This window comes from Ochotona princeps, chromosome 2 (assembly GCF_030435755.1).
Source record: "Ochotona princeps isolate mOchPri1 chromosome 2, mOchPri1.hap1, whole genome shotgun sequence".
In the NCBI taxonomy this organism is placed as follows: domain Eukaryota; kingdom Metazoa; phylum Chordata; class Mammalia; order Lagomorpha; family Ochotonidae; genus Ochotona; species Ochotona princeps.
In genome coordinates, this window is record NC_080833.1 from 73,149,293 (window position 1) to 73,221,381 (window position 72,089).

Sequence of the window (72,089 nt, forward strand, 5' to 3'; positions counted from 1 at the left end):
GTCCTGATTCTGTGCCTGGAAGGCAGCAGATGACAGCACAAGTGCTTGGGTTCCAGGGATTTCACATTTTAAAATCTTCTCTTCTCACTCTCTCTCCTTCCTACACCATATCACTGGGTCTCAAATGTCAGAAAGGGGGTGCTGCTACAGCTGTTGGGACAGGTTTCCCCCACATAAACTAGCAAAGAGAAATGCCTTCGTCTAATAACCCTTCATTACTTGATTTTTTTCCTCCCTTCTGCATGGCTTATATTTTCTTGATAACTTTTTTCTTTCAGCTGCTAACCACAGGATATCTGATTCTCTGTTACTTAAGAGAGCTGAGTCTTAAAGCAGTTGGCATTATATACCTATTTTTGTTTCAATAATCACCGTAACTACTACTAGATTTGGCCAACTGCTTTGGTTAAAATAGATTAAAATGGATTATTGTTATTTTTACTTTAACAAAGTGACTGAAACCTATTGAGAATTCTTTAGATTTAAAGCCTAAATGAAATATTTTGATCTTGAGGCCTCCAGTGAACTCCTGGAAATCTCAAAAGACAAGGTTCACAATTGGGGGTGTGGGGTGGCAGGAAACCATTTGATGCAATTAAGAATCCATATGTTGTGCTTATATAAAGTTCCGATGCCTTATTACTCTCCAGGGTCAATGAAACATGGCTCTAGAGCAGACCACCCACTCACAGCTTTATATCAGATAGCTTGTTCTGCATGTTAGTTTACATAATGACGAGAGGTAATGGTGAGCTATTCTTTTTCCCAACCCTCCTCATTAGAGTAGGGCCCAGTGAGTACTGGGACAGGATGCTGGCTGTCTTCCCTCCCGCACTCCCATCCTTGCTCACAACCCTCCAACTCAAAGTGCAGGAGCCTGGGACTAGAAGCAGGCCAGACTGACCCAATCCTGCAGCTCCTTGCCAGTATGGTGCCACTGCCCCTTACCAGCACACACACACCAATCAAAACAGGATGGAAACCCCTTGTAACAGACACTTACTGACAATGATGACATCTAGATTTTGATGGAAAAGCCTCCATTAGGACTGCCCCTAGCCTTCACGAAAATTAAAGTGCAACCACTACATTTGGTCCTTTGAGATGACATATAGACCCCTAAATTTGAGCCTCCCTGACTTAGTCTGTCTTTCTACCAGTCTCTCCAATTGTAACATCCAGAGCTTCTCTTTTTCTTATTTGAATAAAAAAAATCACTTCTACTCTCACTGTTGTGCCTGGTCTTGTAAATTCTCATCAACACCACAACACAAACGCAAGTCTAATCTCACCAATTTTCCTGTCATAATAGCACATCCTGGTACTAAGGGCTAAATCGCCTAGGGGAAGTGGGATGCCAGCGACAACAATGCACCCGTGAGGAGTCTGTCTCTGGGCAGGGCTCACACAGAGACAGTGAGCTTTCCAGTAGACATGAGATAGGCCAGTGCACATGTCTTTCTGGCTGCACAGTTGTGACTGGCTGAAGAACAAAAAGAGTAAATGGTACTTTTGTTCTGCCCAAGCCGGCAGGTTTGGTGGGCAGGTCAGATTCTTTTAAAAGGACTGTCAAAGGTGCAGGAAGCTAAACATTAAATATCCAAGAATTGCTAGATTAAACATGGATCAGAAGAGGAGGTTCAGACAATCAAGAGAATGAAAAAGTTGGGCTTAGGAGGCTCAAAGAGCAATTACGCTAAGGTGTGTGGTGTGAGAGTCAGACTTAGCCTGAAAAGTCTGCCAGCTCCTCCAGAAAGCTCACTTTCAGATATAGGCATATACTGGCTAGATGTGGACTGGATTCTGGCTATGCCAGAGTCTAGAAGAAAGACAGGGAAATAGAAGGGAAGGCTAAAAACAGGTCAGATAAGGGATGTCACTACTGCCAGTTTAATCTTCCTTTATCATGAAAGCTAAGTCACATTTATACCCATAATGTACAGAACCAAGGGTTCCAGGGACACAGGCGTCAGGGTAGAGGTGCAGGTAAGAGCCACTACACCTGTTCCCCAACCTCTCCCTGCTATGGACTCCAGCTCACTGTGCTCCAACAGGTCTGGAAATTAAGAGGTACCCCAAACTGACATAGCAGAAACGTGGGGGCATCTTTGTTTGTTGTCTTCTTGTTTCTGGTGAGAAAAATCATTTTTTAGTGCATTTCTGTTTGGAATGCATCATCAGGTACTGTTTTTGTTTTGACCCTTAGACAAAACTCTTTTTCATTCTTTAAAATGCCCATTTAGAAAACAACTAAACCGGCAGCCAATATGATAGCCTAGTGGCTAAATCCTCATCTTTCATGCACCAGGACCCATATGGGTGCTGGTGTGTGTCCCAGCTGCTCTACTTCCCACCCTACTCCCTGCTTGTGGACTGGGAAAGCAGTTGAGGATGGCCCAAACCCTTAGGACCCTGCACCCACAGGGGAGACCTGGAAGAAGTTCCTGGCTTCAGAGCTGCTCAGCTCTAGTCATTGTGGCCACTTGGGGAGTGAACCAGTGGATGGAAGATCTTTTCTCTGTCTCTCCTTCTCTCTGTAAATTAGACTTTTTAATATAAATAAATGAATCTAAAAAAAAAAACCCAATTAGCTCAAAAACAGCTACTTTCCATGCACAGTATAAAGACCATGCCCTTAAATTCATCCAAGCCATCTGTGATAGGCTAATCCCTGAGAAGAATACCACAGCATTTTTGGGAAGACAGAGAGGCTTTGATAGGCATCCCTCTCTCGCGACATCACAGAGGGCCAGGCAATTTTTATTCTCACTCAGCTTCAGATGTTAGGAGAAAGCTTTCAAATCCGGGTGTGGTCAAGTGGGGCTTTTCAAGAAAGCATGTACACATTTCCATTCTCAGAGAACACTCCTGCAGCCCTGTCCTATGAGCCATGGGAATCATTGCAGGACTGGTTCCCCTGGAGATCAAGGCCTCTGAAATGGGGCACACTTCCCTGAATGACCCAATAGGAGCTTCTGTTACTCACTACAGGCACCTACTCCCCAGGCCACCAGCACACAGGAGCTCTGTGAACTGCCTAATCATCGATGAGAAGAAAGTGGAGCCGCCTTGTCTGTCCTTCTTTCCAATCCAAGTTTCCCTTCTCTCCTTAGTATGTCCATGAGTGTCATCTCAGGAAAACCTGTAGTTAGATATTTCACCAGCCCCTAAGCTATAACTGGGAAAACTTAATTTTTATTCAGGCATTCATGGTCCTGCTGGAAGATGATTCTAGGGAAATATCTCTTAGCCCAAATGAGACACACCATCTTCATGGGTCAAAGTGTCCTTATGCCATCCCCTAATTAGAACAGATATCAATCCAGAGGCTTGGTTAATCCAAAGAGATTGCCTGTGCAATAACTGCCCAACCAGCTAAGGATCCTGCATCTTTTCCCTGCCAAACCAGTCTTGTGAGTCACAACATTCCGTCAACTCGGGATTCCCAGAAATGGGAAAGTAGTTCATGCTTTACACCAACTGATAGAAGATGCCCAAATGCAGGGACCAACTTCAGCTTTGATTCCAGAGGATGGCTTTAATACTTCCAAAGAAGATGAGTGCTTCTGTCAAACCAACAAGTCACACAACTCCTTTTTAAAATAGGTAAGTATATTGTTTTGCATACTCCTCTCCTAACTTCTCCCCTCAATCCCATCATCAGACTGCAGTACTTTGAGAATAACCTTGCTACATTGGAATGCTAGTCCTTTTCATCTTATTTGTCACCTGCTTACCTCCACTAATTGTAAATAGCCATGGCTAGACTTTAGTTGACTTTAATCTTACTAACTCTATATAACATAGTTAGGGCTCACACATAGCACCTCTATTTCATGGAACAATCGCACCTTACATTCTTGTATGGATTGTTCTTCCTGTGTAAAGGCTATGAAACTCCGAACTGTCCTGCAAACAGAACCACATATGCAGAAATTCTGCTGGGGAACCCTAGAGAAATCTCTAGAGGAGGAACCATTTCTGCTGTATTTAATGGCACTCCTCTCTGCCAGAATGTCATCACTCCTCCCTTCTAGAAGCCAGAGTTACCTCTTCAGAGGGGTGGTTGATAGAAACAGACATTTGGTTAGTAGACAAGGACCAGGGGAGCCCTCTGCTATCATCGGAGGTGAGTCTCAGAGGACATGAGCAAAACTGAGCAGCAGGCTTTGGTGAAGCATGTTGATACCATGTGTTAATCCCTGTAATTAAGATTGTTCTGCACTGTTATAACTGATCTAGGTAACAAGAATTTTATGCATATAAAATTTCTTGTGTTTCCTTTTGTCTTTATTTAGCCTCAGTTGGAACTTTGATCCAAGTAACCAATCAAAACTGACCCTCTTCTGGACAAGTCATGAAAACTTCCCTTTTTTACAGCTATTAAAACCCCTAAACAGTCAGCCTTCATCACCTCCTGTTTTTGGAGACTGCTCTCAGCCTTGCCGGGGGATTTTTCCCCCCACTTTTTCTATCTTCCGATACATGACGTCTGCTTTACATATCCATCTTAGTTCATGCACCTTGTTCATTGCAGCTAAAAGACATGAACCAAGCAGGCAAAAAGACCTGTGATAACTGCTGTTAAAACATCGTTCTCCTGGAGCGCTCAACCACTGACACACACTGCATTGTAGATCAACAATAAGCTGTCAGACTCTAACTCCTCCCCTAGCTACCCATATTCCCACACCACCACTATTATTTTTCAGAAATCTGTTGATGCTTCATGGATTTTATACTAGCTATTTCTTTGTATTTTATTTGCTATATCTTATTCCTTTCTAAAGTTTATTTTTCTTTGTGATACAATTTTCATGTAATTTGCCTAAGGAGAACTTTTTATATATATTCCTTGACAGTCCTATCTCATGATTTGATCATCTTTCAGCAACTCTGAGAAATTATTAGCCATTATCTGATCAAATTTATTTCTCTTTTTTATTTTGATTTCTCGAAATCTTGTTGGATAACATATTACATTTTCTCATTATATACTTTTTCCTTAATCTATGTTTTCATTCCTTATGTCTTCATGCTGCCTTTGGTATGATTTCCTCAGAACTGCCTAGTATTTACTAGTGTCCTTTCAGCTGTATCTAATACACTATTAACATGTAAAGAGTTTTATCTTAATGACTATATTAACTTTCTAGATTTTTTTAAAATTCTGTTCCTATTTCTTAAATTTTTGTTATTGGAGAATAAATACAAAAAGATCTTCCATCTACTGGTTCACTCCCCAAGTGGCTGCAATGGCCAGAGCTGAGCAGTTCTGAAGCCAGGAGCCAGGAGCTTCTTCCAGGTCTCCCATACGTGTGTAGGGTCCTAAGGCTTTGGGCCATCCTTGACTGCTTTCCCAGGCCACAAACAGGGAGTAGGGTGGGAAGTGGAACATCTGGGACACACACCAGCACCCAAATGGGATCCTGGTGCAAGCAAGGCAAACATTTAGCCACTGAGCCATGGTGCCGGCCCCTGTTTCTGTTTTCAATCTTCCTTTCTTCCCCATTCTGTGTATCTTCTGTTCAAAATCTTATCTAAACACCTATGAAAGATAACCCAAAATTCTTTCCCATTTCCAATTGCCTGCCAGACATTATGTTTCACAATGTTTCATGTTATGATGCTTATCTGACTAGTCATCCCAAATCGTGTGTCCCTTCTGTAACTTACTATTTGTTCTACTCAGTTAATACTGGAAGTTGGGGGTGGACATCGTGGCACAGCAGATTTAACCACCAATTTGGATGCTTACCTCTTAAGAGTACTTCTTCAGGGCCCGGCGTGGTATCCTAGTGGCTTAAGTCCTCCCTGGGATCCCATGTAGGCACTGGTTTTAATCCCAGCAGCTCTGCTTCCCATCCAGGTCCCTGCTTATGGCCTGGGAAAGCAGTCGAATACAGCCCAAGGAAGATCTTGGGACCCTGCACCCGCATGCGTGGTCCAGAAGAGGCTCAGGGTTCTTGGCTTTCGGATCAGTGCAGCTCTGGCTGTTGCAACTGCTTGGGGGATAAATCAGTGGGCGAAAGATCTTCTCTGTCTCTCCTCTTTGTATATCTGACTTTCCAATAAAAATAAAACAAATCTTTAAAAACAGAGTGCTTCTTCAAACCCCAGCTCCTCTGCTTCTGATCCAGCTTCCTGCTAAAATACCAGGAAAGGAGGCAAATGACGACCAACATACTTGCTACCCATGGAGGAAACTAAGAGAAAATTGCTGGCTCTTAGCTTCAATTTAGTCCAGCCCTACCCACTGTAGGCATTTAGAAAGTAAACCAACAGAATAAAGGTCCAGCCCCACCTCCATTGTGTATACTTGCGTGTCCTCATTTTTCTTTCAAATGAAGCTTTAAAAATATTTCGTACTTGGCAATATGTTCACACAGTATAGGTTCTTTTTGTATGTGAATAAAATTATAGGATATCTGAGCAAAACGATCTTATTGTGTGTTTCTTAGCAAAGCCTCTGAGTATTCACAACAGCAACTTGAAAACCTTCCAAATTAAACTTCCTTAGATTCAAATTTGATGTGTGGTTGTCTATCACAACAGGAATCACATCTTACATTGGTTGGTGTCCTCTAGCGTCGTAAGGGATGCTCATAACAGAAGTTTCTTAGTTTACCTTACTGGTAAGCATCTTATAAGATATCCTTTTTTTTTTCAAGATTTACTTTTTATTGAAAAGGTCGATTTACAGAGAGGAGACACACAGTGAAAGATCTTCCATCTGCTGGTTCACTCCAAAAGGAGCCAAAATGGCCAGGGCCGATTTGAAGCCAGGAGCCAGGTGCTTCTTCTGTGTCTCCCACACAGGTGCAGGGTCCCAAAGCTTTGGGCCATCTTCTACTGCTTTCCCAGGCCACAGGCAGGCAGCTGGACGGAAAGTTGAGCAGCTGAGATACAAACCAGTGCCCACATAGGATCCTAACATGTGCAAGGCAAGGATTTAGCCGCTGAGCCATGGCGCCAAGCCCTAAGGCAGCCTTTTGGAATTATATTTTGGAATCAGCGTTGTGATATAGTGGGTTCAACCAGCACCTACAATGCATGGGTGCCATTTTAAGAGTCTCAGCTGCTCAACTTCTGATCTAGTTCCTTGTTAACAGCCTGGGAAAATAGTAGGGGATGGCTCAGATGCTTTGGCCCTTCCCACTCATATGGGAGACCCTGACAAGCTCCTGGCTTCTTGTTTGACTTGGCCTGGGCATTGTGGACATTTGTGGACTGAAGCAGCGAATGGAAGACCACTCTGTATTTCCTTCACGCTTCATAACTCTGCCTTTCAAATAAATAAATGCCTTTAAAAACAACACACCCAAAGCGGTTGGATTTCTTATTTCTTTTATATAAACATCATGCAAGTAAAAATAAAGAGAATACAGAAGGTAAAAAAAAAATTTATCCTTGAAAACTTAAGGATTTAAACACATATTACTTCATTTGATGATAATGTCATCTCACTCCCACATCACAAAGCACCAGTAAATGATATGTGCCTTCACACAGGAAGCTTATTGTAGTGTGACTCATATTAACCTAAATAACAGCAGTGTGGACCAACCTGTTATTTTACTGCTCCTCTCAATCTTCATCCAGAATCGTGAGGTGATAGCATTTGCTGAAGTATAAAACTTTAATCAGGCTTTGAAAGCAGAATGAACATGTAATCATCCCAGTGAAGCTACGTACATAAGGTCAATATATTTCTAGAAATTTTTTAAAGTTACGGAATCAATAGCACTTTTATTAGGATCAGAGGGTGTGATGAACCGAATTATTCTCGGATCTTAAGCAGAATAAGAAAGAAATTACATCATTGGTTTATTGGCTAATACCCATGGCAGGTCATGTGGATTATGTCAAAGGCTGCATTGTTTGGTTTCACATTTGAAATGTAATATAGAGTTAACCATTATATTAATCTTTAAATATAAAGTAGTACATAAAATTTATTACATTTCTTATACATGTTGAATTTTGAGAGGAAAACATGCTGGCAGATTTTTCTCCCCTCTATTTTATATAATGCATTCATTTATATTACAAAATGCTAAAGAAGAATTTAAATTTATAGATTAAATAGAAGGCTCTTTATCTTCTCAGTCTATTTCCTCTTAGTGCTTCTTTCTGTCTACTGCTTGTGCCAATTAAAATGTACAAAAAATACATATTTAGTCTTTTAAATAAATAAGGTGAATCACATAACAAATGTTTTATGATTTGTTTTTTCTCCTTATTATATCACTTAGATTTTTCCCTTTCTGTGCATTTTATTATTCAAAATGCTCTTAACAGTTATATGGAATTGCAAATGCATATATAATAAAGATAGTTTTCATCAATTAACACTTGTTTCCAAAATTTCATATAAAAATCAATGTTGGAAAAATATTTTCATATTTTTAAACATTGGTTGATTTGAGAGGCAGAGGCACAGAAAGAGAAATTTTCCATCTTCTGGTTTAGTCTCCAAATGGCTCCAATGGCCAGAGCTGGACCAGTAGAAACCAGGATCCAGGGGCCTTTTCCTGGTCTGATGAAGGGCCCTAATGAATTCAGCCATCTTCCATCACTCTCCCAAGCTCATTAGCAGGAAGCGAGGTAGGAAGTAGAGCATCTGGGATTCAAATTGGTGCCATTATGGTATCAGTGCTGCAGGTAGCACTGCCATACACAGCTTAGCCTGCTGTACCACAGCACTGGCCCCTGGATAATCATCCTCACATAAATATGTTTCTTGGAGAGATTCAAAAAATAGAATTACGGGGTCAAACATAGTGCAAACATTGATGAATATGCAAAATTACTCTTGCAAATGTCCTCCTCAATCTGTGCTTCATCCGGGATGGGTGTTGTAGCACAGTAGTTCAAGCCTCTTTTTGGGAAGCCTGCATCATTTAGCAGAGAGCCTGGGACTGAGTTTCACCTCTACTTCCACTTCAGCTTCCAGCTAATGCACCTGGGAGAACAGAATGAATACAGAAAACAATGCCCCAAATACTTGGGTTCCTGCCACGTGCATGGGAAACCCTGATGGAATTCCTGGTGCCTATCTTTCAAATAAATAAAACTTTCAAAATGTATATTTCATCCAATAGTTTTGAAAATGTTTGTTTTCCCATATCCTCCACTAGTACTAAATATTACTGCTGAATCTATTTAACTCTACTGAGTAAAATAATAAAAACAACGTAAGTTTGTAAGACAGACACGAACACAGTAAAAGCTTTTCAGATTATCTCGTTCTTTATACAATAAGTTATAAACTATATCTAAGATTGAAACCAATCATTTTTAAAAGGGCAAGAAAAAAAATCCCAAAAATGACACTAAGAGGGTTCTTTTAGGTTCTAATATCATTGAGAAGAAGAAGAATGTGAGGTTTAGTTATTCATTTTTCAAGGCAGCTTTTTTCTGTTTAGTAAATTTAATACTTTTTACAACTTTGTTTCCTATGCATGTCTCTCATCTTTCACCTGTGTTTATATAGAGAGATTCATCAACTGCTTACACTGATTGGATGGTGGTACCTATTTGAATGTTTATTAAATTAGCAGTTGTTACTCTAAAATCTAATTGTTATCAGAATATATGCGCGCGCGCGCACACACACACACACACACACATACACAACACACACGTGAGATCTTCCAAAAGTTCGTGAAGGGATTGGCATTGTGGTGCAGCAAGTTAAGTTGCTGTGTGTGATGGCAGCATCCAATTATCAGCGAACTCGTTCTAATCCCAGGTGTTTTGCTTTTGATGCAGCTCCCTGCTAATGTTCCTGGAAAGGCAAAGGAAGATAGCCCAAGTATTTGGATCCCTGCTACTCACGCGGAAAGCCCAGATGGAGGTCTGGATTCCTTGGGGCAGCGCCACTGCGGCTAATTGCAAAGTAGAGCGGTAGATGAGAGATCTCTTTATCTCCATCCCACCTCCACCTATTCACACTGCCAATGAAGTAAACAAATAAGCTTAAAAAAAGAAACTTTTTTCTTTTAAAAGTTTACTAAAAAGAACAGATTATGAAGTGTTATCTGGCATTTCATAAATTTTTGCACCAAAATAAACATGTATTTTGAGACAGAAGTTAAAAAAATAGATCTTCTATCCACTGGTTCATTCCTCAAATGACTGCAACTGCTCCGGCTGGGCCAGGTGAGGCCAGGCACCTGGAACTCCATCCTGGACCCCACTTGGATGGCAGAAATCCCAGCACTCAGGCCGTCTTCTACTGTCTGCCCTATTACTGCTGTTTTTTCTGTTACAGTGACAATACAAATAAATTGGAAAACATTGTATTAAGCGAAATAAGCCAGGAATGGAAAGACAAATACCATAAGATTTCACTTACATACATACAGAATCTAACTAAGCTAAACTCATAGAAGAAAAGAGTAGTATGGACTATCATGAGCTGAATGCTATTGACTAAAAGAGATAAAAAAAATTGTTAGGAGAAATAATAAGATACCTGTTAGAGTACAACACGGTGATGATTGTCAATAGGAGTAGCCTTCAGTGTTCTTAACCCAAAAATCACAAGTTTATGCATGTGTTACAATATCATCATTCTGAAATGTATATGTATACACATGTGTGCATATCAAAATATCATGTTGTATGTCATAAATTTATGTATACTTTGTCAATTCAAAATATTTTTTTAATTCCATATGGGACTAGACTTCACTGCAGTACTTAGACACTGCCTGTGACACCTGCATTGCATCCCAGTGTCTGGGTTCAACTCCTGCTGTGCTTGCTCTCCAGCTCCATGCTAGCATACATCCAGAGAGGCAGCAGTGGACACCCAGAACCTGCGTTCCCGGGAGTTCCGTGAAACTCCCAGTCTGAGTTCCAGACTCGTGACTTCAGCCCGGGCCCAGCCTAGGCTCATTTAGGCATTTAGGGATTTAGGCAGCACATGCAGGACGTCTAGATCTTTGCCGCTGTCTCCGTCTCCCCTACCCGCACTCTACCCCACCCCATTTCTCTGCCTCTACAACAATTAAAAGAGAAATTAAAAATCCATATGGTGTCCAAAGACCTGCACCATGGTGAAAGTAGAAATCAGAAATGATGAGTGTTCCCCCCAGAACGTTATGAACTCTTCTTCTCACACACACACTAGAAGCAGTAAAGTCTGAGCCCTCAAAGAAGGGTAAGTTAGATAAAGCCCATTGCACACACCAAGATGGCAAGGAAGCTTTTTCATCACCCCACAAGTTCTGAATGAGAAAAAAAAAATATCCCCTCTGAGAAACTATGATACTGATTTATACCCAGTCGTGGGGGCTCCAAGTTCATAATATCTGAATGATTTGGATAATTTCATAAAACATTATTTGCAGAACTGTGACAATTTTAGGAGTCTCTGACAAAAGGAATCTTTTTAAGAAGTCACCAAAAATAATTAAAAAAAAAAAACCACTATGAGACATAAATCAATCCACAAAGCATGAATCAGCAGACATAAATCAGCAAAGGTGTTAACATCTAAATTACTAAAGATCTGTGTATCATTTATACAACTACAAATATCCGTAGATTCACATAAATTCAGCTGGAATGAAAAGAAAATAAAAAATAATCATATCAACAAAAGAAACGTGATTAATTCTGGGAAAGGAGGAGGGACAGAATGTCAGGAAGAATCCATCTAGTTTGAAGGAGGATGGAGCAACACTCAAATGCCTGCAACATGTGATCTTGGCTTGGATGCTTTGGCTAAACAGAAATTGGAATGATCGGCAAAGCAACAGCAGGGTTTCTAGGCAAAAGGTATCCCGAGTTTTTGCAATATTCTTGCTTTCTTATTAGACTGGAATTATTTCAAGCTAAAAAAGTTTGTTTGCTTTTTTTTTTTTTTAAAGAATGGGATGATGATGAGAAACATTTCAGACAAGAAACAACAGCCAGGACAGAGCAACTGGTGGTGAGAAATCAAAGGGGGTCCATCTGCCTGGCCAAAGTAATTTGGGATGCATGATCCAATTTACCAATAAGAGGAGTCCATTAAGAGCGACATTTAGGAAACGCAAGCTATGACAGGCTGACCACTGATACACCGAATCTGACAGTGAGCGGCCTGGAAATTTGGGACTGGTGGTGGAGCTGCAAAGAGGGAGCCTTCTGAGGGCGGTACACACCTTGATTTGAGTACTTTTTTGTTTAACAAGTCTTGGGGAACCCACTGTGTTGCCAGGAATATAGACAATAAAAACATAAAAATTAGAAGGTAAAGGGTCAGTCCCCTTGGGAGACCCACACTGGGTAAGAGAAGTGCAATCCATGCGCAAACAAAGGCCAGAAATGGGTGGGAGAAGGTCTGGAGGACGGTGGGTTCATTTTCAGTCTTGACCTCAAGTTGGAATCACCGCGGGGAACTTTTAAACTTTCTTCGCCTGCCCAATCCACACTCTAGATCTTGTGCTTTTCCACACAAAGGCGAAGACAAACAGCAAATGATAACTGGAGCTTCTGGTTATGTATTTCCTTCCCACATCGCTGGAGAAAACACATTGAGATGAAAGAGACTTGGAGTGTTTCAGGCCTGGGAGAATCCATGACAAGGAAAGTACCTTAAGAGGCGCCGTTTTCAGTCACCACAACAAAGCACACACTATTTAGACGTTCTGCTCGCCCTTAGAACGCTTTTACTGCACTGTCTTTGAACCTTTATCAGCAGCTAGTGCTGTCTCAGTAACCAAGACCAAAGCCTGAAAGTGAGCTCCTTGAACTGCTTGGCTGGGCATGCAACTTCTCAGCCCTCCTGCTTCCAAAGGACATAAACACAGCAGAAGCGGTGTTTCCTTATTCCTGAAACGGCAGTGTGTCTCTTTCCACCCAGTTGAGCCTGACTGAAGTCGCTGCTAGCAAACGCTGATAGCACAGACTGTTTACAAAGTTACCAGGAATACGTTTTTGGTTTTGTTTTGTTTTGTTTTTGAGCTGACATCACCTCATATTCTTACTCCCTGCTAAAACTAATTGTTAAAATAATACCTTAAATCGCTCACCATCTTGCATTTCTTGGTGGCCTCCCCCTGACCCTCCAAGGGTGCTCTGTAATTCGGCATGCACATGTGTCAAAGTCCCTAAGACAACAGACATACAGAGCTTGTGGGGGCGGGGGATGGGGAGGGTCTGAACTTCAAGGCACAGGGTTGCGAGCTTGAGCTGAGTGCCCCCTGAGTGTGGTGTTTTCAGCACCGCCTTCAGTACCTGCCACACAGTAGGCACTGAAGGTTGGCGGATGAATGGGCAACAGGCTCGGTGGGGACAATATCTTTAACTCTGTTACGCACAGGTTAGTAGAGTGCCACCCAGATCTCGGGGTCCAGCGCGACGCCCCCGGTGCTACAAGATGACCCAAGCCTATTCTTATTTCACACATACTACACTCGTATACCAAACAGGTTCTCCTCATTGGGAGGCTGGGGAGAGAGAGGGATCAGACTTGTCTGTTCCTTCGATTCTTAAGACGTTAAAACGCGCCAGGGCGCTGAACCCCACGAGGCCGCTGAACCCCACGAGGCCGACCGGCAGGGAGCAGGGTGTGGCTCCCGGCGAGTCGCTGCGCCGCCGCCGTCCTCCAGGAGGCGCCGTAACCGCCATCAGCGCGGGCGAGGCTCCGCCCCGCGGCCGGCGCTCGGCTCGCTTCCTCCGACGGGGACGCGGCCCCGCCAGGCGGCGACGCCCGTCGCTCTCCAGCCCGGCCCCCGCCGCCCGAGCGGACGTTGGCCGCCCTTCTCCCGGCCGCCCGGGCTCCGCGGCCTGTTGGGAAGCGCCCGAGCGCGTTCCTCGCCCCACCCTCCGCCTGCCCCTCGGTGGAAACGACAGCTGCTGCGGCGGCGGCGCCGGCGCCACCTCCCTCCACCTCCCACGTCTGCCCCCCGCGCCCCGGCCCCGCCGCGGCGCCTCCCCGCTAGCTCAGCCGGCGCTCCGCCCGGCCGCCTCCCGACATGAACATCATGGACTTCAACGTGAAGAAGCTGGCGGCCGACGCGGGCACCTTCCTCAGCCGTGCCGTTCAGGTAGCGCGGCTGGGCGGGGGAGGGAGAGGAGGGTGGAGGCGCCCCCTGAGAAGGGCCTAGGAGGGTCCCCCGAGCGCCCGGCCCGAGGCGGCGCCGACGACCCCCGCTCCCCGGCGGGCCTGCCGCGGCCCGAGGCTTGGGCGATGGGCGCGGCCTGGTGCCCCTCCGCTTGGCACTGGGCGTTTTCCGTGTCTCGCTCCTCCCCAGCTGCCTCTGCGGGGCGGCGGGGCGGGGTGGGGACGCTTCCCCGCACCCGGTCCCTGGAGGACACCCGGAGTTCACCTCGGGTCGAGGCGCTGCCCTGCCCCCGCACCAGCACCTCGCGCCCCAGCCTCCCCGACCCCCCGAGTGACCCCTCCCCGGCCCCCCGAGTGACCCCTTCCCGGCCCTCCGAGTGACCCCTTCCCGGGGCGGGGGCGGGGGCGGGAGCCGCGGACCCTTCTGGCACCAGCCCACCCCTTCTTTTGGCCTCTCGCCCTCCCCGCCGAGGAAGGAGTTTCCTCTTGCAGCCCCTCCACGCTGAGAGCGCTCTGCCAAGACAGCGCCCTCCCTCCAGCCCTCTGTCTTTCTAAGAGGACTGTCCCCTGGGCTTGGCAGCCGCAGGACCAGTGCCTATCGCCAGTTGGCAGCCCAGCTCTGCCAGGGCCACGGAAACCTGAAGTTTTGATTGTCAGCTGTCCAACTGGGGATTACCGGCTGGAGTAAGGAAAGGGTGAAGAGGATGAAGAAAGGGGTGAAGGGTTAAGTTGTTGGGTCTGGGGCTTCTAACACAGTGCCACGGGGACGTGTCTGTCCCAGGGAACTTTAAAGCTTTCTACAAACGTCACCCACGTTGGGCTAACACAGTTACATCCAGGAACAGATGTAAATTTCACAGCATGGTTATAAACAAATCTGCTGTTGAAGTTCATGACACAGTCACAGTAGCAATAACATTCTTTTTTGTAAAAAGAATACAAATTTAATTGCTGATGCTCGTGCCACGTTGGTACTGAAACGTCAAATCTGGCCTGTTGCTTTGCTGCCTTCCTTGTCCCCCATACCCCAGTTTCGGCACAGTTGGCGCCTACATTGCCCTGGTCCAACCAAAAGCATGGAAGAGCCAGAGCAGAATAGCTGCCTGTGTTAGGAAAAGCTGTGTGTCAAGTGTTTGCTGTTCGTTGGACTTATTAGCTCCAATCCTGTCCATCACTTTACCAGGGGAATATTATTAATCCCCTTTTATATTTAAGGAAGCAGCCTCGGAGAGGCTAAGTGGCTTGCTTAACTTGCATGGTTAGTTAAATAATCAGGTGCTGTCTGACCTGGTACTGCAGGCATGCTGCTTGCTTTTCCTAAATAAGCCGTTTCAACTAAAAGATATGTAGGATAACAAAGTCCTGTGGCCTAGAGAGGCTTTAAATAGAAGGCAGCATGATGTGAGAATTTAAATATCAGCAACAAAGAACACTTAAGACCTGAGAACTCCCTTCTAGCTTTTGATTTTGGAGTTCTGAAACCTGTGTAATAATAAGTTACCTGCCTTGGGAGCGAGGCTGGGGTGGGACGTTTGACTGCTGAATCTGTATTGTGACATGTGTGAAATTTGTTCACTTTAATCTTAAAGGGTCAGTGATTAAGGTCATGTGTACCCCAGAAGTATGTAACACACTTGATCTTAGCGAAAGGCCAAGGAACAATACAAAGAAATATATGTGCAAGCTATGGAGTTGTATGGGAATTACATTAAATAGTGCAAGAAGCTTTTTAAATGGGACTTTATATTTATCAACGCAGTGCTTACTTGGTAAATACAATTTTAGAAAATACAAAAAATAAGATACCTGCCTTAACTTCTGCTTCTTCCCTAGAATGTTAAGTATAAAGACATTGAAATTTTACATAAGGTGCAAAGGGAACGAATGTTAGAGGGTCTGAGGTGAATTTTGATGTCTGAGACCCTTAGAATTAACATTAGTGACAATAAAGGACTAGAACTTTAGATATTTTAGTGTTATTGCCTGTGCTTCTATATGATTATTGCCAATTTGACACTGTAAAAGGCTACTTCTAAATACAGTTAGATGTATTTTAGGTACATAATTCATGCAACTTGAAAAGAACTCATCCTAGAATTTAGTGTGATTTAAATTGTTGATAGGTACAATTGAAAAGTCAGTCTATCAAATATCTCAAAGGGAATACTTCCCAAATTGATTACTTGCTTACACTTTCAGTTTCTTTAGAGAAAAGTATTTTCATTTTACCCTAGTCCTTTAGCTATCAAGTTGTTTTCCATTTGGTCTTACATGCTTAAGTGCTTCCTTCATGTCTTCCTGGTTTCTATTCTGGACATTGGTGAAATAGCAGTAAATGAAATTAATTAAGAGTCTGCCCTCCTGGTGCGTACATTCTGGCAGAAATAACCTTGTGAATACATCAGGTGACAGAAAAGAAAGCCAGAAGAGAAGTAATGGGCAGAGTAGTGGCTGTTGCCATGTTGTGTAGCTAGGGTGGGCAGAGCAAAGCTCTCTAATAGAATGAAATACAAAGGGATCTCAGACAAGTCTAATGGAGTCTAGGGGACAGCAAGAACAAGTGCAAAGACTGAGCTTGCATAGATACCAGGACAACGAGTTGGGGAGCTGTCACCATAATGGGAGAAGCCAAAAATGTGGCTTAGGTGACGGTGGTGGCAGAGGAGGATCAAAATCTCTGTTGGCTGGCTGATGGGCCCTGAGGCGTGAAAGCTTAATCAAGGATAAATCCAAGATTTTTACTCGCGTCATTTATAAGGGAGAAATCACAGGAGAAAGGGGTCCTTTAAATGTGTCATCTTGAGTCAAAAAAAAAAAAAAAAAGGAAAAGAAATTTTTAAAATATAGGTCTGTTTGAGAAGCAGGCATCCACAGGGTATCGCCCCCAGTGCCTGTGGTGCCGCCTGGAAGGTGGGAGCAGAAATTCAGTTTCCACAAGCATTGAGGAAACCCCTTTTTTTACACCTTCATTACTGCCTCCCAAGATCTGAATAATCAGGAGCCAAAACTAAGAATCAGTCAAGGCCAGTGACACCAATGTGGGACGCAGGCATCCTGACCACTGGGCTGCCTAGGGAGATACTTACTGAAGTATGTAAGGATAATGACCTTATGAATTTAAGGCATTTCAGAGGAAAAAAGGCAGAGGTAGTTGAAAGATTACGGTGATGTCAGTAGTTGTTGAAAGTGGGCTATGGGTTTATAAAATTTCATTATCACATTTTTCGCTATACTTTTATATTTGTGTATGTATTTGGCATTTTCCACATACATTTTTAAAAATAAAACTTAAAATTGCTTGAAGAATGTAACATGAAATTTTGAATTGTGGTTAAATATGCAACAAAGCACTTTTTTTTTCAGTAGTTAATGACTGAATTCCTAACTGTGAATTGAATTGGCGTCAGTATAATTCCAGAGTACCAGGTTTCATGCTAAGAATGTTTAAGAGTTGTGACAGTAGGGCCTGGCATGGTAGTCTAGTGGCTAAATCATCACCTTGTATGTGCCAGCATTGGGTGGCAGTTCTAATCCTGGCAGGCCCACTTCCCATCCAGCTCCCTGCTTGTGGCCTGGGAAAGCAGTCGAGGACGGCCCAAACCCTTGGGACCCTGCACCCGTGTGGGGGACCTGGAAGAGACTCCTGACTTCAGATCGGCTCAGCTCCATCCACTTGAGGAGTGAATCAACGGATAAAAAATCTTCCTCTCTGTCTCTCCTCCTATCTGTATATCTGACTTTCCAATAAAATAAAGTAAGTCTTTATAAAATAAAAAAGGAGTTATGATAGTAACCCTGTTCAAGCAGTAGGAACAGGAGAAAGAACGAAACTTTCTCATTTCTAAATAACAATTCCCATTTAAATTAAATTGTTCTTGAAGGAATAATCTATTCACTGACTCTCAAATTGCCATACATTCTCAATTTTACCTAAAAAAAATTTAGGTTAAAAAGTAAATGTATTCCTTGTTTTAAAAACAAACCAAACTGTTGAAACATACTAGAAAAATGAGTTTTATCATCGTTCTCCCCTTTTATAATTCGTTTGTAAGCTTTGGTACTTTAAAATGAATGTTAGGTAAGCATGTATAAATGAATAAGGATGTTCTTAAACTCATTTGGTTGATTACTTCGTTTTTTAACAATTCAGAATAGAGTACAGAAAGCATGAGGTCATTTATCCCTGCCACATCATTATTAGTGATTTCTTAAAATCTGTCTTTTTAATCCCGACTCTTGAGTATTAAAAGCTTTTTTACAATCTCACCTTTCACTGATGTATATAAGCACTGTGCTTTTATCAAATTGTTTTTAATTTCTAGAATAATTGTGTTCTTAACTGACTCTAGGTTTTTGTTTATAAAGTAACTTGAATGGCTCTGCCCACTCTCTCTACACAGATCCTTTTCCCCTAAGCCTCAGCTTCAAGTCCACTGTGAAGGCTTCTCAGGCCACAGAGTTTACTCTACAGTTACATACATTACTCTTCTACTGAAGGAGTATGTAAGGTCCCTGGAAACTCCAAAATTCTGTGACTGAATGGCTTTCACTTCTTTAAAAAGATTGTATGTCTTAAGGAATCAGCTATTTTTTTCCTGTTCCCCTATGACAACATCTAACACGGCTCATGTTACTTTGTCATTTTAACCAATCAACTTAGTCCCTATGTGCAGTTTATCCTGTGAAGGGAAGTAAGAATCATTTAGCATGCTAATTTTGTTGTCTTTGCTAGTATTTGTCTAACATTATTTTGGCTTACCTGGAAAGTATCTAATATCAGTCTAAAGTATTACACTATTCAGCCTACTTTTATTGACTGCCTGTTAGATGTTTGGCATTGCAGATACAAAGATGCCCGTTTCTATCCTCAGGGATTTCACAATTTAGTCCTAAATTTACCATTGTTACTCTTTTTACTAAATACCCGCTTTGCAAATGCTTATTCTTTTCACCTGATAAATCAGATGAATGAATAGGAGATAAGATTTTAAAATATTTTCATTTATTTAAAGACAGTGTTATGAAAATACAGAGATCCTCCATCTTTGAGTTCACCCCCTAAGTGACCAGTCTCCAGAGGTTGGGCCAGGGCAACGCCAGAAAGCCAGTAGCTTCTTCAGGGTCTCCCATGTGGGTGCATGGGGTCATCCTTCACTGCGTTGTCAGGTACGTTAGGAAGGAGGTACATGAGAAGTGGAGCGGCCAGGGTTCAAACCAGTGCTTAGATGGGGTACTGGTGTCACAGGTGGCAGTTTTGCCCTCTACACCACAGTTATAATTCCAGGAGATAGACTTTTCATTATGAATTGATACTGAAGCAAAAATTTGGCTCACCATCTACAGCATAAATAGTTACCCCTTGCTGTAAAGTGAATTGCTTCCAGAACTTCCCATGAAAACCAAATTCTGAGGCTATTCGCATCACTTAGCAATGAGCCATGGTTATTTGCACATGATTGATCCATCCTTCAATGTACGTTAAATCTGGAGTAGTATCTGATACTGTGTAAGTGCTATGTAAATTGTTCTAGCATATTGTTCATGAGTAACTGCCAAGAAAGGCTCAGTCTTGACTCAGTACAGAAGTGATCATCATAGGGCTAACTATAGTCTGAGACTGTTGGATATCAACAACAAAAACAAAAAAGTTAATTCAAGAAGAGTATTCATTTTAGTTTTTTTGATGTTCTGTATTAACTGATTTAAAGTTATATTTTGAATTGCATGAAGTTTTTTGTTTTGTTTTGTGTTTTAGAGAAAGTCCGTTAAGTCTGGTTTGGAGGGTTATTCAAAAATAGTGTGCCTGTGTTGGAAATGTACAGATGACTGTGATGGTGACATTAACAAGCCCTGTAAGACACATTCTAGAATTCCATTTTGGCCAAACAGCACTCTCAAACCCTCCCAAAATCCTACCTCCTTGATAGGATTTAAACTGAAAACTTTACCATGTTTCTCAGGTTCTAATATGTACAAGTCCACACTCAAAATCCATACATTGTCTTACTGTGTAAAAATTATGTTTAACATTACTTAAAACTTATTTTCACACTTTGGTAGTATTGCCATTAATTTAATAAATTACTAGCTGGAAAATAGCAGAGGCCTAACTTGCTACACCGCAAAGCTGGTTCCAGCTTGTTAATTTGATGTTAAAATTTAAAAAATTCTGTGAGTGAGGTAATTAGGAAATCCACAAAGTTCATTCAAAGACATGGTACTTTGGAAAGTATTTTTAAGGTGATGACAATGCTATAAAGGATGTTAAACTCCTTCATTATCAAACCATATCTAGTCAGTATATTCCTGATTACTGTATTCCTGTGTTTAAAATCATCAGACTTGTAAATCAGTTACTTAAGTGTTATATGGAGAAAATACTGATGATAGAGCAGAACACCTTAGTGAAATGACAGGAATAGCAATCAAGATCTTAAATGAGCGGAAGAAAGAAGTAATGTGGTGGGAACCAACCCAGTTGATACATATTGAAATAATTAGGTCTGAGCTCAGCACAGTCTCAGTCTTGGCTGCACATTCTAAAATAACTGGGGGAAATCTTTAAAAATTCAAGTATTCACAGGCTGCAACCAGTTTGATTAAATTAAAATCTCAGGGGTTGGAGCGTATATTAGTGCTTTGTTTGATTTTAGAATTTATTTATTTAGTTGAAAAGCAAGGTGAGAGAAAGACAGACATTCCATTGACCAGTTCACAGCCCTGGCTGAGCCCGATTGAAGCCAGGAGCCAGGACCTCAGTCAGGTTCATTCTATGAAAAATATATAATAACTATTTTCATTTTTTCCAAACTGATTATTGAAGTTACACTATGAATTTTATAAACACCAGATATTTTCTAAGAAAATGATTTCAAATATAGTTTCAAGCGGTGGGCATTTGTCTTCAGTGATGAAGAAGTTGGGATGCTTGCTTGCCGTATCTGGGCACCTGGGTTTGGCTGTGCTCTTGATTCCAACTTCTTCTCATGCACTCAATAGAACTCAGCAGAAATTGGATCAGCTGTATACACAGATGTGACCAATTCACAGATGGTGAGGTTGAATCCCAATACAAACACCTTAGGAAAAATGTGTAGTCAGTCACAACTTAATCATCATTCAGATTATGATTCTTTTCCATATTAATATAATATTTTTGGAATATTTGAAATGACTGTTAATATGTTGAATCTTAAAATATCTATTTAGCTGTGCCAAGAGTAGGACTGGTTTGATGGCTTAGCTAGCCAACCTTTCACCTGCAAGTGTCAGCATCCCCTGTGGGCACCAGTTCATGTCCCAGCTGCTCCACTTCCCATTCAGCTCCCTGCTTATGACCTGGGAAAGCAGTGGAGGATGGTCCAAAGCCTTGGGACCCTACAACCATGTGGGAGACCTAGAAGCTCTTGGGTTCAGATCAGCTCAGCTTTGGCCATCTTGGCCATCTGGGGAGTGAATCAGCGGATGAAAAATCTTTCTGTTTCTCCTCTCTGTAAATCATCCTTGCCAATAAAAGTAAGTAAATCTTAAAAAAGAATACAGAAGAGTAAGTGATACTGTTGAAAAAAATTTTAAATATTAGGAGGTAAAGCTATCATGGACTGTAGAATATAGATATACCTAAAGTGAAATGTAATAATTATTTCCTCTCTTGGAAAACCTGTAGAATTTATTACTTGTACTTAAGTGAATAGTTTATGTGAGCCTTCCATTAGAACTGCTATTTTCAAAATACAACAAAACAAAAAAAGAGCTGCTGTTTTCTGAGCAGGTTTTGTGCAGATTATCAAACTGATATGAAAAGTATTCACACATTATTGTTTAACTATGTCCTACTGAACTAGAATAATAACAGAGCTATTCATTGTATTTATTCATAGAATCTTACTTTGTAAGTCAGTTTACATGGTTCTTTGTTGCTTCTTCAGGCTAGATAAATAAATGGTATTGCAGATATTCATTATTCTGCTATACTTTTTTATTTTCAGGCAGTGGCTTTACTCACTAAGCCACAGTGCTTGCCCCTGCTTAAAAAAATTTAGAGAATTCGAGTTTGCTCTTTTCATTCTAGAGTGTCTTTTGAATTGCTACCAGATAAAGCCTACTCATTTTTTGTTTGTTTGTTTGTTTGTTTGTTTTTGAGAAGCAGAAATAGAAACAGAGCTTTGATCTAGCCCCTAATGCTGAGGACCTGATTCTGAATCCAAGTCTCCCACTTGTGTGGCATATATCCAGTATGAACCATCACCTGCTGCCTCCCAAGATGCACGTTAGCGGAAAGCTGGAATTGGGAGCAGGATTGGAATTCAAACCCAGGCTCTCTGGTATGGGGACAAATTTCCCAACTGATGTCTTCAGTACTCAACCAAACAGTTCTCTGTTAGATAAAGTTCAACATTTTACATTCTTTTTAAGTTTTTTTTTTTAATTTTAATATTGTTTACATAGTTGAGAGGGATGCAAACCCATGTGGGCCTCTGATTAGGGTGGAGTGGGTCAGGTACGGGGGAAGATGGGCGGGACAAATATTTCAGGTTTTTTTCCTCCTGTGCCCACAAAGGGGCACTCATTGCTGTCGAACTACATCAACACCTGTAGATGAGGGACAGTCATTTAATGATGCGTTGGGGACCCTGGTATGGACAAGAGTTTTCTGAGGGTATTGCTAGAGTGGTTTTCGTAGTTCAGAGAAGTTGCTGGTTTCATTGCTCCAAGATTGAGAAAGTCTTTCTAAGGTCTGTTGGTTGACAGAGTCCACCTTAGTGCATCCCACAGACCTAGGAACATGCCACAAAGCTTAGCCAGAAGAAGTGTCCAACCTGTTCTGCTTTCCATCCTCTGCTGAGGCAGTTGTAATCCCCAACTGGCCTAGATTAATTGGCTGTCATGTCCTGTGAGCATCTGAACATGCTGTCTACCTCATAGGCAGCTACTGAGGAGGCCCAGTCCTGATACATTCACTACAGTGTCAAACCACACATCCTGTGATTTTTCCCATGGCTTGGCTCCAAGTCCAGCAGTCCAGTCAGGGAGTCTCTCAAGTCTCCAAGGGAGACTCACCTGGGATGACCTCAGACTTAGGAGTGCCAGCCAGTACAGGCTCAGGTTCCATCTGTGATCTGTACCACCCAACATATGTACTAGTAGATGCTGCTGCCTGCTCAGTTCCGCTCCAACCCAGTTTCTCACGCAATGTCATGGGTACTGTGGCCCAGCCCAGCCATCCTGCCACAGACCTGATCATGGGCTCAGCAGCCTAGTTGGGGTGACCTGCTATAGCTCCCTGCAAGGCCCACCCCAGCCCCTATTTATGCATGCGCCATCCTCTGCTGCAGTTTAGCCTGTCCTAGCTGGAAGCTCATCCAGCGCTCGTGCACACCAACAGGTGCTGTAGCTTAGCTCAGCTGCACCCACCCCTAGACCTGGCCTTCGCATTTGCTGATAGGTGCTCCCACCTTCTCCAGCCTGGCCTATACCTGCAACCCTGGCTCTTGTGCTTACCAGTAATAGGTACAGCCTAGCAGGAGAGGAGTGCCAGTAGTTCCCCTGACAGGGATGCTCATGCACCTGCCAGGGTGAACTGCAGTGCAGTCTGTCATAACTCACACCCAGTCCTGGCACTTGACACCTAATGTTGCTGCCTAACCCTGTTGGCCTGCACCCTTCTGGCTCAGCACCCTAGTCCAGCCTGGCCTAGGACCAGACTGGCCCACCCCAAGTCGCAGCTCTTGAGCTCACCAGTGGAAGTAGTAGTCCAGCAAGGGATTCCCCGAAATTCCCCTTCCTGGAAACATCCCAGCCCTGGGTCTTATGTGTACCAGCAGGTGCTGCGGCCCAGTCTGAGATGGCCCTCAGTCTTGGCATTTGCCAGTAGATGAGACAGCATGGCACAGCCCAGAATGTTTTATATCCTAAAAAAAAACAAAAAACAAAAAACATAGATTTATACTGCTTATATAGTACTTTTCATTTAGTTCTCTTAAAACAGAGACCATGTCTTCTGGTTCTCAGAAGAATGTGTAGAAGCTTGACTTCATCAGTACTAATTTTTAAATTCTTGGTTATTAAAATATAAATTAAGGCTTTCTAGAAACAGATTAATAGTTAATATACATAAAAAAGATGCTAATGATCCCATAGAAAGGACCCCTTTCTCCCTCTCCCTTACAGACAGAAAAAAAAGAAAACATTTGACCCACCTTTCTCCATACTTGATCCCCCCACCCTGATCAGAAGCCCACATAGGCATGCATCCCTCTCAACTACATACATAGTATTAATAATAATTTTTGAAGAATAATACAACTGGAAGTCATCATAGAACTATATACTATTCCTGTAGATCTTCACATAGATTATTTCTCATGATTCAGTCCCAGCCTGTTCCTTTCCTGCTCAGAGATGCTGTCTCTCACTGCTCCCATCTCATAGTCTTCTAAGCACAGCTTTCCCATCCCTTCCCCATCGAAGCTTTCCCTGTTTTGCTCTGTTTTCCAGAAAAATGAATTCTTCTCAGTACTTAAACTCATTACACCATTTAAGAAATAGAACCACCTATGTTAATTCCCTCTGCACAGCCTTATGTCTATTGTCTGTCCTTCCTCTTATAATGTTAGCTGCCTAAGAGCAAAGATCTTACCTGTATCGCTGGCTGCAGAAACCCATGTGCTTATAGCAATGTCTGCAATCTATTTAGATTCTTTTTTTTTTAAACAAGTGCTAACCACAACCTATGATTAGCTCATTGACATCTCAATTTTAGTTTATATACAGGACCGGACCGGCTGCTATATACCTTAAAATGGCTATAGGGTACCATTCAGCTGTCTCGTGTCTATTTCATTTTAGTATTTAGCCATTTGTTGTGTTGAAGTATAATTTTGTTGATCTTGGCAGATTTTGGGATAATCTAGACTGGCTTGTAACTCTAACAAGATATTTGTCGACATTTAAGGTGCAGAACATTTTTTGAGGGGGGGGGGTGTGCAGGAAAATCCTCAACACCATGGTGAGGAGTGACTAATCTTTGTGTCCCACCCAGCAAGGCATGAGCCAATCCACACCAGCTCTTTCCTGTCAGATTTCAAGCTCTACTTTCTGTTGTTTGTCTATTTATTTTAGGTTTTTTTTAGTTTGTATGATTGTTTGTTTGCTGTGAGGGGTTTTCGAAGCGATCCCGATGGTCACTGCGAGGGAGGGCGGGGGTCCAGAGGTGGAGCCAGGCTCGGACCAGAGAAAGCTCTCCTCCCTGGTCCTGAAGGACATTTATTGTTCTTCTGTGTCTGCGGACCGCTCAGGGCTTCTGGTTGTCTTGCTGATGACGTTGGTATCTGCGCGGTAGTGTTTGGACTTCTTCCATCCCCTGCGGAAGCTCCGGTTGGGGGTGGGTGACCTCAGAGTACTCGGCCTCCGAGGGCATCCAATTCCCTGTGGCCTCCTTGGCAGTTGGGGTATAGTCCTTGTTGCTCGTATTAATAGTTTGTGGTGAAGGTCTGGGAGTGTTCGTGGTTGGGATCCAAGCTTCCTCCTTACCACCTGCTCCACTCTGGAGTGCCCCCCTGCTCCACGCACATGACCTCCTGTTAAGAGGTTGTCAGGATCGCACCCGATTCCCCCCTCATGCATTGGTATAGTAGTTTTACTGTTGTTTAGTGCCGCTTGGAGTCTGTTGTCTATGAATTACCAGATTTGATCTTGATAGGCTATATTGTACTTTTTTCTCACTCTTTTTATGGTCCTGAAAGATTTCCCTGCACTCCCCCCCATTACCGGTTAACATAGTGTATTGAGGGTATAGCGGGTTTTACAGTTTTACGATGTAGATCTTAAATATTCTGACATTAATTGTTGGTTTATAGATTATATCGCGTTATCTTATTGCATTGGATACAGGTTGTTAGAGATTGCACTAATATTACAATATACAGGTACTGTCTTTCAAGTTGTCATCTTTTCATCTCAGATTAAGGCAAACATGTGGTATTTAACCTTTTGGGATTGGTTCATTTCTCTTAGCATGATGGATTCCAGTCGGGCCCATTTGTCCACAAAGAACTGCATTTTGGTTTTTTTTATAGCTGAGTAGTATTCCATAGAGTAGATGAACCATAGCTTTCTTATCCAGTCTTCTATTGATGGACATTTTGGCTGCTTCCATGTTTTTGCAATTGTAGATTGTGCTGCTATGAACATAGGCGTGCATGTTGGTTTCTTGTGTAGGAGATCTTTTGGATATATCCCTAGGAGTGCTATTGCTGGATCATATGGTATGCTGATTTTCAGTTGTTTGAGTATTCGCCAAACTGATTCCCATAGAGGCTGTACAAGTCTGCAGTCCCACCAGCAGTGGAGAAGGGTTCCCTTTTCCCCACAACCTCGCCAGCAAGTGTTGGTGGTATTATGTATGTGTGCCATCCTTACTGGAGTTAGGTGGTACCTCATTGTTGTCTTCATTTGGATTTCCCTTATTGCCAGGGAACTTGAGCATTTTTTCATATGTTTGTTTGCCATTTGGGTTTGTTCTTTTGTGAAATGTCTGCCCATTTCCCGTGCCCATTTCTTGAGCAGTTTGTTTGTTCTGGTGTTTTGGTTTCTCTGTAGCTCTTTGTATATTCTGGAGATCAGCCCTCTATCTCCTATGTAGTGTGCAAAGATCTTCTCCCATTCTGTAGGTTGTTTTTTTACTTTGTTGATTGTTTCCCTTGCTGTACAGAAGCTTCTTAGTTTGATGAGGTCCCAGTTGTTTATTTTGGTCTCGATTTCTACTGCTTTTGGAGTCTTTTTTAGGAAGTGAGGGCCTACTCCTAAGTGTTGCAGTGTGTTTCCAACATTTTCTTCCATAGATTCTTTTTTAAAAAGATGTATTTATATTTATTGGAAAGTCAGATTTACAGAGAGAAGGAGAGACAGAGGAAAATCTTCAGAGCTGGGCCAATCTGAAGCCAGGAGCCTGAAGCTTCTTCCAGGTCTCCCATGCAGATGCAGGGTCCCAAGACTTGGCCATCCTTGACTGCTTTCCCAGGCCACAAGCAGGGAGCTGGATGGGAAGCAGAGCCACCAGGGTAGAACTGGCGCCCACACGGGATGCTGGTGTCTGCAAGGCAAGGACTTAAGCCAGTAGGCTACCACACCATGCCCTAGATTCTTAATAAGTATTTGTTGAAGGAATGAATGGAGTGAACAGATGGATATATTTGTAAAAGGAAACTTTTTGTATTTTTAAAGATACTTTTATTTATTTGGAGGAGTAATAGATGCAGACAGCTCTTCCATCCTAGATGACCACTACAGCCAGGGCTAGGCCAGGTTGAAGCCAGGAACTTGGAACTTCATTTTGGTCTTCCAGTGAGTGGCAGAGGCCCAAATACATGGGCCGTCTTCTGCTTTCCCAAGCACATTATCAGGAAGCTGAACTAGTACCCATATGATATGCTGATGTCACAGGCAGCAACTTTTCCTGCTGCACCACAATGCCAGCCCCTGTGTTTCTAATTTCTAAGGTACAGGAAAAACATGTCTTAAATCATCATTTAGAATTGGTATTACCCTAATTATAGTCAGATTTTCTATCTGACCATTAGTGGTAGACTCTGAATATGTAAAAGTTGTGATCTGTGTCTCTAAGTCTGTTGCTTAGAATTTTCAGGGGTTGGTAAACAAGACCAAGTTCTCTTCTAACGAGATTGCAGAGTTTCCCACTGAGCATGGGTTTGCTTTTGTCCTGTGTGGAGTCCTCAGCTAACCATGTACTGCACTTACAGGCTTAGACAATAGGTGCCAGCTTTAATTCTCAGTTCACTCATTGTGTCGGCGCTTAGGTGTGGACCAATCTCAAAATGATGGGTGGCTTTATAACAGCCAATTAAGGCTGTTCTCAGCCCCTCAACAGGATCTTCAGTAAAAAATTTAACCAAAAGTGTTAAGAGTAAAATTCTAGAGAATCCTTTGTCTGAATATGCTTATAACCAACTGAAACTTTCAGACTGAGAAGAATGCTGAAGTAAAACTCAGGAAAGAGAATAGCTGAAAAAATTTTTAAGGAATGAGAGGAGAGAAATGACAAGATGAACAGAATTGTGTTACCTGAAAATGAGTCATGACAGTGTAGAATTATTGCATATGATGTACTTTTGGATGGAGAAAGCCATGTATCCTAGAGAAAAATTATAGTGCTCTACAGCCTGAGTCATGGTCTTCTGTGTTTAATTAAAAGTATCCAGAACATTCCATCAGGCCAGAAATATTTTCACCTCCTTATTATTGCATTGGCAAAGCTATCATTCCTCAAATGTCAGCACTGGCAGTGTAGGGAAGACTGGTAGATTTAGTATGCTCGAAAGTATCTCTTGGTCTTTTTGGTCAGTAGCATGTGTTCCAAAGATCTGGAAAGAAATTGCTGAAGCATATCCTGAAGAAACAACTGAAATGATGGTTTTCCAGAACATCCCATAAAAATCTAACTAAGAGTGATTAAAATGCCAATAACAATACGTAGATTACAATAAATACAAGTAGCCCTTTTTAATAATTAGTAGACACTGAACAAAATGACTAAGATATCTACTTTAAAACACTGTAAAATACATGTTATCTTTAATAATAACACTGAAGAAAGAACATTCTAAAGCTTACTCCAGTCACTGCAGTTGGACTGCACAGTAGTTGGCACAGTCGTCTGGACTCACATCCAACTGACAAAACTCTTACTCGTCAGCATTGTTCTTGCTAGATTTATAAGTAAGAAACATTTATAAACCGAACACTTTGATACGTGTTCTCCAGAATTAACTCACACATTATGTATCTTAACACAACTGAGAGGATAGGATAGTTGTATTACCTTTAAGATTGTCATAAGTGCCTCAAAAGTTAAGAACAAAAGCAACTATGACGGGTGGGCAAGGGAATATTCATAGGCACTAACAAGCCAGAGGAACAATTATTTGTGTATTTAGGATTATTTTGATTTGAGTTTGCGTTTGCTTTTTGCCTGTTGAAATGATTTCCTCAAATTTGCTTGAGGTCTGTTTTAACTTGTTGTTGTTGTTAACAGTTCACAGAAGAAAAGCTGGGCCAGGCAGAGAAGACAGAATTGGATGCTCACTTAGAGAACCTCCTTAGCAAAGCTGAGTGTACCAAAATATGGACAGAAAAAATAATGAAACAAACAGAAGTATTATTGCAGCCAAATCCAAGTAAGAAACTTTTTCCAAGTACTATTAGTGCTTGTTTTATTGTGTAAAAAAATGTTTTAATGACTGAAAACAGAATTTTCATATTGTGGCTCCAGGGTATATGGCTATTATTTGATGTGCTTTTGTGAAAAGGTAATAAATACTTCTGTGTATCATGTAGCAAATTTATAGGTAAAATTCTTCAGCCATTTGTGAAGTCTTCTTGAAACTTCAGTTTCTGGCAATAGCTTCGGCTTGGAGGGTTCTGTCAGGTGAGGAGTAGGACAGGTATTTGGTGCGGTGGTAAGTCACTGCTGTTATACCTGCATCCTGTATCAGAATGACTGGCTTGAATCCCAAGCCCTCTGCTTCTACTCAGCTTGCATCCTGATATTAGCCACACACGTGGGAGAACTGAATTGAGTGCTAGGTTCCTCAGTCTGTGCTGGCCCAGGCCTAAGCTATTGTGGTTACCTAAGATGTAAACCAGTACCTGAAAGATCTCTGTCCATCTATCTCTCTATCCCATTGTGTGTGTATGTTTTTTTTTTCCTTCAAAATTTGTTTATTCATTTGAAAGAGTTGTAGGAGAGACAGATCTTGATCCACTGGTTGTCTACCCAATGGCCCAGGTAGGCCAGACCAAAACCAGGAACCTGGAGCTTTTTATGGGTTACCCACATAGATGGCAGGAGCTCAGAGACTTGGACCATCTTCCAGTCTTCCCCAATGCATTAGCAGGGAACTGGACCAGAAGTGGGACAGCCGGATGAGATACCAGCACAGCAGGTGGCAGCTTAACTTGCTGTACCACAATGCTGGCCTCATGACTTTAAGGGGCAGTGAGAGGGGGCCTGTTGCAGTAGCCTAGTGGCAAAAGTCCTTGCCTTGCATCAGTAGGGATCCCATATGGTTGCCGGTTCCAATCTTGGCTGCTCCACTTCCCACCCAGCTCTCTGTTTGTGGCCTGGAGAAGTAGTCAAGGACAGCCCAAAGAAGGTTCCTGGCTCCTGGTTTTGGATCAGCTCAGCTCTGGCTGTTGCAGCCCCCTGGGGAGTGAGCCAACAGATAGAAGATGTTTCTCTGTACCTCCTTCTCTCTGTAAATCTAACTTTTCAGTATAAATAAATAAATAAAAGGGCGTGGACAGTGAGAATAAATTCATTTTGCTATCTCATTCAGAGAAGAATTGTTCTTACATAATTAAGGGAGCATTATATGGAAACCTAAGCAGTTACCTTCTTTTAAATTATTATTTATGCAGTTACCTTTTCTTTGCTTTTTTTAATGGAAGTTTTATATTTTTCACTTAAGTTATTCCATTCAATTTTTAAACAACTATGAGTTTTTTCAGGCACCTCAAGTAACCTTGCGAGTAAGTGCATAATAATTATTTATTTAACGAAATGTACCAGTTGGCCTCTTGTCCAGTGTAGCATAGCTAATTAGTGAAACTTGGACTAGAACCAGGTATGTCAGCATCCAGTCTTTACTGTGAGCTTTATTTATCAAAACTGAAGGACAGAGGCAGTACTGCATACTTTGCTTTTTCCCAGTGTTATTGTGAGAGAGTACTGATTTACTCCCCTGCAACAGCTAAGAGCTGGACCAGCTGAAGGCAGGAACCCAAGCATTTGAGCCGTCATGTGGTACCTTCCGGGATACATGTTAGCAGGAGGTTGGAATTAGAGGCAGAATGGGCAGTTAAACCTGGGAAGTTCAGTTTGGGATACGGGCCTCCTAGGTGGCATCCTAACCAGTGTGCCAAGTGCCCACCCAAACTAGACACCTTTACATAGATACAGAGCAGACAAAGCTAGGAATCAACTCCAGCCAGAAAATCAAAACCAAAATTTAGTTAGCATCCTCTAATTGTTATATTTTGGAATGGTTCGTTTTGATTTTACCATAAAAGCTTTTAAATTCCTGCCTAAGAACACTTTTTGTACTGAAATCTACCACACAAATTAGTATTAGTCTGTTATGTATTATAATTACCCCTTTGCCAGTTCGTTGTATGAACTGCTTCCCTTTGTTGTTGTTGTTGTTTCTTAAATTTTCAGTGTACTCTGAGAAACTTACACAGGAAGCTATGTAAAAGTGCCTCTAAGGAACCTGTTCGACTTAGGTTCTTTAACATTTATCATTGTCATTGTAATTATATTTAATTATTGTTCCTGGAAATTTCAGCCATTTTCTCATTTTTCTCTTACATACCTCCTTTCTTGTCAGCATTGTAAATGTGAATGTCTTTGCTGTTAAACACACAAACCTAGTGTTTGCTCAGCTTTCACTGGTTTTTCTCCTTCCCATTTATACTGAAGTTGTTTTTATTTAAAATCTTTAATCTTGTATTTTACGTTTGTTTTCAATTATCTTTACTTCTTTTTTTGTTTTATTGGAAAAGCAGATATACAGAGATAAGGAGGTACAGAGAGGAAGCTCTTCCATCTGCTGGTTCACTCCCCAAGGGGCCGCAACAACCAGAGCTGAGCCCATATGAAGTCAGAAGCCAAGAGCTTCTTGCTGGTCTCCCATGCAGGTGCAGGATCCTCTACTGCATTTCCAGGCCACAAGCAGGGAGCTGGATGGGAAGGGGAGCATCCAGGACACAAACCTGTGGCCATATGGGATCCCTGTGGATGCAAGGCGAGAATTTAGCCCCTAGGCAATCACGCCAGGCCCTTCATATTTGTTGTTTGTTTTTTGGTTTTTAAGATTTATTTTATTCTTATTGAAAAGTCAGATATACAGAGAGAAGGAGAGACAGAGAGGAAGATCCTCTGTCAGTTGATTAACTCCCCAAGCAGCCGCAACAGCCAGAGCTGAGCCGATCCAAAGCAAGGAGCCAGGAGCTTCTTCCAGGTCTCCCATGCGAGCATGGGGTCCCAAGACCTTGGGCCGTCCTCACCATCCTTGCCGTCCTCAACTGCTTTCCCAGTCACCAAGCGGGGAACTGGATGGGAAGCGGGACTGCCAGGATTAGAACCGGCACCCATATGTGATCCCAGTGCGTGCAAGGCAAGAACTTTTAGGCTGCCACATTGGGCCCCCTTTACGTTTGTTTTTACCAGTGATACCTTTTAAGTGAATCCATGGTTGGAGAGATCATAATTTACATGAACAGCTAGAGCCATGGCATATTGCTGATCTGTCTGTAAGCTAGTTCAAGTGGATGGTTCTATTCCGTAAGCTCTTGTGTCTATATTTAGACTTCGGGCAAGAGAAAAAGGAAACACATACTCATGCCGGAGGTGTCAGATGTGACTCTGGTTTTGTACCTAATTTATTTCTCTGTTTCCTAGCTGGAGAGCTTTGATTTTGAAATGAAGAATATATATTCAGAGTTAAATATTAGAATTCAAAATGCTAAAAATAGAGGAAAAGATTACTACATAGTAACTAAGTTACTATCAGTCTTCTCTGGAATATTAAAATCCCAGAGAATACTCAAAGTAGCTAAAGATTTTGTACCAGTGTATTTTTTTTATATTTTTAAAATATGGATTCTGACATATAAAAATCATAGTAATAAAATATGTACTTGAATGTTAATTTCTTATTCGGATGTGATAAAATGGCTGGTAGTTTTGTATTGTTGGAATTGTTGATAATTGTAATCTTTCTTTTAGATGCCAGAATAGAGGAATTTGTTTATGAAAAATTGGATAGAAAAGCTCCAAGTCGTATTAACAACCCAGAACTTCTGGGACAATACATGATTGATGCAGGGACTGAGTTTGGCCCAGGAACAGCGTATGGTAAGTGAAAAAAGCAGAAAGTTCTGATAAATATCTTCTGTGTTTAGATTTTTATTACTTACAGATATCATTAACATATGACTCTATTTTAGCTTCAAGTTTATTATGTTAAAGATTTGATTAAATTGAGAAATGTGAATGACCAATAAATAGTACAGGTTAATGTAATATATTCAAGCAAATATTTACTTGTTCAGAGAACTGATATCTTTTTTAGTTCTAAAAAATCAAGTGAATTTTTTACTTGCACTCTCGTTGATCAATGAAGACCCCTATTGTAAGGTATTTTTTGTTTTATAGAAGGTTTTTCTTTAAATATCTCTCATAGCTGCTTTAAAAAAAAAAAAGAAAGGAGGGAGGAAGAAAACCCTTTTTGAAGGCATATTTATTTTTTATTGATGGTACTTGAGCACAGTCACTGAGTAAATAACTAAATCACTCTAATGTTTCTGTTAAAATTTTGGAATAATGTCTGTACCCAAAAAAGTCATCTTCTGGCTGTTTGGATTTTATTTCTGGTTTTCTCTTGTGTGTGTCAGGTGTTCCGTAATCGTGCTCTACAGTTAGGCTGCTTAGTTTCTGTGTTCTGACTGAAGTGTACTGCTGTGCAGTTCATATTCAGGTGTTATCACTCAGATCTACAGTTCTCATAAGATACCCTGTAGCTTCTTTTCTTGTTTATGTCTAATTACTTTTTTTAGTAAGACTCCTAAAAGAAGTTGGTTCTTATTTGGATATGAAATGGTAAATAGATAAAATGAGTTTCCATAGATTATTTCTGATTTATAAAATGCTACATAAATGTTTAGATGAATTTAAAGTTGTGCAGCCATCCCTATGTCAAGGAAATAGTGTAAGGACTATGTAATTCCAATAATGATGCGTTACTGGCTTTTTAGATGTACAACTCACAAACTTAAACTTTTTAGAAAAGCTTTGTATGTAACTCTGGAAAGGTACCTGAAAGGAGCCCCGTGTTTTGTCTCACCAAAGCTGAAGGTCTCCTGGAAAATGAACATTAAAAACTTCTGGATTTCTGTTTTACACCTCTGATAGTTTTAGCAAATGTGTCCTGATTATTGGAATGGGCTTTGTGAACCCATTATTAGTAATTGGAAGCAAAAAATTTAGTATTTCATTGTATTCCATTGCCTTGTGACATACATGTATTATGCATAATTTCCGTGAATTCCCTCATATCCTTTAAGTAACATAAAGTTTATTATCTTCACTTAAAGATAGGGAAACTAAGGCTTGGAGAGATTAAATGGTGTATGTATTATCATATACTTAGTAATTCATATGTTGATTTGTCTGTGTCCAGAGACAATGCTGTCTTCCTTTCTTTAGTTCCAATTTTATTCTAACATGAAAGATTTAATATACACAGAGGTAAAGATATGGAAACTAGGGGTAGAAGGCTAATCCTTGGAACCAGCATGATGGCTCAGTGATAAATCCTCACCTTGCGTGCTCCAGGATCCCATATGGGCGCTGGTCGTGCTGGACCTGCTTATGGCCTGGGAAAGCAGTAGAGCATGGCCAAGTGCTTGGGACCCTACACCCTGATGGGAGACCCCGAGGCAGTCCTGACCTCCGGCTTCAGAGCAGTTCAGCTCTGGCAGTTGCAGCCACTTGGGAGTGAAATAGCAGATCTTTTCTCACTGTCTCTCCTCCTTTCTGTAAATCATCTGCCTTTCCAATGACAATAAATAAGTTTTAAAAACAAAAAAAGGTTAATCTTTACTTGGGGTTCCTGTATATGCTATAAAAATATGATTTTTTTCTAATTTAGGATATAAACTATTTGTTATACATTCTTAAGAGAAATGTATAGTTATAGAACAGAAGACAAATTGTAACTTAATCAGCTTGATAAAATATTATGTACATTATACTTTTATAAACAAACCTGTTCTGTTTGAGGTTCAGCCATAAGTATTTTTGGTAATATGTGATGTATTCATTGGTAAAATTAACACAGTTACCTACGATAGGACAACAAGTTCATATTAGTCTTTTTTCATTTAAATGTTTACAGTCTTAATTTACTTTTAAAATAAAACCTCCTTAATCATAGCGCGTTCTATTTGATTTTATTTAAGTAAGCAAATGATAACTTTAAGGCAGTCACATTATTGATTTATCTTCATGTGATTTTATATTTTATGTTCCTAAACCATGATCGATTTTTCTTCCTTGTAGGCAATGCCCTTATTAAATGTGGAGAAACACAGAAACGAATTGGAACAGCTGACAGAGAGCTGATTCAAACTTCAGCGTTAAATTTTCTTACTCCTTTAAGAAATTTTATAGAAGGAGATTATAAAACAATTGCTGTGAGTTGGAAAATATTCCCTTTGTTAAAGTAATTTGCATCTTTACCTATTTTTTAATAAATAATTGCCCATTAATGAGTATAGATGCAGCACATTAGAAACTTAAATGAAGCGGGGTTGGCACAGTGATACAGTGGGTAAAGCTGCTGCCATATCCCATACTGGCCCAGGTTCAAGTCCCAGGTGCTCCACTTCTGATCCCTACTGCTGCACTTGGGAAAGCTGTAGAGCTGTAGAGGTTGGCCCAATTGCTTGGGCCCCTATACTTATACTAACATGTGAGGCACAGTAGAAGGTCCTGGCGCTTGACTGCCATTCATTTTAATTCATTAGCACTGCTAAAATATGTCAAGATAGCCCTGGAATGATTATGAAAATATAGTACAAAATATCATCAAAGCATAACTGTGTAACTGTTCATCTCACTGGAAGCTACAAATTTAGTTATTTGAAGGAATATGTGTGGCTACCTATTTCATCCAGCTGTGTGGTCCTAGAAACTGTTTTCTTTTTATAATTTTTGTTTCATTATGAAGTGTAAGAAACATACCACTTTTATCATTCCTAACCTGTATCAATAATTTTTAGTTAACTTGTTTGTGATGGAGAATGAAGAGCTGGATGGATTTTTTTCCTATGGTTTTTGCAAAGCACAAACCTTAAATGCGCCTTCAAACTTTAATTTGCAGATTTAAAAATATATGTATAGAAATATTAAAATATTTTAAAATGTCAGCATATATTGACATAAGTATATAAGAAAATATCAGAATTTAAATGTGATTCAAATGAGATTAGCTTATTAGTGGTATTGAATTTGATGTATAGAATCTAAGAATTAAAGTGAACTCCATTTTTATAAACTTATTCAAAAGAGTGAAATTTTGGGGGAAATTTTCATATACACACACACAATGATAGCATTTATTTATTATAAGTTTGAAACTCCATTTTGGAGTGGCTGGGTTGCATTGGGTTCTGTGACATGTTAAAAGCAGCCATACTCTTGGCACATACTTCTTCACTGTAAGTGCTTCCTGTATAATCTGTAAAAGTTTGAAACAAGGTTTGTCAGGCTTTCGGCTTGCATAATGAACTGAGTATGAGATCTGACTGTCTTAGGAAACTTAGTTACAGCATCCCTGGCTCTTGGTAGCTCCTGGTAACATCCCTCCCCTGATTATGATAGTCAGACATTTTTCCCAATGCTTCATGAAGGACAAAATCAGAAAATATTCAAACTGCTATTCCTTTGTTTCTGTAACAACCTGCAATCTGTGCCAAGCTCCCACATACGTGGAATGTCTTGATCATTTTAAAATTTAAATAAAAAAGAAGAGTTAAATACCTGAATAATCATTTTAAACTGATTTTGTAACCGCAAGTCTTTTTCAGATAATACATATATTTAATGTAACATAATAGTTTCAGTATGCTGCCGCATAATTTAATCATGTTTGTAAATGATTGCTTTTTACATTTTTAGAAAGAAAGAAAGCTGTTACAAAATAAGAGACTGGATTTGGATGCTGCAAAAACCAGACTGAAAAAGGCGAAAGCTGCGGAAACTAGAAGTTCAGTAAGTAATGTTTTTTTCTGTTGTTAAGACTAGAATATTGCTTTAGAGTTATTTGTTTATTAAAACAAAACATAAGACGAGCGCAAAATAGATGAGCTAAGAAGTAATACTGAGCAGTATAGCTACTGCTAAAAAGCAGCAATAGTTCTTAAAGCTCTGTCATGTTCTTTAAAAATCCTTAGTGGAAATGGCAGTGTTTCTTTTGAAGAGATAATGAGTTGGTAAAATGTGAATTTATTTTTAAGATAATTTTACAATTAGGAAAATATAGTTTAGACAAACAAGGATCATTTGAAAATAAATGTTTGAGCTGAGACAGAATCTCTTTATTCAGAATGCCTGTGTGTGCAGAGATTGTGGAATGAGAACACGGTTGTCAAAGTTTCAGTATAGAACTCTTAACAGGCAAGCACTATTATGAGTTAATGATACTCTGCCTTTCTCCTGAAAAAGTACCAGAAAGAAAATAAAGTTTACAAGTAAACAAGCTCTTTGAATACTAAATTATATTACCACTGTTATTAAAAAGTATGAGCACTACACAGAAAAAAATTTGCGAGATGCTTCCTTCTGTTCTATCTGGAAAGGGTCTTTAATGATTATCTTCTGTGTGTTTTTTAAGGTAAAAGTTTGCCTAGGAATTTTATGTGTGAAATTAAAATGAAAGAGGATATAAATGACTATTCAACAAATTCATTTATACACAGCTTTTCTGTAAGTTGTATATTACATGACACAAAATTTAACTTCAGCCAGTATTGAAGATTGCTAGTTGAGACCAAAATTCACATTTGCTGAAGTAATATTCTTTCAAATAACAAAAACATTTTTCTTTAAACTTTATAGGAACAAGTCTGAAATAGTTTGAAAATGACAAGTCCTTTTAATTTACTGTTATGTAAAGTCTTGAGGAATACCAATATTTGGTAATATTTTCAATTGTTATTGACTTTTCCATTTATGTGAGAAATCCATTAAAAAATACACATAAACCACAAGAAGTTAACTTTTTTTTACATCCTTGACACATTTTCTAGTTCTATTTGGCAACTGAAAAGATTAATTTAGGGCTAGTGTTTTGGTACAGCAGGGTGTATCACAGTGTATCAGTTTGAGTCCAGACTACTATGTTTTCAGTCCAGCAACCTGCTAATTCTCATAAGGAAGGCAGCAGAGGGTGACCCAAATATTTGGACCCCTGCCAGCCTCATAGGCGATCCAGATGGGGTTCCCAGCTCCTGGCTTCACCTGACCCCAGGCGTGGCTGTGGGAGCCATTAGTAGCGTGAACCAGCAGATGGAAGATCTCTGTCATTTGTCTCCTCTCTGTTACTTTGTATTTCAAATGAATAAATCTTTATGAACAAGATGATAAATTTGACCCCAGACTTTTTTTGTTCTCTTCTTTATAAATTTTTATGAATTAACTGCTCCAACTTCTGCTAGTAAGGTTTGGAATCTATGCATATTAGCACTTTGTAAAAAAAAAACTCCATTTACTAGTATATCTTGGGGATCCCATGTCACATTCTGTGTTTATCAAATGCTGATTTTAGATAAGGTACTATACCGTAGTGAAAGTGTTGTGCCATTAGTTCACTGTTTACTACAGCAAAATAAGCTTTTTGATGACTTACCAATATCACTGAAAGATTGCTACCTGTATCCAGTATTGCTGCTTTTCTAACTTCTGTGTTGTGAGTTAGCATGTTAAAGAATAATAAGGCACGAAAGGCTTTTTTTTTTCAAAAATCAAAAGCTGAACAAGAAGGAAAAAGACCTTTAATGTTTCAAGTAAACAAAAATAGTTGTGAAAATAATGTATATAAATAAATAAATAAATAAGATAAAACTTAGCTCTGAGAAGTAAGGACAAAATATCCAGTGCATTTAAATTATAAGGCATTTGTTTTAATAACCAAATTTTAATCTGCTGGAAACATTACAACAGTAACATTTGAGTTTTGTCACCTGATTTCACAGCTCTAGTAGGCACACTCTAATTTGATAAGAAGTATTTCTTCAAATAACATGTGACTAATAGTTCCATCTATGCACTTAAGCACTTTCCTACCAGTCTGCACATATATGACACCATCGTGTAGCCTTAACTTTGTGTGTATACATGTTTAAAGTTTTATAAAAATACAGAATTGGCATGTTCCTCAAATTTCTTTAGGCTATGCCAATGCAAAGACCTGATTGAGACAGATTTATAGAGAGCCAGTGTGGCTTAAGGCTTCATAAGTTCATAAAATAAAATGGTCTTTGAGTAACAAAATTGTGTAGCCAGAAAATCTTTCATAGGGAAAAATTTTATAAAAATCTTATGTGACAGTTTTTAAAATAAAGTATTGCCTCTAAATTATCGCAACTTAAAAATCACGTATCAGCCATATTTTTGGTTTAAAAGTTTGAGTCTTTTGGAAAAATTGGGTAGTCATCACAGTATTAAATTTCATTAAAAATTAAATATAGTTGAGTTTTTTTTTAAAGTAAGGAATATATTTTTATAAGCTCTTCTAATACTTGTTTAGTGTATTCTTTATTGTGCAGAAGTAATTTGTTTCACTGTGTTCATTGGTGTAATGTGTTCTTTGTCTCTCACCTATGCACTTAAGCAACTAAACTCAGCTCGCCTTGAAGGAGATAACATTATGGTAAATTTCTCTTACATGCTCAACTACCTGCATGTAAAATGGCTGAAGGTTTGTTGGCCTACTGTGTTTTCTACATCTTGAATAAAGTGCCTTCTCTTGCTATAAGCTGCATGTACAAATGTGGAATAGCAAGCATTCATTAAATAATACAAGAAATTCTAGCTGAAATGATACTAAAACTTGAAAAAAAGAAATTATATGCTTTGTTATCAAATATGTTGGTTATGCCAGATACAGTTGTTTAGAATCTGAATTTACACATATTGATTGATTTTATTTCCACCCTTTTGCTAATTTAAATTGGCACTTCATATTTTTATCTTTGGCGAAAGAAATAAGCAAAATCTAGTTTGGGGAAGGTATGAGCTATTTAAATTGACTTCTCAGTTGCTTCATTGTTTGCATTATTTCCACCCAAACTCAACATTATGCCATTTCAGGCAAAGACTAACTTTAGTAGGTTAAGTATTCTAGTGGCCAGGCCCCATGCTCTGTGCAGTGCTAACTCAGTTCAGAGCATGGCACAATAGTGATAGCCTCCAGTTACCAGTGAAAATTGTTTTCTATTAATATCTAGTGTTTATAGGAACTCAGTATGAGGAAATTTTTTAGTTCATAAGAATTTTTAACAAAAAGTTGAAGAATCTGAATGTAACTACATTTATACACTTCAGCCAATAATAATTTATAGCTACAGTATTTGGTTTCATATTCCGAGATAGATTACTTGCAATAAAAGTCACAAGTCTTCTGTACAAATACAAATTGACAGTTAAGTGACTTGCAGTAGCATTGAACAAAAGTCAGGGGAAAATACTTCTGTAATATGGTAGATTCTTCTATTGCATATTGTAAAGTACAGTTTTGGTATTTTTTAAACTAAAATTATTGTAGCCCTGCCTGAAATTAGGGCTTTGTTTAGATAGCAAGAGAATGCATTCATTTATTTCCATCGTTCTATCTGTAGATATGTGAAAAGTGTGCGAGCTTCTCAGTCATTTGTAATGTAGTGTGTTAATCATTTCAGTCATTGCTAATTTAGCGTATTAATCAGATTTCCTTTGTCTTGGATAAAATATCCTCATAAGCAGTTAACACAGCTTTATTTAATTCATTAAGTGGTTTTTATTTTATACTACTAATGTCATCTACTTACAGCAAGTAAATTTGTTGTTTACTCCAAAAAAGAGCTGTGTCAGCATTCCTTGCCCATTTATCTTTGCTTTGTTTCCATATCCCAAAAGTCTAGAATCCATACCTAAGTGAGAAGGTAGAGATTGAAGCCTAGGCCAGATCTTATTTTGTGAATGAGAACACTAGAAATAAGAAAGATTATTAGATAATCTTAATTTGGGAAAATTACTACATTAGCTTGTAGAATTAGCATAAGATTTAGAAGTTGACAATCCTGATATAAGGACATACTCTCACAGTATGTTATTACTGTAGTACTTAGTTACTACTGTATTTTGTCTGTTAGTGTGAATCTGAGAAAGGAGAGTATGCCATTTGAATTCAGATATTTACATTTTTCTGTACTTAGTTGTAGGAAATGTTAAATTCCAACTTTCTTTCATGCTCTATATTTTTCTCTAATTTTTAATGCTGGCTAGATTTGGGCAGAGGAAGTGACAAAAGTAAGTAAATTATTAAACTACAGAATTATGAAACAAAAGTTTGTCATTCATTTGATAAGTACTTATTGGGTAACAACTATGGGTCTTGCCACAATCTATTTTACAATGTCTTAATAATCTGAAATTTATGAAAAGGCTCAAGTCTGTTTGGCTAATAGCAGTTCCACAGAACGACAGAACAAACCTGTAGACAAGTGGTTGGTACATTCTTTTGCACATCCTGCATCTCTGCTAAACAGTATTACTATAATGCCTTGCAACCACACAGTTGAAGTACTTGGTTTAGTCCTTAACAGTTATATTTTAGTGGTAATTTTTAAGATATATAATATAGTTAATACAGTATCCTATACTTCAGAGAATTGGGACTGTCGTTTCACACAAACGAATTTTTTAAAATACTTGAACCTTGTTTCCTCCTAATCCCTCACTTTTGTTGAAAAATAACTGAAAAAATACTGCTGCATTCAATATTGGATAACAGTTATTTAATACAATCATTTACTCTGAAGAATATCCTTAGTGAACTGTGACATTTGGATCTCTGTTTATTTTTAATGCATGTCTCTTCTGTCAGTGTGAGGCTGTGACCTCTAGAAGCCATCCAAATGACTGCTACTACCAGTTCTTCTGCCTGTGTTACCATTTCTAACATTCACCGAGTTGGAAATATAGTTATTAAGCAAGAATTTAAGGAATAAACTTATGACTTTAGCACAGATTTGTTAATGTGGGTCTTTAAAAACATATTTTATTTACTACTCATGTTCAGGACTTTAAAATGTGACCACCACCACATGAGAATGCTCTTGATGTGGCCCCTGACTGTTAATAGGCTAATAAGCCTTAACATCCGATTGTCTGGCTTTGTAAAATTGCTAGGTAGACCATTGCAGAGATTTTGGAGCTGTAGATTCTGACTTGGAAATCTTACATGCTATTCATAACTTACGCTCCCATCCCCTTTTATGGACTCTAATTTAGTTGTGGCTCCACTCTTAATTCTAACTTCTTACTAAGCCTCTGGCATGAAAAAGGGACAGAACAAGATAAAGGAAAGAATTTAAGTTTAAATAAGAAAAGTAGAATGCCTTACCCTTTTGATTGGTGTACAGATACACAAATTTCTGACTTGATTTTGCAGTCTCTACAAGTTTTAGAAATAGTTGATACAGTGAATGGGAAGAAGCTCATAAACCAAATATCTATATATATAAAAACTTTAGGAAATATATCAAATTGAGTTTGTAGAGGTGCTTGTTATTCTCTGCTCTGTCATTTTTATTATTTTTTAAATGTATAAATTTTTAAAGTTTATACTCCTGGCCTATTTCAAGACTTAAGCCTGTAGAAAAAGCAGGCAGTGACCAAGCTTGTCAAAGCAGATGCCTCAGAAGCCGGACTCACTGATGTTCAGTCCTGATGTACAGTGAACTCTTGCCCAGGTCCTAAATTACACATTAAAAGGATTCTTCTTGCTCACCTAATGCGTGTTATCCTGTCATGTAGTGTAGATCAAGTAGCCTGCTAATAGCAGTTCTTAGCAATTCTTTTCCCTTACACTGTACATCTTAATTGAGAGTAAGTCAAGGAATGAGATCTTTAGAGGATATTATCAGCCCTTTAAGTTTGCTGTATTTCTTCAAACCTTTCTTATCTCTTTCTAACATAGATCATTTTCTTCGAAGGCGAACAGGGTGAACCTAGTTTAAATTTCCTTGATCTTAGATTAGTTTTTTGGGACAATTATATTATTAAAAGCACAGATGATTCGGGACATCGGCCTGTTTGCAACAGCATGAGGCATACACTGAAACTCGTTGAAGAAGAGATTACTTACTTTCCTGTCATTTACCTGTTCTAAATAAAGATCTAAGTTATGCAGAAGAATAACTTTCTAAACTTTGTAGTATGGAGCCTTTCTTTACAATGAAATATTAAATTTTGCAAACCTGGAAATTCAATGTGTCATCCTCATCCTTAGTGAAATCATTAAATGTACATTTTACCCAGGTACTTAACATTTAAACATTATTTCCACTTCAGTCTCAGTCAATTAGTTACTTTCATCTGCTACCCAGCTTCCTGCTTTTGCACAGAAATACTGCTTTGTGCAGAAATAAGCTGTTTTGCTATTTTTAACCAAAGGCCATTAAATTGTTTCTCCACAAAGACTCACATGGAACTAGGCTATTTTGCTTCTAAATGTACTTTTGATTTGTTGTAGTTACTTCTAATGAAGCCATTTTGTACTCGGCCAAGCAGAATGGTGAATAACCAAAATGTAGCCCTATACCCCTGAAGTGGTTTGTTTTCGTGAAAGCTTTATTAGGAAGAAAGTTGTATTTTTCTTGCCCTGGGACTTCCTTCCACTTCATATTAGTTTCCAGATGAAATTATTTAAGCCCTGCAATCTCCATGGATTCCGGGTTTAGTCACATGAGTTTAATCCTTATTAATTTTAGTGTCTTTTTCTTTACTATTTCAGGTTTATATCCTGAAATGCAATCTAGAGGTCAATCCTTAGTCCCTTCAGCCAGATCTTTTGGCCAGCGGAATATTATAGAACACCTGGTTTTCGGCTTTGCTACTACCTCTGTATTGATTAGTTCACTTAACTGAAATGAAGGGTGAAGAGAAGACTGAGAGGGTATAAAATGAAGACATTCAATCTAGTTCTTATGTTCACTACAGAAAATAAACTGTTGGCGTGGGGTAAAGGTATTCTGAAGAGGCAGTGAAAAGGAGCATTAAGATGATATCACCAGTAATGATTTGGGGGAGTGAGTTGTGAGGTTTAATGTTTTTCCTCTTTTTGTCACTAATTACTCAATTATCAGCCAGTTCTAGCTGAAGGTTTGAGATCTTTGCCATATTTACTACTTTTAGGTGTCAGTTTGTTAGTGAACCATTTTGTCCCAGCGCTAAGCCTGTATCAGTTGGTTGAAGCAAGTAGTGGTATGCTATCATACATAGTTCCTAATCCAAAATTTAGAATGCCCCATAATCAAACTTTTTAAGTGTTGGTAGGACAAGGAAACATCAGCACCTAACCTCATGATAGGTCACAGTCAGAACATAGCACACTAAACAGTAATTGTATACAGTTAGCTTCAGTTTGAGTATATGACATGTGAAACGTAAATGAATTTTGTATTTACACTTCTGGCCCTTCTGCAAGGTATCTCTTGTGTTTGCAGATATTCCGAAATCTAAACCACTGCTATTCCCAAGTGTTTCAGGTGTAGTCTGTCCCCAGCTCCAATAACTTTGGTGACATTACCTTATTAGCTTGAAATCTGCCAGGGTGAGAATATAATGCCATACCAGCACCCCACTGATTGAAGGTCAACCATAACTGCGTTTTTTTTAAAAAAGTTCAAAGCCATAATACATATTGACAGATATTTCTGCTTAAGGCATATTGTAATCAACAGGAAAGAAAATGTGTAGGAAATGCTTTAAAAATGCAGGGCGAAGAATCCTTTGAAGGAACCTAATAACTATGTTCCTAAAACTAGTATTAAGTTTCGAAACACAAAAAGTTTAAAAAAAAATCTAAAGCTATATGCTGAAGTCAAAGAAGCTTCACAGTGTAAATAATGTAATAATTGAGGAAATTTTTGCAGTAATATTTATACTCATGAAACTGGTAATCTAAAAATGTAAAATATTAAAATTCAGCCAAAATCATAGCATAAAGTTATTAAAATATCTTTATTTTCCCATAGTTTCCTAGGTTCTCAGAAGTATGCAGTGATGCTTTAGCAGTAATAGATTTTCAGTCAAGAATTGATAAGGAATCAGTTCTCTCAAGGTTAGGTAGTATTAGAAAAGTAAGACCTAGAAACTGGAAACAGGTTTAGATATAAAGCAGAACCAAGAAATTACCAGATTATAACTTGGGTTTTGTTTCGTTGATTTTTTTTTTTTACTGTCCAAGTGAATTTACATAAGATGAGTCTTCTAATGAGATTCTAAAACTGTTTTCTAACTTAAGTCTGAACAGGAACTAAGAATAACTCAGAGTGAATTTGATCGTCAAGCAGAGATTACCAGACTTCTCCTAGAGGGAATCAGCAGTACACATGTAAGTGTTCATTCATTGCAAATGCATTTGGAGCAAAAGACTTCGATAATGCTAAAACAATTTGGGGAGTAAAATCTGAACTTGCTTTTGATTTATCAAGGAAGTTGTGCATTTTCTAAGATACGTAATAAAATAATTAGAATTTTCGCTTAGGCCACATCACCTTCTCCCAGTCTCATCAAATCCACTTTGTGTGTAGGTGTGGTGTTCGCTGAGGCACAGCGTGGTGATCCTCCTTCAGTCCAGTGCTGCGGGCGCTCCATTAGGTCTGGCAGAGCGCTAACTGGCTGTCCCTCTTCTCCACAGGCTCATCACCTCCGCTGTCTGAATGACTTTGTAGAAGCCCAGATGACTTACTATGCACAGTGTTACCAGTACATGTTAGACCTCCAGAAACAGCTGGGAAGGTGATCATTTCCTTTTCACATATAAAACTCTTGATGAGGGAAGAAACACAGAAGAACTGAAGGCTTTTATTAGCATTTTTAGAATTGGGACTTTGTCTTAGGAAAGTAATTATCAGATTTCTCAAATTAACAAAATATTTTGAGCTCTTCTAATACAAAAGGATATCCACAGGAGTGAAAAGAGACTTTAAGTAATTACTTTCATTCCTATATGAAGGAAACTGAAAAGTGAAGTTTACTTTTCTCTTGCTGCTGAATAATTTTTTGCTGTTATTTGAGGAAGATGCAATTACTCTTGATTATGTTTAAGAAAAACCGATTTGTGATTATTCATTACTCGTTCATGACATTAAGAAGTTTTAGAATATTCTCATAGACCTCACACTCCTCTCATAGGATTATTTTGAAGGTCAGGGTAACGGACTTTAAAGAAAAATGATAATGTAGAAAGCGCATAACGCAGTCGTCATCACATCCTTATTGAATGCCTCCATGTGCCAGTCATTGTTTTGTGTTCTGGAGGTTATATCAGCAAACAAAACAAGCAAAAGTGCTTGCCTTTTTGATGCTCGCATTGTAAGGTGATGATTGAAATAAAATATTGAATAAGACAAATATGATCTCTGTACTCATAAAAGTTAATATCCACGTGGAAATACAGACCATTGCTTTAGAGGCATTATCAGTAGTGGTAGCTGAAGAAAAGCTATGCGTTGCACCAGGGTTCAGCTGTGCCCAGTCTTCCAGACACCTCACCTGTATCATTAACTGTAATCCTCACCACACTGTGTAGGTGGAGAGACAACAGTAACTTACCACAAGTGGTCAGTGTATTTTTTTAATATATATAATTAAAAGGCTTTAATAGATCAGGTTACTGTTTTCAATGTCCAGCTCCTCACGTCTCTATATATTCTTAGGGAAATGGATAATTTCATCTTTTCTGTCTTCAGATTGTGGTAATACTGCTTAGTCAGTGATCATATACAATCAATATTTGTCTGAATGGATGAGAAAGTATGATTTAGCTGGTGTTAATGCAAAAGGTCAGATATTCATGTGTTTTTATCTCAAAGAATTAACCTGAAAAAGCCTTATTCTTGTAATGTTTAATACTTCTGTAGTTTTTCAGTTATACTTTTATGTAATAAATCATAAAGCTGCTTAAGTTAATATATTATAAAGGCAGCTTTGAAACAAACTTATAAAGACTTATTTTTAATCAGGCCTAAATTGCTTCTAGTAAATTGGAAAGAGGAAGTAGATTGTCTGTAGTATATTGGGAAGAGAGAAGAAGTAGTTAGTACAGTCATGTGTAAACATCCAGAGTGGAGGTAAAAAAGTAAACAGTGCCACCAAGTGGAAGTTTTTAGGAACTTTAATAATTTGGAAATAGTTAAATGAGCTGTATTGTTTTCAACAGTTTTCCCTCGAATTATCTTTGTAACAACAATCAGACATCTGCAACACCTGGGACATCTGTGCCATCTGTTTTATCAAATGTTGGTTCTTCTGCCATCGCTTCAACAAGTGGCTTAGTAATCAGTTCTCCTTCCAACCCCAATGACCTTAAGGAGTCAAGCGGCAGCAGAAAGGCCAGAGTTCTCTATGATTATGATGCTGCAAACAGTACTGAGCTGTCACTTCTGGCAGATGAGGTGAGCAGTGTGGTTTTGGTGGGAAAAAACAGTTACAAATGGGCATACCTTCTAATACTGTAACAAGATGTAAATGCCTTGTTACTTATTTGGAAATAGTTTATCATGAATACTTGCTAGATTTCAGATGGTTATGTTAACATTTTATAAAATTTTAACCGCTATCTTTATGAAATAATGGAGTATCACAAATATTTAAAGTAAAAAAAATTTGTCTTATTTTTTTTATTGGCAAAGCAGTCAGGGAGAGCTCCCATGCCTTGACGCATTCCCCATATGCCAACAACAGGCAGGGTTGAACGAGGCCAAAAGCAGGAGACCTGATGAGTGTGAGCCATCGTCTGCCACCAGCGGGTGTAGGTCAGTGGGAAGCTGGAGTTGAGAGTGAAGTTTGGACTTGAACCTGGGGCTCCAGTGTAGAATGCAGACGTCTTAACCACTAGACAGTCTCCCACCCTCGTATTTAAATTGGTTAGCTACTAAATACTAGGGATAAATAACACTGCCTCCAGGAATTCTTTGTCTTCCAACAAAATTGATAATCTTACTTTAAGTCCCTTCATAGATAACAGTTGAACAAACTAGATAACAACTCTGATTAGTTTTCCCTGCTTATTTTTTAATGTAGCTAATAACCGGAAACATTTTCTTTTGTAGGTGATCACTGTGTTCAGTGTCGTTGGAATGGATTCCGACTGGCTAATGGGAGAAAGGGGAAATCAGAAAGGCAAGGTGCCAATTACCTACTTAGAACTGCTCAATTAAATAGGTGGACTGTGCAAAGGTTACCCATCGTGACACCGTATTTATAGGCAGTTCACTCTTAAGTAAAACAGGTTTAAGTATCTTCCATGTTAATGTCTTAAGAGACTGAAAGGAAAATACCAGCTGTCAAAAACTGGCATTTCTGCCAATAAAGTTGCATGGTAAATATTTCATTATAGAATTTATGTTAGAGCTTTCATGCCAACAATGTTTTCTTACAAAATTCTTTCTACTGAACTTTCACTAACTAAGCAACTTCTACTTTGGAGACCCAACTTACAGCAGAACTGTTTTATACTGAATTTCTAATTAACAGTAAGCTTTTTCTTTTATGTAAAATAAATTTATTGTGAATTGATATTTCAGTGACTCATTTGTTAGGTATAATTAATAGCCAAAGAATAAAATTAAAATCTTTTAAACTGTTGATTTAGAACTCTAGGATATAAACTTATTTTATGAAAAATACAGTGTTTCTGAATGTTTCTTCCATAAAGTGAAATGAAGTTATACCATGTTTACCTTGTTGTCCAATAGAAATCAAATGATTGCAATACTGTGTATTGATGGGTTTGTTTTTTTTGTTTTGGGGAGGTTTTTTTGTTTGGTTTTTTTTTTTCAGTTTTTGTTTATTTTGGTGGGTTTTTTGTTGTTTGGTTGGTTGGTTGGTTGGGTTTTTTTGTTTTTGGAAAACTACTGAATTTTTTTAAATTTAATATAATATAAGAACAACTAATAGTCCTTGAAAAGCATGGCCATAATTCTCTGACATACTTAAGAAGTTCTAAAATACCTGAAACAAATTTATTTCACTAAATATGTGTTTAGGATTATTCAATTGACACAATTGAATTCATAATCAGAATTGGATCTGTTAACTACCACAATACAGTAAAAATGATTGTTCTTATTGAACAGTATAACTATGAAAAATAATGGATTACTATAACTACATTTACATAAAGTAAATTTACATTTAAAAATGAAACTTTGCATTGTTCTGAGCTTACTAAAACGGATAATTCATTCGTGAATGTAGGTTATTTTGCTTGGGACCCCTAGTTCTGAAATACTAATAAAATTATTGGTGGCACATTTGGAGTCAGAGAATTGATATTTAGGCAATTGCTAAGAATCAGCAATTTATAAACCAGCAAATTGACAAATTATTTCTGTAATAGCACTTACATTTTTTGTTCTTGTTTGTTCATTCAGCAAACATTTGTTGAGGGCCAGGTACATGTTGATCAGCTCGGGATACTATCTTGAGCAAGATGTATGCCATCTCTGTCACTAGAGAGCTTAAAGTGCAGTGTGGATACAAATACAGAGACATAAACCATTTAAAAATATGTAACTAACTCAGATTCCGCTACTGAAAGTAGTTCTTTCTGGATGAAGTGTGAAGTGAAAGATGTGATTCAAATGTTAACTGTTCACAATTATTTGTTTTAGTACTTTTAAAAAATACATACTTAGGTACCATTTTTAAATGTGCTCTGTGTTGAAATGGCCTAGGTAGAACTTGGTAGATGCGTTACTATAGTGCACAGTTTAAACTTCTCTAGTCATTTTTGCCCTTTATTCCTGAAGTGCAAGACACATGCTGCTGCAGTTGTGGTACTGTGAAAGAGTTTGGCTCCTGTGAATTGCCACGCTCTGGTCTCCAGAAGTTGCTGAGGCTTGTTTTTAACAGAACCAAGTGAATGAAGCATTTTTCTCCTTTGCAGGAAGTTCAGGCAACCTATACAGTACCATCTGCTGTGTTGGTGTAGGTCCAAATTTAGGCTTTGAAAGGCCCTTGTAGGAATTTAGGTCAACTGAAACGGCAACTGTAAATGTTCATTCTTCGTCCCATACCATGAGGGCTCTTAGAGCTACAGATCAGTTGGGTAACTGCCATTTCCCTAATAGTAAAATTGAGAATAATAATTACCCCAGCATAGAGTTGTAGGATGATATAAGGAATACTTTTTTTAGATGCTTTTTAGGGAAAGACTTCACACACTAAACAAAAAGTGCCAGTTTCCCCTTATTAACCCTATAGTTTCTTTTAAAAAAAGTATTCATTTTTTATTGGAAAGTCAAATATGTATAGAAGAGGAGAGACAGAAGATCTTCCATCCAATGATTCACTCCCCAAGCAGCCGCAACAGCTTTAGCTGCACCAATCCAAAGCCAGGAGCCCGGAGGCTTTTCCGTGTTTCCCATGCAGGTGCAGGGTCCCAAGGCTTTGGGCCGTCAACTGCTTTCCCAGGCCACAAGCAGGGAGCTGGATGGGAAGAGGGGCCTCCAGGATTAGAACCAGTGCCCATGCAAGGCGAGGACTTAAGCCACTGGGCTACCACACTGAGCCCCCTACAGTTTCCTTATCTACACAAAGTATGGACTTATTTATGTCCTATACCAGAGGTGCCTCTTCTACATCTATACTCCATTTACTCCCCATCAGTCTGTCTGCCACTCTCTTTAAAGCAGACATATCCAGTTTTTACCCCACCACCAGTCCAAGTAGATTGTTGTTCAGAACCTGCTGGAAAGCAGTTGACCACTGGGGTTTAAAGGCTTCTCTACTGGATTCGTATAATGTTAACAGGTTCAAAGACCTTATGTTTTTGCCATATTTATTGCCTTTGTTTTAATTCCGTGGGACTTTGCTGGCTTGCTTGCTTGTTTGCTTGCTTTTTTGTGCAATTTTGGTTTGAGAAATTGTAAAGCTTAGTTTTCATTCATGTAAAGACCCACAGAGATTCTTAGGCATTGAAGAAAAAGCCTTAGAATCCTGTTAATTTATGGTGCAGCTCTCTATTGCTCCAGCTGTGTGTTCTTGACCTTAATCTGAAAGCATATTAACATGTAGAAGACACATATGGATGAAATCGTAAGCTTGGGCATAATTGTCGTCTCTTTCACAAACAGAGGTGATTGGATTGTATCTACCTTTATCTTCAAAGTAATATAAACTAAAGAGTCATGATGTTAAAGCCTTTTATGGTGCTAATCAAAGGAAATCACATTGCAGGAGATGAAGTCCCAAAAACAGGACTGTGCCACATTTGGGGCCTGGAAAGTAAGGACTAGCAGTGGGGCGGAGCCCATCCTCAGAGGCTGCAGTTTCCTTTTTGAACTGTGGAAAGCTGCAAAAGCTGGTGTTGAGAAGACGTTGTGAGATAATTTGCAGAATGAAGATGATGGAGGGCAAGGCAAAACATAATGTATTTACCCAGAGAAAGCCTACTCCTGCCATGCTTTGTTGACAGGATTTCCCTGTGGCCCAGATCCCTGGAATGTGGAGATCTGTTGTCCTCGGCCCTGTAGGACCCGCAGCCTGAACGAGGAGCCAGAAGGGATGGGTGGCTTCGCAGTCCAGCTGTGTCCAGATGAGGGAATGGTCCTTGTGTCCTAGTGAGCCTGAGCAGGGAGAGGAAGTACACTCTCTCATTATCCTAAGTAAAACATTCGCTCAGCAGAGCCATGATTCTCGAGACGGGCAATGTAAGCATCACCTGCAGATGTGTTGAAAAGGCCAATTACCATTCCCAGGTATTTTTACCTTGTATTATATTTTTTTCAAAGGCCTAGGGAACTAGTCTGTCTTCCATGTGAACAGCTTTTTAACTATTTTAAGACAAAAACAAGATCTTGACATTCTGTGTTGTAGCACTTACGATACTGTGATTATAGTTATAATTTATTTGTTTAGTATTTATTTGTCACTATACGTAGGCCTTTTGAGATAAAATCTTTGTTATTACCACAGATTCCCACCTCTCAGCACAAACCTAGCAAACAGATGTACTCAAGAAATATTTGTTGAATGAAAGAAAAAATGCAAATGTCTGAGCCTTCTCCAAGATCTAATTATCACAGTCTGAGGCTTGGGCCGGGCAGCCTGTTGTAACGAGCTGTGTGAGTGGTTCTGTTGCTCTCTCAAGTTTGAGAATTGCTGCAATATAACGAACGAAGAGTCCTTGCCTTTCACCCATAAGCCAGCCACCTGACAACACTTGCAGAATTCTCCCTGCCTTGTGTAACCCTTACATATTGGCTGTATTTTACAAGTGGTTATGAAGCTGTAAAGCTGTTTGAAGCTTGTAAGAGAAATCTTCCTTGAGTGGCCATACTTAGTAGTTGTGAAAGATTTCTAGGAATGGGTCCTTGTTCTCCACCCAACATCGTGCCTTTTAATTGTTGACTGTTTAACCTCAAAACACCACCAGGAACTGTTGGAGCAGTATCAGACTGTGCCTGTTAGGTAAAACTCTGCTCTCATTTCTACTTCCAAGGAGCCTGTTAAGTATTTCTAATGCTTCTTTATAACATGAAATCACAGCCCTGTTGGCAAAAAGAACAAAAAATAAAACAGCCTATAACTTTGCCATCCAGGGAACCACTATCACTTACAAATATGGCCTTCCAGACTCTTCTGTACGTTTTTTAGATTTTTTCTAATGTGATCAAATTGTATGTGCCGTTTGTAACTTTTTCTCTCAATACCATGACTATCTAGCTATGTCAAATATATTTATATCTTTTCATGGCTGCATGATATTCTATCCTGTGTGCTATACTTGATTATTGAATTTTAGGTTTCTGATTTTTCACTAATAAACTGCTTTAATGAATAGCGTGTTATTAAATCTTTCACGTACATTTACATATATATACATATGTGTGTATGTACATATTCTTATTTCCTTAAGATGAGTTCCTTGAGGTGAAATTGCTAGTGGAGAGGATATGCTGCTTTTTGAAAGATTTTCCACTCCACTCTGCTCTCCAGAGAACCTGTAGCAGTGTACACTTTTATCAGAAGTATTTGGAGGAGTAACTTCACTTTGGAAGACTTCCAATTGAATGTTCTTGAGATCTTTGGTTTCTTAATAAAGGGTAAAAGGATTTTAAATCTTGCAAATTTAAAGTCTTAAATTATTTTCTTATGATATCATTTGTTCTCTCTGCTGTCTTACACTCACTTTGTGAATTTCTGGGGGTGGTGGTAGTACTGGCTGCCTTTGGGAGGTGATGGTAGTACTGGCTGCCTTTTTCCATCCTCTGGCAGCACTGTCACATGAGATGTTAGGAGAGCCATCTTGAGTAGACTGCAGTGTTGGGGAAGCTTTATGACTGGCTTACTGTTGATGGCTTGAGGGAGCATGTGCAAACAGGGGAAGGGACCTCTCACAGCAGACAGAACTCTGGCTCTCCCCCCGTTGCCTCATAACTTGCTGGGATGTGCAGGTAAGTGTGTTGTGGTAGTCCTGGGGTGATCGCTGTTGCCAGCCTCTGTGGAGTGGAGTAAACATCACTGCCGCTGTCAGATCTTCCTTTATGCCGTTGTGAATAGACACTGCCTTGTACTTCTGTTCTATCTGCAAAATCCAGTTCCAGGCATTTTCCAGTCCGATAGCGAACTAATGTAACCATCGAGGCCCAAGATGTCTCCTGGGACATGTCAGCACTCCCATGAAGTGGGAGTCATACTGGCTAGGGGACTGGTTAGCCAATCCAAACTTCCCTAACAGAAACTGCCTGCACTTGGCCCATGGCTGATCTTTGTGCTTTGTGCTCAATAAAGATAATATCTATTAGCTAAGTCCCTGTAGTACTTCCAAGACTAAAGAACAAAGAACATTGACCCAAACTAGAGAACTGAATTGTTAAATGTTCATCAGTGCTATTTTCTTTTTTTTTTAAAGATTTTATTCATTATATTACAGCCAGATATACACAGAGGAGGAGAGACAGAGAGGAAGATCTTCCGTCCGATGATTCACTCCCCAAGTGAGCCGCAACGAGCCGATGCACGCCGATCCAAAGCCGGGAACCAGGAACCTCTTCCAGGTCTCCCACACGGGTGCAGGGTCCCAAAGCATTGGGCTGTCGTCGGCTGCTTTCCCAGGCCACAAGCAGGGAGCTGGATGGGAAGTGGAGCTGCCGGGATTAGAACCGGCGCCCATATGGGATCCCGGGGCTTTTAAGGTGAGGACTTTAGCCGCTAGGCCACGCTGCCAGGCCCCATCAGTGCTATTTTCTTTTTTTTTTTTTTTTTTTTTAAAGATTTTATTCATTTTATTACAGCCAGATATACACAGAGGAGGAGAGACAGAGAGGAAGATCTTCCGTCCGATGATTCACTCCCCAAGTGAGCCGCAACGGGCCGGTGCGCGCCGATCCGATGCCGGGAACCAGGAACCTCTTCCGGGTCTCCCACACGGGTGCAGTGTCCCAATGCATTGGGCCGTCCTCAACTGCTTTCCCAGGCCACAAGCAGGGAGCTGGATGGGAAGTGGAGCTGCCGGGATTAGAACCGGCGCCCATATGGGATCCCGGGGCTTTTAAGGTGAGGACTTTAGCCGCTAGGCCACGCTGCCAGGCCCCATCAGTGCTATTTTCAAAAAGACAGTTGTAACACTCATAGCAGACAAAGCCCTAGAAACCATCTTAATTTGGCATGAACCCTGATAAACGTAAATGACCATCTGATTTGTTGATTATATCTGAAAAGACTCAATCAGTAAGGAATGAGGAGTAAGAGCTCCAGAGGCTTGTAAGAAATGATCTACAGGCGCCTTCAGCTTGATGAAACAAGACAAATGGCTGATCGGGAGAGAGCAGGTGGACAGTTAGAAGCAACTCCTGAGCCTGATGCACCAGAGCTTGGGGCATGTTTCTGCATAGTCCCATGTGCTGGTCAGGTTTTCTGGAAGTTGTTACACTAGGTAGTTCCCAACCATGTATTTTCGACGGATGCCTGCCTGCCTTCAGTACATGTGGGTACTTCAAAAGATTCATGAAATTAAGACAAATTGGTGCAGAAATGTTGAAATCACTGTGTACTCCAGGGGTTTTCAGAAAGCGCATGGAAAATGAGTACTAGTTTTATAAAAGTTTGAATTTCAAAAATGAATGTCCATTTTCCATGAATTCTGTGTGTTCCCCCTCCCCTCCGCCTTGTATTTGAAAGGCAAAGATACAGAAAGGTAGATGGAGAGGATTCCATCTGTTGGTTTGCTCCCTCAGTACCTCCAACAGCTAGGGCTAGACCACACCAAAGGTAGGAGTCCAGATCACCCACGTTGGTGTCAGAGCTGTCATCTACTGCCTCCTCGGGGTGTATGTTAGCAGGGAGCCAAGTCAGAAGCTGAGTAGCCAGGATTCAAACCAGGCACTCTGATAGTTTTTCCAAGTAGCAGTTAACCCCACGGAACCACACTGCCTACCCCTCCTTCAACTTCACTCTCCTTACAAGAAAAAATGTACATGATTGCTGTAGTGAAGCTTCGGTTAACTGAGCATAGAAATGAGCACAAAACGACTCTTCTACACAGCCAGAAGCACAGTGACTCTGCCTTTTCATCCCACACAACTGTCCCAGTTGACGTGGCCTTCTGTGGCCTCTGCAGGGAAGCCATGGCGTCATGGGTGGAAAAATGGTCCAACTGAAAGGTCACCACAGGCCTCTGATGTAGTATCCTACAGGAGTTGGGGTGGAAGATGGTGTTAGATTATGAAGTTTAATTTGAGGCACCAACACTTACCTTTGTCACCTGACAGAATTCTTCACTGATAAAACAGGGACCTAGCAACGAGGCAGTCTCAGAGTAGCAGGGATGTTCGCCAGCAACTCTGCTTTCCTGCTGACAAACAATTCTACCTGTTCTTGCGTGCTCAGCTAGCAGCCACCGGTGGGTGCCGCACCACTGCTTCAAGAGAGATGGAAGTACAAGCACTGCAGCGGGAGCCCTCGGTTGAAGCCTCTCAGCACAACTTGGGGCATATTAGTCTACACACACAAGCCAGTACTGCTGGGGAAATCCACCAGAATGGCTGGTGATACACACACAGTCAGTACTCCTGGAGGAGCCACAAGGGTGGCTGGTGATAAACACACATGGAGCCAGTACTGCTGGGGAAACTCACCAGAACAGCTGGTGATACACACACACACACACGTGCACACAACCAAGATGGCTGCTGAAGATTAACCCCGTTGCTGGAAGGTTCCCCTTTGTCCCATAGCCTTTGGTATTGGGGAGCTGCTCACAACTCTAGGATATTTCTCCCTTCATGTCAAAGTCCCGCAGAGATCATGTCATTCTGTACAACACTCTGGCTTGGACTACGACCCTCTCAAAACACGTTTTAATATATTGGATTTTACTGTGAAGAGTCAAGAGTCCTCCTCTATTCCTAGAGCCTAAAATGTTGGTATTGCTGTTCTATCCAGACAGCATGTCTTACTGCAAAACCACCTGGCACCAAAATTAAGACTACAGCATTATATAGCATGTTAAGCTGCTACCTGAAACACCAACATCCCACATGGACACCAGTTCACTTCCAATCCAGCTTCCTGCTAAAACACCTGGTAAAGCAATGGAGAATGACTGAAGTACTTGGGTCCCTGCCCCCCATGGAAAACCTGGAAAAAGGTCAGGCTCCTGGTTTCAGCCTGGTCCAGCCCCAACGGTAGTGGCCATCTGGAGAGTGAATCAATGGATGGAAGAGTCTCTCCCTCTTCTCTCCCTCTTTCTCTCTCCCTTTCCCTCCCTCTCTCTCTCAACTCTGTCTTCCAAGTAAACCTTTATATAAACCTTTATATAAAGAGAAATACTTTGCAAAGAAGCAAGTTTCCAAAGCTCAGCTCTATCATTTTTTCGTTCAGAAAGTTATATGATTTCAGTTCCTGTTCCTCCAACTATAAACTACAGATTAAAATGCCCACCTCCAAGATTAGTGACAAATATGAGTTTCAAAACATGGTACAGACTCAGAAGTAACGATGATGTCTAGAAATTGCTTAGAAATGCACCCTTCTTTTGCCGTCCTCCACCCTCCACTGCTGGATCAGACATGTTAGAGATGGAGCAGAGCGAGTTGCAACTTCAGAAGCTCATGGGTGATCCTGCTGCAGTCCCACATTGGCAAACTGCCAGATGTGAGGATTTAACAATGCACAAAGGAACTTGACTCAGTACCTGTGTATAGGAAGTATTTCTATTTATTAAAATATGGTTATAGATATTAGAATACCCAAATTACTTTGCATGAAATTTCTATTTTTTAAAAATTTATTTCTTGGAAAGGCAGATTACAGAAAGAAGTAGAGAGAGATCTCCCATCCCCTGGTTCACTTCCCACATGGCCACAATGGCCAGAGCTTGGCTTATCCAAAGCCAGGAGCCCCTTCCAGGTCTCCCACATGGGTGCACAGTCCAAGAGCAGAGCCCTCCTCTGCTGCTTCCCTAGGACAGAAGCAGGAAGCTGGATTGGAAGTAGAGCAGCTAGGACAAGAACCAGTGCCCATATGGGATTCCAGCACTTGCAAGTTCATAAACTTAGCAGCTGAGATTTGAGGTTAAGATTTTCTATGACAATATGTAGTATCGCTACAAATCAGTGTTTTAATCCATATATAGAACTTGAAATTCTCTGTGCCAAAAATTAATCAACTGAAATCAATATAAAGTCACTCTTCCTCCACCAAGAGGAGTACTTAGAGAAGAGGTCAATAATTCTCTTAGAAAACAGGGTGGAGTCTGCTTTTATACTTGCACAAATGGGACCGTTTTATATAATAAATCCCATTATTACATATCACAGTTGAACTATGGCCATTTTAATTGGAAACTTTCCAAACTTTTTGTTACCAATTGTGTGGTGTTGCTATCACACACTCATCAAATGGTTAACTTTATTCCATATAGCTTACTGAAGATTATCTCAAGATAAATTTGTTCCCAACATACACCTAAAGCACTAAGTGCTTTTGCCTTCTGCCTTGGGCGTTTGTGTGTAAACCGATTACATATTGTAGGAGACTAAAACAATTGTGGTTTGAGAATAGCTGCTCCTCAGCCATGCTTTCTGAGCACATTTAGATGGCAAGTCCAGCAGAAATGAAGTTTGCACTTGTGGACCCTCAGGCAAATTACTTAACCTCTCAGGCTCACAGGTTACTCAACTGTGAAATGAAAGGATTAGACCACAGGATCCTCAAGGCCCCAAGAGCCCTTGTAGCTTACCTTGATTTAAACAAGCCAAAACTGCTCTTGTTTTAATAGTAACTGATGCTGAATCCCAGATTTTTAATTAACTCTTAACAGCGTGCACCATTCTATTAGCAGGAAGCTGATTGCGTTGTTTCTTTTTAAAGTGGGAAGTTCCTCAGTCTTCTTACTTTCCGGAAGAGCTGAACCAGTCCGTGGGAGAAAGACCCTTGGAAAGCCCTCTCTCCCAGCACTGAGCCAGGCGTCAGTGACAGGAAATACTTCGTGCTCCAACTTCTCAGCGGTCCCAAGGAATGGATATGAACGTGACAATCAGTATTAGAAGTGACTGGGCCCTCACATCCAGTTAGGGGAAATTGCCAACATTTCCTAAGCTCTTCATACCCATTAACTTCTCTCCACCTGGCGAGGAGCTGTACTTGTCCCCATTTCACAAAGAAAATAGATGTTAGAGAACCACCTAACCAGAAAATGACTGTTTTGTCTCATTGTCTACTCCAATTCAAAACACAAGCTCGCCCTTCGGTGTCTGTGACCTTCCCCCACCACACACACACACACACACACACACACACACACACACACACACCCCAATATGGTTACTGGACCATTATTTCCTGCACTCCTTCTGGATTACTAACTTTTTGGGGGACAGAAAAAGTCTTTTAACAAAAAGTGGCTATAAGCTATCACTCAGCCCAGTGAGCTCACCAGGTCCCACAGAGATTTGCCAACCTCACTACCACCACCCACAGCTGGGAATGCAGAGGGATCAGTGTTCTTTCATTCTGTTGGGCTTCTGGGGTGCAGTCCACACTCCCCAGGAGGGCGACACAGCCATGGTGTATCCCAACGGGCAGTCCAGAGGATTCTGATGCACTTGTTTAAGTAAAACAGAAACAAAAGCTTGCCCTCTGTTCCTTTAAAGCTGACTCGTTTGCAAAGGCAAAGAAAATGATGCAACTCCAGGTTTGCTCCTCAGGTTTGCAATACCATTTTCCTGGCTCTATGGGCCACTCCTCAATGATAATTTGATAGGTCCTGAAAATGAGCCGAGTGTGATTTTTCCCAGCAACAGGGGAAACCTTGGATTGGAAGAGTTTATTTCAAAATTCCATCGGAAGGGAATGTGTCATTTATATTTGTCTCCCTTTCTATAGCTCTTTCAAGTTAATTTAAAAAAAATAGATTTTTTTCAAAAGAATAAAAATGGTCATGGAGGGGCTGGCATTGTGGTGTAGCAGGTAAAGTGGCCACCTGTAATGTCAGCATCCTGAATGGGTGCCAGTTTATGTACTTGCTTCACTTATGATCCAGCTCCCTGCTAATGCCCCGGGAAAAGCAACAGCATATGCTCCCACCATGTGGGAGACCTCAGTTTGGCTCCTGGCTTCACCCTGGCCCAGCCCTGGCCATTGCAGCCAACTGGGGAGTGAGAAAGTGGATGGAAGATGGAAGATAGCTCTCTCTGTCTCTACCTCTCTCTGCAGCTCTGACTTTCAAATAAATAAATAAATAAATACTTCTTCAAAGCGGTCATCATAAATGGATACTGTAGAAAATTGTAACAAATTCCTTTTTTGGAATTTTTAAATTTTTGATGGCGTTTACATAGTTGATGAGGGCGGAAAGGATCAAGGGTTAGGGAAAAAGTGGGTGTGACATTGCTTCCAAACTCTACTTCTTCTTCCTGTATCTGGGGGAAGAGGAAAGATAGGAGCAAAACCAGACCAAGCCTCCCAACGATCCCAGTACCCAAGGATGGGGCAGGGCCTCCTGATAAAAACCCAGGGTCTCTGATGTGGTACATACTTCGAGGGTTATGCCCAAGTGATTTCACTAATTTTAAAATGCACTAGGTCTTGCTGATCCAAGGGTAAGGAACCCCTTCCAATGTCTGTTGGTTGACATAGTCAACCTTAGAGTCTCCACTCACCCAGATGTTTGCTCTCATCATTTGGCTGGGGTAGTTGTCCAATTTTCTGTTCTGCTTCCTCTGCTATGGTACTTGATAGCCCCAGTGGGCTGCCATATCCTCCATGTGCATCAGGGCCAGCCATCAACTGCTATTTTCCACCATGGAGGCCCAGCTCTGACACATGAACTCCACAGGCAGACCACCAATACTGGGTGAGACCCCAGGCCTCACATGCCCCAACCTGTGCCATTGCCATACCCGTGCTAGTATACATACTAAGACCACAGAAGCATGCCGATGGGCAACCATTGAGCTTTCCAGGTGCCATTGGCACCCTGGGCCACCTGACCAGAGCCCAGAGCCCTCTATCACCAGGGATCATGGACCTGATACCCACCACACAGGAGGGCTCAAAGAACTGGGTCAGGCAACCTGGGTCCCCCTAGATGCCCTGCCCCTAGGGTTGATGGACCTGGCACCCACCATGCAGGTGGCCCAAGAACCTGAGCCATGTACCCTGGGCCCAACCAGACTCTGCCCCCAGGGCTCACAAACCCAGCACCCACCACATAGGCAGGCCCAGGGACTCAGGCCAAGTGACCAGGCCCCACTGGATCCCCTACCCCCAGGGTTCAAGGACTGGCACACACTGCACCCAAACTAACATGGCTTGCCTCACCTCTGCATCCTTCAGCAGGTGCTTCAGCCTTGTTTGCTCTAGCTTGCACCCCCATTCCAGATCCTGCTACTGGGTGCTACAGCCTAGCCCATCCCAGCCATCTCCCAGTCCTGGCCCTAACGTGAACTGGCTGGTGTTGCAGCCCGCCTCATCCTACAACCTATCCTGGTTCTCGGATCCGCCCAGCCTAGCCTGCCTCCAGACCTGACCCACATGTGTGCTGGCGGGTACTTTAGTTTGCTCTGGTCTGGGATGACCTGGTCTGGGCTGCTCCCAGCCTTGGTTCTTGTGCTTACCTGCAGGGATTGTGTCCTGACAATGGAGTACCCTAAGCTCCTCTATTAGATCTCCTCAGAGTAGCAGATCTTGTGCATACCAGTGGATCCTTGGCCCAGGTTGACTTAGTCCTGGCACTTCTTGTCCTAGCAGGATCAACTGGCCCACACCCATTTTGCTTCTTACTGTTGAGTGTTACAGCCCAACCATACCTGATACATGCTGAGACATCGCTCTCATGTGGTTCAGCAGGAGCCAAGACCCAGCCCAGCCTGCTCTACACTCAACCCGGCTCTCACAAGTACCAGTAGGTGCTGGAGCATAGCCCTATCTGGCACTCCCAGACCCAGTCCATATCCATGCCAAGGGACACTGCAGCCATGTCTAATCAAGCCCACTGCCCCCATTCCAGCTCTTGTGCCCACTGCCCTTGGTCTAGCTCTTGTACTCACCAGTGGGACCCCCAACCTATCCCCTTAACTACCCAACCAGGCCTGTTCCCAGCCACAGATCATGCTCATGCCAACAGAGATAGCAGTTCCACAGGGGTGAGCCCACCTTTCCTCACACACACAGATTCTGCCCCGGACCTGATTTTCTCATGTGTCATGGGCCAGCCTAGCATTACCTGTCCCCTAATCCAACTTTCACTGGTGAGTACTGTGATCTAGCCCTGTCAGGTAGGCCCCTAGCATGAGCTTTAATGTGTACCAATAGGTGATGTTCGGCGGTGGTCAGTGCTAACTACCACAGCTCAGGTCTCCTATGTAGGCTGGTGTTTCAGTCTGATCCTTAAAGGTCCACTCGTTCCTCCCTCCAAACCACTTGGTTTCAGCCCACTTGTTTATCTGTAAGTACACTGGCCTTGTGGATGATATTCTGTCAGTAGTCCTTCCTCACCTGGGTGTGAGCCCTCGGGTCCTTACATGCATCCACCCACAATCCCCCACAGAAAGCTGCCAGGAGGCCCGAGGGCTTTGCCCAGCACCATTGGCACCCAGGCCACCTGGCCCAAGCCCCTACCAGACAACCCCTACCCAGACCTGCACAATCCAGCTAGCCTCACAAGCTAAGGACCAAGAAGGGCCTAGGCATTCCACCCAACCCCCTCAAGCAGCCTCTTCCCTGGGGCTATGCCACCCAGCTAGCCTCCAAATTAATTTCCAATAAATTAAATCTCCAATTTCATTTTTGTGAGATTTTTGAAGTGTTCTTGTATTTCCCTAAATTAAATATAAATATGCTTATAGGGGCTGCAGGAGGGAGCGTCTAGCTCGGATCCTAATCCCAGCTACCATGTGCTCATGGTGAGCTGGGCCTGGGCCCACCTGGATTTGGGAACTGCTTCCTTTCGAGTGAGTACACTGAGGGCGGGGGAGTCTCCGGGACTGGGTGGGTCCAGGGCCCACCCACCGCCCTCATTGGGCGGTGGACGGGATTGGGGTGGGGCACAATCTTGGGCCTGCAGGCTTAAACTTCAGCAGCCAGGAGGCTGCTGTGGGCTGCAGGAGGGAGCGTCTAGCTCAGATCCCGATCCCAGCCACCATGTGCTCATGGTGAGGTGGGCCTGGGCGGCCAGTGCGCCATTTGTCACCAGGCTGTGCCTGCTGGCCACCCGGCCCAGGGAGCTCTGGGGTATTTGTTGTCTGAATCGTTGCTTAGGTAGCTCCAGGCTGACTGCACTGTTTCTGGGATCTGAGTCAATTCTAAAGATTCCCAATGCCAGTAACTCTTCCTTGGAAGAACTTCTAATCACTTAACAATGCTGAGCTGTGAAATTGGTAATGGAACGTAATATACTGGGCAGGACTAAGCAAACCTTAGCCTACAAGCAAAACTAGAAACCAGCATGGAGCACAGGTCATACCGAGCTAGGCTCTTGCACCCACTGGTCCTCAGAGCAACCAAGGGCAGGTGCGCGATTTACAGCTAGGAACAGGCCCAAATGGGGAGGTAAGGGAACACCCTAACTGGGTTGAGGTTCCCACCAAGGGGCGCGTGTGCTGGAATGGGGGCTGTGCTCTATCCAGGAAACAGTCGTAGTCACCCAAGCACAAGTGTGAGCTGGGATTGGATGCACCAGGCTAGTTCAGACCCCAACACCATCTGGTGTCATGGAGAACCAGGGTAGACATGGGACTGACTAGGCTGGGTCTCAACCCCCTACTAAGTCACGTGTGAGCTGTATGTGGGTATGGACGAGCCATGGCCGGGCTGAAACATCCAACAACAAGAACCAGAATGGGGTGAAAGCCAGCCAGGAAAAGCCACTGTTCCTGCTAGGACAGGAGGTGAACTGAGTAGGGTTGGCTCAAGGACCCCCTGGTATGCACAAAATCTGACATTGGGAGGGGTTCTGATGGAGGAGCCTGGGCAACTCCTCTGGCAGGACACAGTCCCTGCAGGTTAGCGCAAGAAGCATGATAGGAAACAACCCAGAATAGGCCATGGAAAGTTTCCCACTGGCACACATTCGGCATGGGTCAGGGGCAGACCAGGCTGAATCAGTTCATGTCACCCACTGGCAAATCCGAACACCAGAACAGAGTGTGGGTTGAGCCGGGTTTGGTCGTGACAAAACAAGTACACATTATGGAATGCCAGGGCGTGGTTGCCTGTACTGGATGTGACTGCAGCACCCAACCAGCACACATGAGATCCAGGAAGGGAGGGGAAGAGCCGGCGGGGGGATTAAGGGCTGGTCCCCTCACCGGACAGCTACTCCCACTGGAGAGCATGGGCTGGGAAGGGGACAGACCAGACTAAGCAAGGCTGCAACACCTGTGCGCTGCACGTGGACTAGATCAGGGAAAAGCCAGGCTGGGATGATTATTCCTGCTGGAGCAAGCATAAATTAGAGTGGGTGAGGGATGTTTGGGCTTAGCCGCAGCATCAGCTGGCATTGGGGACTAATTCTGTCAAGTCAAACCACAGAACCACCTAAAGAGTGCATAAACCGGGAGTGAGAGAGACCTGGGAGGGAAAAAGTGGGTTCCCCCTTCTTGGGTCACTACTCCCGCGGGAGGGCATGAAAACTGGGACGGGGGCTGGGGTGGCTAGACAGAGAGGCACTCAACAACATCTGGGAGGGCTGGATGGTTGAGTTGGTTAGATGGAACTAAGCTTTAATACCCAGTGACAAGTACAAGAGCCAAATGGGATGGGGGACAGACTGGTCTACTGCTACACATACTGGCAAACCAGGGTAGGGGGCGGGCCTGGTGGGGGTTATTGTGGGTCGCCCCGACTAGAATGCAGCTCCCACTGGTTGATGTAAGGGCCGACTATGTGCTGGGCAGAACCAGACTGGACTGCAACACCCATTGGTTCCAGTGCAACTCGGGACTGAAAACAGAACCAACCCAGCAATTGAAACCACCAGCTGATCAGGGTGATGGACTGTGCCAGGCCATGTGCTTGCTAGAACATACAAGAATATAGTCTGGGAATACCTCAAAGTATCTTTGGAGATCTCCCCAATCGAACTGCTGGACTCAGAACTCTAACCAAAAAAAGACAGAAGACAGAACAGGTCAATCATTCATCTCAGCTGTACATTGTTGGCAGCGAAATATGGGGCAAATGGAGACTTTATGATGGACCATATCAATCAGTGGACGACCTCATCGAGCGCAACTGGCAGCGATTCATAACTGGAGAACTATTAAAACCACTTGAGCACATATCTCAGAGCATGCCCCACATCCGGGACTTGGGGTAGGCGGGAAACCGGGTGAGGCTTCTCCCTCAATATTCCCCTTTACCTCAGATACATGATGGAAACAATATGGACATAATAGTATTACCCACTTCCCTATACCCCCTGAACCTTTTTTTTTAACCGTAATTAACTATGTAACCATTGTCAACAACAATACAATAAAAAAAATAAAAAAATATGCTTATATGTTTATATTTTATAGATAGTTTGTATTATTTATATTGACATTATAACACTATATATTATAAATATTTATAGGTACATACACACTCACCAAAGATGCATACATTTTAAGGCAAAATAAAAAATCCTTTTAGTTTAACAATGGGAAAATATCAGGATAGTCCCACATGCTTATTAGTAGCAGCCATGTGTCTATATTGAAAATTTGGCCAGAGCTAAGAGACCACCTTCCATTTTGGTCCCTGGTTGAAATGTGGTAACTTCACATCACTGATTCCTGAGACATTGGCAACAGACAGAATGGTGGCCCAGGGATTTCTTTGTGTCTTCCCTATCCCTTTTCTAGGTTCCTTTCACCCAACCTTCTGCAAATGCAGGAGGAAAAAAAACCCATAATAGCTGCAATGATTTAAGCACCTACTGCATATGAGGCACTGTACTAAAAGTAATTTATACTCACCTTCTCACTTCAACAACCTGTGAGGTCAGTACCACATTTATCTCTGTTTGGCAAAGGAGAAGGCTCTGAAATCATAACCCTTGTAGAATGGCAGTCTGGCTTAAACCCAAATCTGTTTCAAAAGCTGTATTCTCAAGCTTTCACAGAAGATCCCAAGGGAACTGTCCCACCATTGTGCATGACTATTATATAGAACAGGGAAGGGCAGTGAATTCTCTATAACCAAGGTAGGGTTCAGTCCCAAACATGTATAGGACAAAACATTCAAGCACAGCTTGATAGTTCCTGCCTGCTGGATGCTATTCCAGTGCAGAGTTTTTCTTTTCTTTTGATTCTTACACCCAGGTGGTGCCTGTGAAGTGGAACCTCCAATGGGCAGAGAACCTCCATTCAGGGTGAGCAGGGACCTGCCTAATTCCTTCAGAAAACAAACAGCTCTCCTTCTCTGAATCCTGCCCACACAGCTCATCTCAGTAGCTTTCCCACAGGGCATTAGGAGTGTCCATTGCTGTGACACGGGGCACATTCATCAACCAAAACTGGGGTTGAGGAGGCCCCCAGGTCAGTGCACCAAAACCTACTTCCACTGTGATGTGCCCGTGGCTTAATGTGCAGCTGAACACAGCACAGTGAAAAATTGCTGATGGCTCAGGATTTCTCAAGTTTCTTCATGCCTCCTTACTCCCACAGCAATGACAAGCACATGGTAGCAAATAGTCAGAGCAAGTATAGGCAGCATTCCATGTCCACTAGTTCCACATCAACAGATCAAAAAAGTCACTCTGTGCTGAGTATGTACACTTTTTCCTTGTCATAACCACAGTGTCACAACTACTTACAGAGCTTTCACATCAGGAATTGTAAGTAACCTGGAGATGACCGGATGTCTTTGGGAGGATATATGCAAGGGTTATGGGCAAATACTACATAAGGGACAGGAGTATCCACAGATCTTGGAATTCACAGAGGATTCTAGCACAAATCCCTGCCCCATCCCTCCTCCATAAGAGATAAGGGATGGTTGTATTTATTGTGCACTTACCGTTTGACCTTCACAACAGTTCTAGGCAGTATGTGGTCAGCTGCCACGAGTCTGGGAGAGGACTAAGGCTGGCAGAGGCTCTGCTCCATGGGCAGCTGCTGTAATACACATGGAAATCCATGCCAACAATCCTAGTGAACCCTGCCCCAGGGAAGACAAAGAGATGAATGACAAAGCCTTTCACACAAGCCTGAATTCCAAAGAGAGTCTCAGGGAACAGCAGGGCGATGCTGGGGATGAGGGAATGGAGCAGCTTGTCCCAGACAACAAGCAGGTTACTCATACCTTTAGAAGTCTAGAACTCTGTGAACTTACGACTGCACACGGCCCACCTCCCCAGTCCTCGTTGGAATCTAATGAGATCGTTTGTCCAAAATACTTTGCATGAAGCCAGACAGCTACTCCTTATATCCTCTCGTAATTCTGACCATTGTCACTACCCCATGATGTCCTTGGACTTGGGGAAAAAAACCTTATGTCCCCTTGCACAAACACTGCTGGGATCAGCATGAGAGCAAAGCGGGTTTGCCCCTGCTCTGCAACTTGCTACTGAGGGCCTTCAATGCAGCTTGCAAACCTTGACCTGCACCACTCATGGAGGCTGCAGGCCTGCCTGTCCCCACCCATGGCTGCCCAGGCAGGGGTCAGGGCTAAGAAGCTCTGAAAGGCAGGCAACATCAGCTGGCAGGAGGAGAAATGGCTGCTGAGCCAAGCAGGTCCAGAATAACCGCACTGCACTACAGACCATAATTTACTCTAAAATGGTCCTTAATGGTGATGGGTGTGGGCGAGCAGGGAGCAGGGAAAGCAGATGCCCCTTGGAGGTTTCCATCAGAAATCTTTGATGCTCGCAGTGGTGTTTTACGATCTACACTGCAATTCCTTAAAACGTCTGTGTCCAGAGCCAGCTCTCTCTGCTCTTCCCTCCTGCTGCCACGAGAAACATTGCTGTCTTTGCCACCTCTGATATCATCCTTGACTGGCTGGACTGCATAAAAACCAAGCTGGATGCATCCTCCTAAACTCAACATTTGCTTTCCCCATCCTTTGTTATATATTAGCTGAAAAAAAGCTTTTGGGAGACACAACAGAGACATTATATGTAAATCAATAGCAATTTTTCTTTTGTGTTCAGGCTATGCATACTGACTAACTAATTTTCATGGCAACCGTATAAGTAAGTGAGTTTTATTATCTTGTTCCAATTCAGTTCTTCTTCCACATTTTAATCAGCCTAGGCGACTTTAATTTATCTCCTTGAAATGATTTTTCCAGCATCCTACATTTTCATCAGATCTTCTTGTTATAGCCGGATACAGCTGGCACAGACAGTTAAGTGCTATAGGATGGAGCAAACAGATGAGAACAAAAAAAAAATCAAAAAGCCATTGACATGGCCAGCATGAGTGGTTGGAGGGGGCAATTGAGGGAGCAGAATCTAGCTCCAACTGCCAGAACACTTTAGTTGGTATCTGTGTAATCCACAAAGACAATGCACAGCCAAAAGATGAGAGCCTGGGGACAGGCATTACGAGCACCAGTTCAAGTTCCAGTTGCTCCATTTCCCATCCAGCTCCCTGCTAGTGCTCCTGGGAAAGCAGTGGAAGATGATTCAAGGCCCTGGGCCCCTGCACCCACATGAGAGACCTGCAAAAGCTCCTGGCTCCTGGCTGCTGGCTCCCGGCTTCAGCCTGGCCCTGCTCACGCTGTTGTGGCCATTCAGGAGTAACCAGAGATGGAAAATAACTCTATCTCTTTCTCTCTTTTCTTCGGTAACTCTGACCCAATAAATAAATTAATCTTTAAAAAAATGTGAGAGCACCTGTCCTAACTGTAGAAGATACGGGGTCTTTAGCACATCACCCAGACTCATCCCTGTATCAGAGCAGCGTCCTCCGCCCAGTGGTGCTGGGCCTGGCAATGGCAGCTGGGTGGCTCTCTTCTTGTGTTTTGTGTTGCTCTGGTAGAATACCCAAAACATTCATCTAGCTCACAAATCCAGAACTCCGAGAACCCTGGCATCAGCTTCTGCTGAAGGCCTATGGCAGATGGTATCACATGGCACATGCAAGAGGGCAGGCTGCAAGGTGAGAGGGGCAACAGGAGACCAAGGGGAGTCAGGCTGCTGCCTTCATAACCAAGTGCTCTCTCAGAAACTGCTTGACTTCTGTGAAAACTACCCCGCTTTGTGAAACAGGCCATTGCCTCATCAGGGCAGTCCTGAGTCAGTTATCTCTTAGGCCCCACCTCTTAGAAAGTGCCCTCCCTTTCCATATCTTCCTCTTGAAGACCATGCTTAAACACAGGAGTCTTTCAGGAACAAACCACAGCCTAAGCATAGCCAACAGGTGTGATAGGTAGAGGCTTCCCAGGTGCGTGCCAAACTGGGTTTGCCCTCTTGGGCTTCTGCCAGATAATATGGCCTCAGACAGAGTAAGACAACTGGGGCATGCCTGCACTTGGAGCACGCCCAGACGAGGACACAGGCATGAAGCATATGACAGAGCAAGTTCTTATTTGGTGCCATGGCCTTTATAAGGGCTATTTCCTTGGCTTAAAATATTCTTTTCCTGTACTCTTCCAAAGGCTAATAATGCCTTCTCATCCCGTCTCAACTGGGAAGTCACTTCCTCAGGAAGGCCTCACATGACTCCCCACCAGTCTAAATTAGGCGACTGTGCTGATTTTTTTTCTAAGCATGCCTGGTTCTTTTCCTTAAATTCCCTGACAGCAATGAGTTGCATTAGATTTCTTTTACTTCTGATGTAGACACCAACATGTGATACTTGGTAAATATGTAGAGAATGAAATACATCACTGTCCTGGTGGGGGAGGAGGCTATAACTTCTCTAGTGGAGACATAGAGTTCTAATCTGAAGTGGCTTTGAATCCACAAAGCCAGACCATCAGCCACTGCACAGAGGCAGGCTAGCACTTCTTCATTTCTCTCTGTCTAGGGCCTGCCTTGACCTGAGAGAATGAGGTGGGATGTCTCACTACCCACTGCTGTGTGACAGAGTATGCCCAAATACAGTGCCTTCAAAGAACAATCCTTACTGAGCTTTCCAGGTTCCTCTGATCAGGAATTCGGGAAGAACTTGGCTGGGCGGTTCTGGTGTGTCGTCTCTCATGAGACTGTGCCAGCGAGGCTTGGGGGCCTGGCCTCCTGCCTCTCTGTTCATGCAGTCACAGAACTGTTTCAACATGGTGTCTGTGTGGTGGCCTCAGAAGAGGCAATGAGCTTCCATTGCTGCTCAGGACTCTGGTGCGGATTCTATAGTGAGCAGACAGAAGTTACATCATCTTTTCAAAATTGAGGTTAAAAAATTACACACAGACACACACAATATTTCATACCTTAACCACATTTAGGTACGGACTTCAATAGTGTTAGGCCATTCTACTGTCTGTTTCTATTTGTTTGATTACTTTAGATGCCTTCTATAAACAGAACCGGTCGCACCTGCCTTTTTGTGACTGGCTCATTTCAGCGAGCAGTGTCCCTAACATCCATTCTGTCTGTAGCTTTTAAGATTGGACCTAGGTGTCGCTTTATCTTTATCCTCTCATCGATTTTTGGACATCTTGACTACCTTTACCTTGTAGCTGACAATGTGACAATTGTAGTGAACAATGCTACTATGAACTTGGCTGTGCATATGCCCTGTCGATACCCTACTTGCTTCATCTCCTTTCAAGGTTTAGCCTTACATGCCACTCGATGTCACTTTTTCCAACACCATAAACGTACCTAGATTTCAGGTAAGGCAATACAAATCCCATCCTTGATAAGAAGAATATCAAAGTCACCTTATAAGAAGGACATGAGAAATGGAAGATAATGCTACATCTGTCTTCGGAAAATATATTCTGCCATTTAAGACTCTACCTAGATACAGGGAGGTGGGGTGGGAGGAGTTAGAGAATGGTTTTCAATGGTGGGAAAAGTTACAGAGGTTGTGCTTCAGACAGCTACCCCCCCAATGAAGGTCATGGATAAAGACCCTGTTAACCATTAACTTACATCCTATAGCTAATGGCACCCCACCGCTTTCCAGTTGTTACCCTGTTTTACTTTTAGATGTTTGTTATTGTGTCCTTCTCCACTAAAATGTAAGACCCAAAAAAACAGAAACTTTTTTTGGTACTATATACCATTATTGACCATGGTGCCACACATATGGTAAGCATTCAGTGAAATTTTACTGAATAGATGACTGGATTGAAGAAAGGAGGAAGTGTCCTGAAGGCTCCCAGGCTTGGCTCTTGGCACCCTGTTTCTCCCTGCTAACATTAATCACCACATTCCTGTGTAATCCCAGGCAGTCTTTTCTGCTCACAGTCCTTTGTAACCTGGCCTGTCCCTCCCATGGCCCTCCATCCAACTAGAACCGCCCTGTCTCCTATCTCCTTGGCTCAGCTCATTCTGCAGTGCAGCAGACGGATGAGTCTGACATCCAGGGCAGGTAATGTGTTATCCCTGTTAAGGGCCAATTACATCTTAATAGGACTTTGTGTGCCTTAAACCCAAGGTGACAGGTATCGGCTCAGCTTCCCATAGCAAACTCAAAGGGTGCTATGGGACACTCTCAGGCTTTCAAGGGAAACACAGCCATTTGGTAGAGCCATTGTAAAGCTATTTGGACTTACCTTCTTAACAAACAGAACCACTGCACCAAGTGCAGTAGCCTAGCAGCTAAACTCCTAACCTTGCACATGCTGGGATACCATATAGGTGCTGGTTCTAATCCTGGCAGCCCCGCTTCCCATCAAGCTCCCTGCTTGTGGCCTGGGACGGCAGTCGAGGATGTTCCAAAGCCTTGGGACCCTGCATCCACATGGGCGATCTGGAAGAAGTTCCTGGCTCCTGGCTTCGGATCTGCGCAGCACCAGCCATTGTAGCCACTTGGGGAGTGAATCATTGAAGGGAAGATCTTCCTCTCTGTTTCACCTCCTCTCTGTATAGCTGCCTTTCCAATAAAAATAGATAAATCTTTCAAGAGAGAGAGAGAAAGAAAAGAAAAGAAAAGAAAAGAAAAGAAAAGAAAAGAAAAGAAAAGAAAAGAAAAGAAAAGGAAAGGAAAGGAAAGGAAAGGAAACGGAACCACTGGCTCCTTCTTCAGTGCATGAGAGCCATAAATACAGCATTTGGAATATTGCAGAAGCTGTAAACTGAACATTTCAGTTTCTACCTTAAGCCAAAGTAATAGGGGAGGTTGGCACTCAAAGCAACCGGAAAATGCCCCCTCAGTGACCCTCAACCAAGCCACATCATGCATGTGGTGTCCCACCTGCCAAATGAGTCAAGATCCCCAGTCCTGTAACCAGATTCCCAGTCTTATCCTAGGTGATCATCCACTCTTAAAAAATGAGCCTGAGGACCCAGCACTGGGACCTAGCAGCTAAAGTCCTCACCTTGAACACCCCGGGATCCCATATGGGCGCCAGTTCTAATCCCGGCAGCCCCGCTTCCCATCCAGCTCCCTGCTTGTGGCCTGGGAAAGCAGTCGAGGACGGCCCAAGGACTTGGGACCCTGCACCCGCGTGGGAGACTTGGAAGAGGTTCCTGGTTCCCGGCTTTGGATCGGCGCAGCACTGGCCGTTGCGGCTCACTTGGGGAGTAAATCATCGGACGGAAAATCTTCCTCTCTGTCTCTCCTCCTCTCT

The 72,089-nt window shown here is 41.7% G+C and overlaps 1 protein-coding gene across 6 annotated transcripts; it reads left to right on the forward strand.

Annotated features, from left to right (window-relative positions):
- The first annotated feature begins 13,632 nt into the window (after positions 1-13,632).
- On the forward strand, positions 13,633-48,598 carry SH3GLB1 (SH3 domain containing GRB2 like, endophilin B1). 6 transcript variants are annotated; one of them, XM_058658820.1, is made up of 11 exons: positions 13,635-14,045; positions 29,115-29,256; positions 32,868-32,996; positions 35,202-35,335; positions 36,822-36,914; positions 39,535-39,621; positions 41,187-41,210; positions 45,211-45,300; positions 45,607-45,707; positions 47,131-47,365; positions 48,023-48,598. In XM_058658820.1, the coding sequence occupies exons 1-11, from the start codon at positions 13,974-13,976 to the stop codon at positions 48,128-48,130; spliced, it is 1,215 nt and encodes a 404-aa protein (XP_058514803.1). In that variant the 5' UTR covers positions 13,635-13,973; the 3' UTR covers positions 48,131-48,598. The 6 variants fall into 6 exon arrangements, with proteins under 6 accessions (XP_058514831.1, XP_058514803.1, XP_058514814.1 ...); XM_058658831.1 differs by having other exon boundaries at positions 39,535-39,573; XM_058658848.1 differs by lacking the exon at positions 29,115-29,256 and having other exon boundaries at positions 13,633-14,045.
- The last annotated feature ends 23,491 nt before the right edge of the window (positions 48,599-72,089 follow it).

Coding starts and splice junctions, on each gene's coding strand:
- SH3GLB1 (XM_058658820.1), top strand. CDS start 13,974: ATGAACATCATGGACTTCAACGTGAAGAAGCTGGCGGCCGACGCGGGC. Junction 32,997..35,201: donor TGGCCCAGGAACAGCGTATG/GTAAGTGAAAAA, acceptor TCTTCCTTGTAG/GCAATGCCCTTATTAAATGT. Junction 45,708..47,130: donor CTCCAGAAACAGCTGGGAAG/GTGATCATTTCC, acceptor TGTTTTCAACAG/TTTTCCCTCGAATTATCTTT.